Genomic DNA, 72,089 nt, shown 5'->3' with positions numbered 1-72,089 from the left:
CATATTTGCACAATTCTTTTTTTAATCATTTTATTTATTTATTTGAGAGTGACAGAGAGAGAAAGAGGCAGAGAGAGAAAGAGAGAGAATGGGCATGCCAGGCCCTCCAGCCACTGCAAACAAACTCCAGATGCGTGTGCCCCCTTGTACATCTATCTGGCTAACGTGGATCCTGGGGAATTGAGCCTCGAACCAGGGTCCTTAGGCTTCACAGGCAAGCGCTTAACCGCTAAGCCATCTCTCCAGCCCAGATTTGCCATTCTTTATACCATAAACATTAACAAATACTGTTCACAGTATAAATAAAGACTAAATATGTCATAATGGTGGTAAAATTCTAAAAATGATATTTTATTTTACTTCTAGCTCAGGCATGAAAATCAAACTGATAATGAGATAAGATATTATAGTGGTCAGAGTGGTTACTATTTGAAAGAAAATAGACACACATTAGAGAAATAATGGATAAAATGGGGACTTTAGAAGTAACTATTTGAATTATGTACCAAAATTCCTAACCAAAGCATTTTATAGAAAGTTTTTACTGTTTATCAAGGTGAAGTTTCATCATGGGGAGGAAAGCAAGGCAGGAGTCAACAGCAAGATACCACAACTTCTCATCAGAAGGAAGGAAAGAGGAGTGAGGTGAATTCACAAACACATATGGTGATGTTAACATTAACACCATCACAAGGACACTTCAATAGAATTGGTGGGATGCAAATTGTGCATATATCACACAAAACAATCTACTTTAAGTATACATAGAACTAACCTATGTCACTGCAATCATACTTATGCAAATATAACAAGAGGAAAATGAAGTTAAACTCAACAAAAATGTCTGCACTAGCAAACATAGACTATTATTCATAGTATAACAATATGGAAAATATATAAAGAAATATTGAAAAGAAAATTGAATTGTTTCTTTCTGCCTACCTTTCTCTCTCCATTTTCTGTATCAATCAATCTTGTCAACCTATTTCCTTTCCCTCTCTCAACAACCACTTTATCAGAGACAATAATAAAAATGTGATCAACTAGACAAGAATATACAAACAAATATTAAGCTGATGGGAACTATTAAATAAAACAACAAGAGAGCAATATCTGAAATGAAATATTTTATTTAATTTAATAACACATGTATTTCTCTACAGTCATGCTAAGAAAGTAATTTCTTCTAGTTGTTATAAAAGTCTATTGAAGATGAGGAATCACATATGTTTGCTGCATTTTATGTAGCTTTCTGAGATAGTTGCAGTTTTGAAGACATTTAAAAATTTTAATGTGAAGAAATTTGGGAGAATATCCAAGAATATATCAGATTACAGTCCATACTCTGAAAATCTATAGCAACTTCTCAGAAGAAACCATAGGACCAGTACCTCCCACAGCACAGTGGGCGGCAGCAGAGGGAGCCATAGCCACCATAGCCCAGGCCACCACAGCCCAGGCCACCATAGCCATAGCCCAGGCCACCATAGTAGCTTCTGTAGTAACACATGATGTCTGCAGTGGACCGTTCAAGTGAGAACCTGCAGTGCGTGTCTTGAGTCTGGAAATCACCACCTGCCAAGTGCCTTTTATACACCTGGGGAGTTGACATGGAAACCACAAGCATTACTGGGTCACATGTCATAACCATGCTTTGTAAGATATCATGAGAGAAAACAAGACTATCATAATTAAGATGGTTTCACTCCTATATAAGGATTCCAAGATCAGATCATGGGCTTTTATGATGAATCTGTGTTTCTGTTTTCAAGACTCTATGACATCCTCTATTAATTTTCATGATTACATATGACATACTTCCATCATATGATCCCATAGTGGTTTGAATGTGAATGCATATTCCCCATAGGCGGAGGTGGTTTTGATTAAGCTTATAACTTAAGTTGCCAGCAACCTGCTAAATGAGGTGTCACTAAGGACAGATCTTTTAGTCCAACATCTTTACCATAGGTATGTAAAGAGTCCATTTGAGCTCTGGCTGCTCTTGCTGATGTTGTTTGGTATCTTTCTGCTATGGATGCTAAAATGAGCCAGGTTCCTCTGCCAGTGATGGTACTTCCCCTGGAATATATAAACCTGGAATAAACCAGTCTCTCCCATAAGTTGCTTCTGGTTGGATGTTTGTCCCATTGATGAGAAGGTAACTTCAGTAGATGCAAAGCATTACAATAGTTACTTTCTTTTTTTTTTTTAAATTATTTATTTATTTATTTATTTATTTATTTATTTATTTATTTATTTATTTGAGAGCGACAGACACAGAGAGAAAGACAGATAGAGGGAGAGAGAGAGAATGGGTGAGCCAGGGCTTCCAGCCTCTGCAAACGAACTCCAGATGCGTGCGCCCCCTTGTGCATCTGGCTAACGTGGGACCTGGGGAACCGAGCCTCGAACCGGGGTCCTTAGGCTTCACAGGCAAGCGCTTAACCGCTAAGCCACCTCTCCAGCCCTACAATAGTTACTTTCTATATTTCTTTGTTTGACTCTTATTTATATATGCATTGAAATTTCTTGTACTTTCTTTTGTTGTTTGTGTTCAGTTATAACTAAAGGACATTTTCTGGAAAAAAATATTCCTTGCATTTTGCTTATGAATGAACTATTTGTTGGTTATGGTGCTGGTAACCTGCTGGAATAATATGTAAATATGTTTGAGATGTATTTTGAATCTTTTAAAATTTAAGTGGTTTTACAATCTGAAAATTATGGCTGGAGAGATGGCCTAGCAGTTAAGGTGCTTTCTTTTGAAGACTTAGGTTCCAGATTCAATTCCTCAGTACCCACTTAAGTAAACTGCACAAGGTGGCTCATGTGTCTAGAATTTGTTTGCAGTGGATAGAGGCCCTGGAGTGCCCCATAATCTATCTGTCTACATCTCTCTCAGACTCATAAATAAATAAATACATTAGTCTAAAGATTTTGCTTAGTGGTTAAGGTGCTTTCTTGAAAAGCCTAAGGACCGAGGTTTGATTCCCAAATACCCACATAAACCAGATGTAAAAGGTGGAACATGCTTCTGTAATTCATTTGCATTGGCTAGAGGCCCTGAATGCTCATTCTGTCTCTATCTGCCTCTGTCTGTGTCTCTCTTCCTAGTTTTCTCTCAAATAAATAAAAAAAATATTTTTTAATTTGAACATTAATCACATTTTTAGACAGAAATTACATATGTCCCATGCTTTGATTTTTGATCTTGTATAAAGAAGTTACAGGTATTACTCTGAAACAAACCTTTGTGGGTAGGTACTCAAATATCAAACCTCATGTGCATGATTTTTCACACCATAATCACATTTGTTCTCACAACTAGCTTTATAGGTTTAGAGTGGCTCCTGTTTTTAATAATATATGTTGTTTTCAAGGGATATATACATAATTGTAGGGATATTTCATTCTACTGGCTGATAGAGTCTTTGCTTAGCATGAACAAGATATTTTATATAATCCTCCCATAGGTCCCATTGGACAAAAATGGTATCAATACCTTAAATGACAATATATAAACCATGCACATTTTTCTTTTGAGTGTAGCTAATGTGTGAAATAATTAATATGAATGCTGACACAAGATGATTGAATAAATATAATCATTTGGATTAGCAGTTATCTCACAGTCCTGGTATCTCCAGTGGGTCTCCATTGCAACCCACAGTCCATCCTCATGGCTCCATCAGGTCTCCATGCAGGCACCAGCAAACATGCTACACACTGCCCATGGCGAATTCCCAAACACAAGACTGTGTTGCAAATTCATTGACCCTCTCCTGCATTTCTTATACTCCATAATAACAGGTAGGGTGCCAATTTGTTAATCCAGGGGGAACAAACTGTCTTTGAAGAACAGGACACTCCTTTAGCATTCAGGTCCCTTCAAAAGAGTTTACATTTGGGCTGGAGAGATGACTTAGCGGTTAAGCGCTTGCCTGTGAAGCCTAAGGACCCCGGTTCGAGGCTCGGTCCAGGTCCCACATTAGCCAGATGTACAAGGGGGCGCACGTGTCTGGAGTTCGTTTGCAGTGGCTGGAAGCCCTGACGCACCCATTCTCTCCCTCTCCCTCTATCTGTGTTTCTCTCTTTGTCTGTCGCTCTCAAATAAATAAATAAAAAATGAACAAAAAAATATTTAAAAAAAAAGAGTTTACATTCTTCCTGTTTTTCCAGTGTAGGTCAGCTAACCCAAGCTCAAAGGTTGTAATCACTCATATAATTACAGCTGAATAGGCAGAAGTTTCAGCCAAAATATTTCATTTCTGTGCCATAACCCTCTACTTACACCAGTCCATTTCTATGAAAATCAACCCTACACAACTTCTCGAGACATGGGCCTAGCAGCAAGTGTCTCACACAAATTGCTTCTAGCCCAGATCAGGAAAAGCTCTTTCTCACCCTCACAAGTCAAACATCACAGCCCATAGTCCTTACTGAATTCAGGTCTTTCAACTCTGACCAGGATAGTCCATCAAGCTTTGCTTACAGCACTGCAAGGTGTCTCTTAGGCCAAGGTTTCAAATCCTTCCACATTCCTCTTGAAAATCAGCTCCAAAAGGCCAAAGCTACACAGTCAGGTGTCTAGCATCAAATGGTATCACTCTTCAGTACCAACTTTACTATTGTAGTCAGATTCACATTACTAGCAAAACTCACATGACCAAGAGCAGCTTGTGGGGAAAAGGTTTGTTTCAGCTCAGAGACTTGAGGAGAAGCTCATGATGGCAGGGGAAAACAATGGCATGATCAGAGGGTGAATATCACCTCTTGGCCAACATATGGTGGACTATAGCAACAGTAGAGTATGCCAAACACTGGCAAGGGGAAACTGGCTATAATACTCTGGCTATAATACTCATAAGCCTGCTCCCAAGAATACACTGCCTCCAGGAGGCATTAATTCCCAAATCTCCATCAGCTGGGAACCTAGCATTCAAAACACATAAGTTTATGGGGGACATTTGAATCAAACCACCACATATGCCAAAAACAAATATAGGGAAAATGTCACTCAAAATAGTTTCAAAATTAATAAAATGCCAAGGACTAAACCAAATCAAGTTGGTTAAGTGAATGACTTTAAAACACTGAAGAAGAGAGTAAAGAGGGAGATGTTGAGCATCTAACATTATTTCATTTTCATGGATTGAAACACTATGCCATGCTCATGGATTGGTAGAATTAATACTAAGAAAGTAGAAACTCATGAAAACTGATCTATAGACTCATCAAGATAAAATGTCAGCTAGAGAGATGTCTTAGCAGTTAAAGCATTTGCATACGAAACCTAAGGACCCAGATTCAATTCCCAGCGCCCACATAAGCCAGATGCACAAGTTGGCACATTAGTTTGTTTTCAGTGGCTAGAGGCTCTGACATACCCATTCTCATTCTCATTCTCTCTCTCTCTCTCAAACCAATAAATAATATATTTAAAACAAAAAAGTAAAATTCTTAGTGGAATTATAATACATAATCTAAAATGTATATAAACATCCTAAAGAACTTTAACTGCCAAAGCATTACTAGACAGACTCAGCCATGCTGGGGACATCAGAAATCTTGTTCTGAAATTGTACTACAGAGCTTTTCTCAGAAACACTCTATGATATTAGCACAAAAAGACATGCCAACTAATGGAATAGAATAAATGGTCCATACTGTAACAGCCATCTAATCTTTGATGAAGGTATCATAACCATGCTTTTGAAAAAAGACAGCCTTTATAACATCATTTCTGAGAGAACATGATATGCAGATGTAAAAGATGGGGGCTGGAAAATTGGCTTAGCAGTTAAAGGTACTTGCTTTCAGATACATAAGAAAGAAACGAAGGGATCACCTCCAACTAGACTTGTAACTATATATTTAGTCTCAAAACTTTACAAAATATTTTATTTATTCAATAGACTTGTAACTATATATTTAGTTTCAAAACTTTACAAAATATTTTATTTATTCATTTGAAAAAGTGAGAAAGAGGTAGACAGAAAGGGGGGGTCTTTAGTCTTAATACTTTCTAAAATATTTTATTTATTTATTTATTTATGAGAGAGTGAGAAAGAGGGAAGGAGGGAGGGAGGGAGGGAGAGAGGGAGAGAGAGAGAGAGAGAGAGAGAGAGAGAGAGAGAGAGAGAGAGAGAGAATGGGCAAGCCAAGGCCTCTAGCCACTGCAAATGAACTCCAGATGAATGCACCACTTTTTGTATCTGAGTGCCTTAACTGCTGAGCTATCTCTCCAATTCTTAGTCTTAAAACATTTTTACCGCTAGAGGAAAACCTAATGTTTCCCAATTTTATACCTGACAGGGCATTAATTAATATCTACTATATATGAAGTCCTGCTAAAGGTTCATAGAAAAAAAAATCATCAAATTTTAAATTGGCTAGTGAATCTATAGTTCTCAGATAGTTGGCTGAATCTATAGTTCTCAGATAAAGAAATACAAGAAGGTCAATAACTATTTGAAAATAAAACAACATATTTTGCCATCCATTCAAGAAATGGAATTATGCTTTGAGATCCCATGTCACCCCTGATGAGGAAGTGTGGAGAGAGGAACATGTGTAGCCTGCCTGTGGGAATGTATATTGGTACAAGAACTTGGAAACCAGGTGAGAGTTTCCTTAAAGACTGAAAATAGAACTTTCACTTGAACCTGCCGCACCACTGCTAACTATGCATACAAGGAATACTAAGTCAAAATAGTCAAGACATTAGCACATATCTACTTATTGCTGCACTAGTCACAAAAATGCACAAAATAATCATTATGCCTGTAAACATACATTTCCATCACACAATACATGTGGGAAAGATGCTTGCTGCTTTCAAAAATAAAATTTGGATATAGACTCAGACACGTGTAATAAGAATGAAGATGGTGGAGAAATATTGGTCATGAAGTACTTTATTTAACAATACATATACTTTTAAAACAAAATTTGAAAGTCAAATTCAAGTGCATTTAACACAGCATCACCAATACAATGCCAAGTGTGTCTTCACACTGTCAGATGCTCCCCTTGAAAATGAGGAGTCAAGACTTCCTCAGATGGTTTAGAAAATAAGGTGGCAAATTTTGAAGATATTTAAGAATTCCTGATGTGAAGAAACTTGGAGGAATGTTGAGGAAGACCACAGGTTACAGCCCACAGGATGAGCATCTGTAGTAAGTCTTCAGTAGAAGCCATAGGACCAGTTCCTCCCACAGCACAGGGGGCGGCAGCAGAGGGAGCCATAGCCACCATAGCCCCAGCCATAGCCACAGCCCAGGCCACCATAGCCACAGCCCAGGCCACCGTAGTAGCTTCCGTAGTAACACATGGTGTCAGGAGTGGATGTTCAGGTGAGGATCAGCAGTAGGTAGGTTTTGTGAGTCTAGATACCACCTTCTGCCAGGTGCCTTTTATACACACCTGGGGAGTTGACAGGAAAACCACAGGCATGGTAGCGTCTCACAATTCTCCACTGTGCTTCAGACAATGGCATGAGTGTTGTGGTTTACCTGAAAAACAAGGGCTGCCGAAAATATGGTGAGAGACATAATTTAGTGGATAAACAAGGACTCCCATAATTAAGATGGTTTCACACCTATGTCAAGATTCCCAGATCACATCATGGGACTTTAAAATGAACCTCTTTTTTCATTTTTCCCAGAACTCTAGGTCATTCTATGATACAAATAATTAAAATAGTTATCTCATACTTTTATTTTTGATGCACATTTTTCTATAGAAAAGTGCTTGTGTTTTTTTGTTGTTTATTTTCTTTTCAAAAATTTTTTTTGTTAATTTTTATTTATGTAGTTGAGAGTGACAGAGAGAGAAAGAGAGAAAGAAGCAGATTGATAGAGAGAGAGAGAGAGAGAGAGAGAGAGAGAGAGAGAGAGAGAGAGAGAGAGAGAGAATGGGCACTCCAGGGCCTCCAGCCACTTCAAACGAACTCCAGACACATGCACCCCCTTGTGCATCTGGCTAACGTGGGTCCTGGGGAATTGAGCCTTGAACCGGGATCCTTAGGCTTTATAGGCAAGTGCTTAACTGCTAAGCCATCTCTCCAGCACTTGTTGTTTATTTTCTTTGCTTATTGGGGTTCTTCTTGTTTTGTTTTTGAAGCAAACCCAACAGACTGGGACTGGCTTTTTTTAATTCAAGAAAGCGAGAGAGAGACAAAGAGAGAGAGAGAGAGAGAGAGAGAGAGAGAGAGAGAGAGAGAGAAAGAGAGAGAGAGAGAGAGAGAGAGAGAGAGTATTGGCCCTCTAGGGCCTCCAGCCACTGTAATTGGCTGTAAGTGTAATTGTAGGTGGCTAACTCCAGATGCCTGCACCATCCTGTGAGTATGTGTGACCTTGTATGTCTGGCTTACGTGGGACCTGGAGAGTCAAACATGGGTCCTTGGGCTTTTCCTTAATTGCTGAACTATCTCTCCATCCCAGGTTCATTCTTTGTAGGAAGATTATATTTCCTGAGACTTGCTCATGAATTAACTATTTATTGGTTATATTATTGGTAACCTATTGTTAATCCACAACTTGGGTATATATTCTAGAATTATTACACTTACTTGATTTGTATGAAATTCCAAAGGAAACCAATTGGTATTTTATGGAAAGAGACCTATATGTTCTGTGGAATACTTTGCGATTCCATGTAAGTCTGTTATAGATGAACTTATAAAACATACCATGAGTGAATGGTGATCCAACATCAAATCTTATACTTTTTTTTTCCTTTAAATCAGATTTCATATCCGATCCTCACATAACATTATCAATAAAGCCATTATCTTTCTCCTTTTGCATAAAAAAATTAGATGAAGATGTATTTCAGTCTGTAGCCTCTGCCTACCATCAACAAGGTATTAGATACAATCTTGACTATGGTTTATGGGCTCCTTAACAGTTGGTAAACAAGCCACACCCAATCTTTGTTTCTTATTTTATATACAATCTATGACATATTGTTGTAAATAGCAAGCTCAAATCTGAATGTCAAATTCACTGGTCTGCAATCATAATTAGGTGTCCTTAGATTTGGGGAAATGTATTTAAAATTTGAAACCAAATGAAAATATGTCTTCAAATGATTTGAGAATTTCATAAAAACTACTTTTTCCTCTGACTTTATAGTAACTAACCAAAAATTATTTTATCCCACAATACTGTCTCTGTTAACCTTTACATATCACTGAGCAATAAAAGTAGTCATAGATATCTACCTACCATAAAAAACCCACTACCCCCTTCCATTCAATATAGTTCTTAATATCTCAGTTACAGTAATAAGAGAATAGAAAGAAATAATGGACTATAAGAGGTAGGTCAGAAGTCAAAGTATCATTATTGGTGGATTATAAGAAACTATACTCAAAAGACCTAAGTATTCCAACAGAAAACTTATAACTGATATGCAATTTCAGTGACATAACAAGATGCAAAATCAACATTCAAAAGTATTTCTGTACGGCATTAATTAAATTTCTATGAAAGAAATAAGCAAAAAATACCTTACAACATTTTTTGAGGCAAACCCAACAGACTGATCTATTAAAGAGGGGGCAGGGAGGGTGTTGGCATACCAGGGACTCCAGCCACTGTAATTTAATGCCAGATCCACGCACCATCTTCTGCACATGTGTGACCTTTCATGCATGTGTCACCTTGTGCATCTGGCTTATGTGGTACTTGAAGAGTCAAGTATGGGTCCTTAGGCTTTGCAGGCAAGTACCTTAACTGCAAATCTATCTATCTAGCCCAATCTCACATTATTTTTATAAAAAATAAATAAAATAGCTAACAATAATCCTAACCAAGGAGGTTACCTGAACTATGAACAGTTTAAAACATTGAAAAAAAAATTATAAGGCCTGGAGAGACGGCTTGGCAATTAAAGTGCTTACCTGTGAAGCTTAGGGACTCAGATTTGATTCCATGGTATCCATATAAAGCCAGATGCAAAAGGCAGTGCATGTGTCTGGCGTTTCTTTTCAGTGACTAGAGGCCCTGGAACATCCATTCTATATGTACCTCCTCTCTCAAATAAATGAATAAAATATTTTTTTTTTTAAATTGAGGAGAACATTTGGAGACAGAATGGTATTGGGTCTCATGGACAGGCAGAAATCATTGATGAAAAGTTATTGGCCAAACTTGACCTACAGATTAATGAAATACTCAACAAATTTACAATATATTCTTAGCAGAACAATATAACAAAGTTTTACATTTCACTAGAATGTAAAAGATATTTTAACTGCCAAAATAGTACTAAGAAGGGAGAGTAACACTGGAATTATCACAGGTATTGTTCCAAAATCTTACTGAACAGCTACATTTATGAAAAGCAAATTGGTGATACCACCACCACCACCACCACCACCACCACCAACAACAACAACAGCGAAAACAGATTTGTGGAAGAAGGGAAATAATAGAGGACACAGGAATAAAACAGCATGACCCCAAACACGAAAATTTGGACTAATTTTTCAAAACCATACATTGAAAATAAATATAACCTTTTCAATAAATGTTGCTAGGAGACAAGTTGTCTACTACTACAATAAAGAAGCTAGATAATCATTTAAAATATTCCTGTGATCATTCTTATAGACCTAAAATGGGAATAAAATTCATAAAAACCTTCCATTTATAGGCATAGGCAAGCATTTTCTATAATAGATTCCTCTGGCAAAAATAAATACTGTGAATAAATAGGACTACATAAAAATAACAACAGCATACATAGAAAAGGAAGTAATCACTAGAACTAAGGGGCAACATATGATCTTGACAACTATATACCACATGGAAGAAAAATCTAGAATATATAGATCTGTGCGAAAATTGCACCTCATTAAATTGTGCGATCAGTAAAAGGGCTCCTAAACTGAATAGACAGTTTTTCAAACAATGAAAGACAAAAGGCCAGCAAATATTTTACAAGTGCCCAACATTCTCAGATATCTATTCAAGAAGGAAAATTAATACTACATTGACATTACATCTCACACCTGGTGAAGAAATAGAGAAAGGAGATGGCTATTCCTTGATGACAGAAATGTAAATTGCAGCAAAACTATGAAACTTAATATTGATGTTTCTAAAAAATAACCCTAAAAATAGAACTACCACAGACTCAAAAAGACCAGTACCCTACACACAATAGACACTAATCCTAATACCACAAGATAACTGCATATCTCCATTTACTGCTGTAGTATTCACAGAAAGTGCACACAGTTATTTATTATGTTAAATGAAGTGATACAGACTCAGAAAGATATACCACCTGATTTCTCTTATACATGCGAGCAAGATATAAATTTAAACTTGTGTTATGTGTGTGTGTTTCTGTAGATTATGGGTCATAGAATAGGATGGTTACCATAAGAAGGGAAGAAGAGATATTAAGGGAGCATGAGAAAGAGATGGCCATGAAATATCTGTGATGTGAGAACAGAATAGGGTACCCTCAGTTGGAAGAAGTGAATGAGCAAGCATGGGGTAGGGGTGGAGGAGAGCATTCAGGGAGAAGATGAATGAGCACTAAGCAAAATGACATGTATCCATGAGAATGTCATTATGATCAATTAAATAATAAATAAAACATAAATAAAAAGAATATCACAAATAAACTTATTGGAAGAATTGAAAAAACATGTTAAGGTGCTGGCACTTGCTTGCAAAGCCTGATGGCCCAGGTTCAGCTCTACAGTATCAACATCAAGCCAACTGCAAAATAATAATAATAATAATAATAATCTGGAGTTGGTTTGCAGTGGGAAGAGCACTTGGTGTTCCCATTCACCCTCTCGTTCTCTATCTCTCTCCTCTTACTTCCTCTCTCTCTCTCTCTCTCTCTCTCTCTCTCTCTTTCTCTCTCTCTCTCTCTCCCTCTCTCTCTTTGTGCAAGTAAATAAATTAATATTTTAAAAGTATTTGAAAAGTGAGCAAAGTATGCATGAAGAAACAGATGAGAGAGACAGTCACTACAACAAAAGCTGTTATCAAAAAGCGAAGTAGTTCTGAACCCTTTAAAATTCCAACTTGGGGCAGAGAGGAGGTAAACAGTAGTCACTTGAGACAGAGAAGGGAATTGCTAGGAGGAGACTGGATTAATGAAACAAGTGACACCAAAACACCATTTGAGGGTCACATTAGGGCTGGGTGCTCATGGCAAAGCAGAGTGACTATTAGCTCCAAGTATCTTATTTTTCAAAATGCCTTCAATAGATGTATGCAAGATTCCACAGAACTACCCATTAGTGTCAGAATCTAATTGCTATATCCTTTTTTCAGAATTTGATAAGTTGATTCTAAAATTCATATGTAAATGCAAAGGATTCAGAATCCAAAGCAATACTCAAAGTAAGTAAAGTTGGAGAAGTTATACTTTTTGATTCAAAAATTTATTGCAAAGTTTCAGTAGAATTGCAGAGTAGGAGAAAAGGAACATGCCTATATTAGGAAAAATGGATTTAATAGAAATAAATGATTTCACACACAACTAACTGATTCCTGGGAGGTATAGACAATCCACTTAGTACAGCTGGAAACCAGCCAATCTTGTCCAGGCAGACAGGGGCCCACACCAAAGGGAAGGGCATTGTCTCCACTGTGACATCTACCATGTTGCCACTTGTGGAATGGTCACTGAGTTTGCTAATCACTCTGGGGGATATTACCTTATTTCAATATTAAATCTCCTAACCCATGAGCATTGGAGGTATACTCAAATCTTCTGTAATTTTCCTGAACAATGCTTTGTATCTGCTTATACAACTTTTGTACTCTGGTTATTATTATTTTCTTGCTATCTTAATAAGATTTTAAAGTTTTTAATTTTGGATATTTTATTTCTATTAGTATTATCTTTAAATGTTGGTATATTGATCTTGCTTTCTGAAACCTAGCTTGTAAATTTTTGTGGAAGTTTTTAGAATACCATAAATTAAAAAAAAATCATATAATTTACAGATAAAAAAGAACTACACATTATTATGGTTTTAGGAGAAGAATGTGTTTATTACCATGGTCAAAGTTAGTCTCTCTCTCTTCTCTTCCCTGTGGCTCCCCTTCCTACCCTTATTCCCTTCTATCTTCTTTCCAATTTATGCCAAGTTGATACATCGTAATTAATTAACTTATAAGAAAGTAATAATTGCAATGAAATTATTTATTTATTAATACATTTATTTCTACTTCATACTTGAAGTTAAAATAAGAACAAATTTTACAGTGCATTATAAATTTGTATACACGGTCACAAATTCAATTGATGATGAAAATTAATGTACACATGATGTATTTATTTATTTGTTTTCCAATAGTATTAAGTCTCCAATTTGAAGATATTGATGAATTTCTGATATGAAGAAACTTGGAGGAATGTTGAGGGAGACCATGGGCTACACAGCCCAGAGGCTGAGCATCTTTAGCAAGTCCTCAGTAGAAGCCATAGGACCAGTACCTCCCACAGCACAGGGGGCGGCAGCAGAGGGAGCCATAGCCACCATAGCCGCAGCCCAGGCCACCATAGCCACAGCCATAGCCGCAGCCCAGGCCACCATAGCTATAACCCAGGCCACCATAGTAGCTTCCGTAGTAACACATGGTGTCAGGAGTGGATGTTCAGGTGAGGAACAGCAGTAGGTTTCTTGCGTCTGGATGTCACCATCTGCCAAGTGCCTTTTATACACCTGGGTGTTTGGCAGGAAAACCACAGGCATTGCAGTGTCACATATCTCACCACCTTGCTTCAGATAATGACATGAGAGTCATAGTTTATCTGAAAAGACAAGGGCTGAATAACTCAGATAATTTTGCTCTGATGTCAAGATTCCATGGTCAAGATTTTGTTGTCTAAAATAAAACATGACTCATGCTCATTCAAATTTATCTTGTAGAATAAATATAATAAATATAACTACAATTCAATTTTGTAGTGCAATACAAATCAGTAACTTAATGGAAGAATATCTTTGTGTTTTTTTTATCTTTTGTTTGCTGTGTTTAGTTATTCTGGACTGTATCTTGTATGGAGGAATTCATTTCCTGCATCTCAAACATGAGCAAAATATAAATGGATATGTTAATGGTAAATTGTTAGTAATTAAATCTTATATTCAAATACTTGGGAATTTTTGATTTTTTTTTGTATATGTCATTTTATAATCTCCAGATAATGAATGAATTTTTTGCATGCATGTATGTTTGTAGCTGGTGTAAGTTGTGTGTGTGTGTGTGTGTGTGTGTGTGTGTGTCTCTGTGTGTGTGTGTGTTTGCATGTATGTGTTTGGTATGTGTATGTATATGTGCAGGTTTGGCACACTGTGAATGTGCGTCAATGTCCGAGGTGAACGAACGTCAGGTACCATGCACCCTGCTCAAGTACTTGTTTCCTTGAGTATTTCAACCAGAGATTTGGTAATCCCCCAGCAATGATCTCATATCTGCCCCTCACAGGACTGAGTTTCAGACGTGTGTGATCATGGCCAGCTGATTACATGGTGTCTGGAGAAACCTAACTCTCTGGTCTCAGGCCATATAAGCCCCTCATGCTTGTGCAGGAATCTCTCTTAGCCACTGACACATCTCTCCAGACCCAATACATTGGTTTTATCATCAGAAAATATATATTTTCTGTGTTTCTCATTGCATCCCATATAAAGGTGTGGATCCAATCATGAAAAACACCAAAGTTGTCTTGTGTACTCTGTCTTCTACTTTCATACACTTTGTTTAATCAAGGGTTACCATTGCTTTCACAAATGACCTGATTGTGCAGCACTGATATATCTTTTCTAAAATGTCTCAATGGTTTCTGGGGCTATATGTCAGTGGTAGAGCTTTTCTATAATTCTATAATTCTAAAAGTCTGATGTTTTCTCACCAGCACTCATCCCATCCCTCTTATTAAATAATATATGACTCTTAAAATGGACATAGAAAGCCATACACTCTTTGTACCTTTCTTTTTTTTATAATTTTTTTTAAATTTATTTTTTATTTGAGAGAGACAGACACAGAGAGAAAGACAGATAGAGGGAGAGAGAGAGAATGGGTGCTCCAGGGCTTCCAGCCTCTGCAAACGAACTCCAGACGCGTGTGCCCCCTTGTGCATCTGGCTAACGTGGGACCTGGGGAACCGAGCCTCGAACTGGGGTCCTTAGGCTTCACAGGCAAGCGCTTAACTGCTAAGCCATCTCTCCAGCCCTCTTTGTACCTTTCTTGATAGCTGATATGTGATGTGATGAAGTAACCAGAGACATCCAATCAGTGAGATATGCAGTAATGTTTGATTAATTTATATATATATATGTGTGTGTGTATGTGTGTGTGTATAGATAGATAGATAGATAGATAGATAGATAGATAGATAGATAGATAGATAGATAGATAGATAGACAACTTCTATACTTACAGACTATAAGCCATGGTGTTTCCCTCCCCTCCCTCATTTTCCCCTTCATAACTCTGCTCTCCATCATATCCCCTCCCTCTCTCCATTAGTCTCTCTTTTTTAAATTTGATTAAATTTTTAAAACATATTTTTTGTAATACAAACAAGACCTAATTTCGATCATGGATAAATGAGCTGGACATGGTGGCTCACATATGTAATCCTAGTACTCAGGAGGCTGTGGCACAGAAATGCACCAGCAGTTCAAGCCAGTCTGGGCTACATAGTGAATTCTAGGACAGATATGCTACAAAATGACCACTGTCTTAGGAAAGTAACAGCATTATATATATATTTAAGATGATATCATGCATACATATATATGAAAACATGTGTATGTGTGATATATCATCTCTAAATGTATGTATTGGAGAATTTTATAAGAAGCAGAACCACCTTTGACTTATAGTGTCTGAACCATAAAATTTTCAGGCCCTGCAAACCCTCTGAATTGTAGATCTTGTCGAAATATGTCACAGCTGCATAAACATGACAGAAAAGCATACTATTCTTCCTCTTATTGAATATAGTTGTTGAACTCCTAGCTAGAACACTAATACAAAAGGACGATCAAAAAGATACAGTAGAAAAGGAAGAAATACAAGGATCTTTATTTGCAGATAGATTTTTTTTTTCCTATTTCTAATAGACCCCAAACACCAAAATGAATGTTAGATTTGCTAGTGATGCTCAGGAAAGTAGCAAGATGCAAACTTGACATAAAAATCAGTAGCCTTTCTATAGCATAAACAATGAAAAAAATCCCTGAGAATGAAATCAGGGGGGGAAAAAAAATCCCTTTTACAACAGCAAACAAGAAATTGGAAGCTCCAGACTTATGAAATGAAAAACTTTAAAACGGTGAAAAAAAATAAATTGAAGAATCACTAGAAAATGTAAAGCTTTTTCAACCCAATAGATAGGCACAAATAATACAGTAACTCTGTTCGTAAAAGCAATCTACAGGTTCTATAAAATTCTCATCAAAATTCCCATTACACTCTTCACAACCCAGGAAATATAAAAATATCATATGAAAGCACAAAATACCCTGAGCAGACAGAGCAATTAACAGAAGGAGCAGCTCCTCAGGTGTCACAGTACTGCCTAACACAGCAATAATGATGCCATGTGACTGGCATGAGAACGAACATACAGGTTAATTGAATAGCAAGCAAGGTCCAGAAATAAACATGGAGAGTCATAGCTACCTAATCTTTGACAAATGCATCCAAAGTATACAGTTAAGAGGCAGTCTCTTCAAAAATGATTCTGGAAAAACTGGGTGTCGACATATGGGAGAAAGAGACTAGATCCATATTCTTACCATGTATGCTGATGTATGCTCTTAATGTATGACTTGAAACCCTGAGACTGCTAACTGAAAACCTAAGCAAAGACACTTCAACGCACAGACAAAGGAAAGCAGTCTCTGAAGGAGTCCAGAGGCACAGGAAATAAACTCAACCATTGACACAAAGGATTGCATGTAATTATACAACTTCTTGGTAGAAAAGAAAACAGCAGAGTGGAAAACATACAGCCTATAGGGAGTAGGATAAAACCTTCACCAACTGCACAACCCACAGGGGTTAAATATCGTGAGCCTGTAATGAACTTCAAACATTAAAAATCCATGCCTATTCAAAGTGTTTAATGAGTCATTGAGTCCCACGGGGTGTCTGGAATCAATCTGATCTCTACCAACTTGTGTCTGAGAACATGGGTATTATGAAGGCAAACCATTGATAGAAGAAAGTCTGCTCTGGGCTTGTCCTTAGTTGAATGCAATGGGAAGGATTCCATCTTATTTATCCATTTAATCTGATTTGTTTCAAAAGTAAGATATGATATGAGCAAAAAGAACAAAACAAAGTGTTTGCTAGATTCAAGTGTGGCCTTCCATAAATAGATGAGGAGCATTTCTAACATATGTTAGTGTGCCCTTAAGTTGGTATATTTAATCATTTATTAGACTTCAGTTCTGTCCAATATCTTTTAAAATTTATAAATTCATATCAGACATTTATGAGTCTCTCAATAGAGGCCAAATGAACTCTCAAAATACATTAATATGATTGTTTACTATAATTCCATAGTTATTTGTAGGTGAACATTTTATTGCCATATGAATCGTTTTCATGAAATTCAATTATTCTTTAGAAGATGAGATGTCTGAAAATGTGGAAGGATTTTTTATTTTGAGAAAGATCTTCCCTCTAAAAAACTTCACAATAAAAGATAATGAAGTATTTTAACATATATGGAGTTAAATGAGTTACTTTATTATTTAGTTATGTTGGTTATTGTATTGTATTTGGTCTTATAAGAATGTCAAATTTCTAAAATGAGTTATATAAATTTATTTGTGGCTTAGATACTTATTGCTTTCATGTTACCTTGGTAATGCTCTAATTTCAAATATGAATGGATATGAAGAAAAGGGGCCAAAGGCTCTCTCCTTGTATATGTTTCCAAATCCAGAGTCAATAGCCAAGGGGGCATAGATGAATTTTCCTTTTTGCATACGAGTTGTAGAACATCAATAATATGACCATGAGGTGGGAAGAATAAAATAAGATCATGGAAGCTTAGGGTGTTAAGGAATTGCTAAGGCTATATCCAGATATACCCATGTATTTATAGTTTCTTAGATAACATGCCATTTAAAACTGATGAAAGAGGATAAGAATTCAGAGTTGATTAAGATGACATGGGATTCATTTTTGGTCTGCTTCAGTGCTGAGGTGTTGGGGGCATCTGAGGCTCTGGCTCTCTGATTTGGTAGGAGTTGATTTTTCTCTGCGTTGGTCTCCTTCCCCTTTGTGTTGGTATCCGGTTCACAGGAAAACATCACCCTTGTGTATTTGATGAAAAGAAAACTAATAAATCAAATTAAAAAAAAGATGAAATGGGAGTTTCAGACACATGAGAGCATTTTATGTGATCTATTAAGATATAACCAGTGAACAGTTCTTAGCTATTGTCTTTCTGATTCTATAATTATTAATATTTCACCACATTTCCTGATTATGCTTCCTTGTGTGTCACTGTTTCTGTTTCCTCATACCACTTCTACACTCTGATTTATGTCACCATTTATAGCAATCCTGTGAATGTCATTGTCCCTTATGTGGGTCCTGTAGTGGGTTCACACTGACATTCCCTTATAGGCTTGCAATTTCTCCAGTATAGCCTCATTGTCTGGAGATTCCTTCCATCTCATGGGATTACTGCCATTATTTTTCAACAACAGGAGACAATTGGGACCATTTATCATCTTCTTCTTTTCTAGGTGGAGAATGTTTTTCTTTATTTTTTCAAGGTAGGGTCTCACTCTAGCTCAGGTTGAGCTGGAATTCACTATGCAGTCTCAGGGTGGCCTCGAACTTATGATGATCCTCGTACCACTGCCTTCCTGAGTGCTGAGATTAAAGGCATGCTCCACCACACCAGGGCTTCCATATTTATCCTTTATGTGTAAATAATTATTTCCAAGGAAAGCATGCATGCTGATCATTTAACATCACTGTTTATCTTTCTGATTGCTGCTTTGGTTCCATCCCCTCTTTCATCTTGAGATTGGTTATTCAATGTTCTTGACTTAGTCTTCTGAGTTTTCCACTGATTTTTAGTTAGTTATTATATTATACGTAAAATATAATAAGCTATACATTATGTTTCTATAAGTAAATAGATACGTAAATCATCATTGCACAAGATAATTAGCATACCCATCACTGTGTAGGTTACTACTATTTCATCAGTGAGTATAATAAAAGCCTTCCCTTTCAGTAACACTGCACCGTTACCTGTAATTTTCATATGCTGCACCTTAGATCTGGCAAACTTTCATCCTGGGCCAATGAAGCCTTGTGCTATTTGATCACTGTCTCCCATTTTACATTCCTCTTGCCCCTACAACCACCCTTCTCTCTGCCTCTGTGAGTTTGCTTATTCAGGAGCCACATCTAGAAGAGTTCACATATCATTTGTGTTTGTGTCTGTCTTTTTTTTTTTTAACACTCTGTACTCAAGGTTTACTCATTCTGTGAAAAATGGCAAGAATGCCTTTTCAAGGCTAATAATATGTGTGTGTGAGAGAGAGAGAGAGAAAGAGAGAGGAACAACTTTATTCATTTATCTATTGATGGACATTTTGGTTGATACCATATATTGTTATTGCAAATAGTGTCACAATACATTTGAGAATGAAGATATTTCTTTGTAATTAATATTTATTCCACTAGATACAATTTGAATGGAGGGACTCCTGTAAAATAAGTTAATTATATAGATGTAGAAAGAGAGTTAGTGCTTTTGCCAATTTATATCCCCACCAACAATGTAGAAGGTTTTCCTCTGCAGATACTAATCTCTTCTTACTGATGTCAGCCATTCTAACAAGTGCATGGTGCCACCTCGCTGTGACTTTGAATTGCATTTCTGAGATATTATAAAATAAAATATTAATGTTTCCTTTTAACCGTATACTATTTTATTATGATAAATATCTATTCTAGTTCTTTGCTCATTTAAATATTAGACTATTTTTGTTTAGTTTTAATCTTTCATATAAATTTTGGATATCAATCTATCTTATTTATTTAATTCGAATTTTTGTACAGATGCTTTTATCAAATGTTTATTTCTTTTGCTGTGCTGGACCTTCTCTGTTAGATGCAATCAAACTTGTCTACTTTTATTCCTGCTGGCTTTGCTTTTGAAGTCATATCTCAAAATCATTTCCAAAACCAAGCCAAGAGTTTCTTCCCCTATGTATTTTTGTAGTAGTTTTGTAGTTTCAAGTCAAAGTTTAACTTTTAGTTCATTTTGGGTTACTTCTTTTGAGTTGCTTTTTATGCATGTTTTCAAATAGATGTCAAATGTCATCCTTTTGCATGTGGCTAACTACTTTTTCCTATAATCTTTGTTTATGTACTTTTATTGTGATATAACATTTGTGCATGTTTATTAGATACATTGTAGTAATACATATATACTATAATATGTATTATATAATGCATATTATACAATGGTTATTATCATGTGTGTGTATTTGTGAAGTTAGGGTGGCAATTAACTGCTTCAAAGGCCCATAGTTGAACCTGGTCTCAAAATAGCACCATTTAGGAGATTGGGAAGGACATAACATGAGGTGGGCTCTTTCTCTCAGCCAATGCAGTAATGTAGACTTCCTAGTAGCTCCCTAAACTGATCTCAGGGATAGTGATGTGTGCTTTGTGATTTGTGGTGCATACATGTGTGTAATGGATGCATATGCCCCATGCACATTCATAGAGAGGCCTCAGGAGAACATCAGATATCCTTTTCTTAGCATTCATCCACTTTATTCTCTCTGACAGGATCTTTATCCCAACCCAGTTACTGTCTTTCAGTAAACCCTGGTGATTCACCAACCTCCCCACTACACTGGGATTACAGGGAAGAGCAGTCCTGTCCCACTTTACAAATGGATCTGACAGGCTGAATACTTTGGACTGTGGACAAAAGGCTGCCATATTCATATTGTTTATAGTTTCAGCATATGCTTTAATCAATCTGGATTTTAGTGTATTGCATAAATTTTTACAACTGCATCTTTTTACTTATTTATTTTTCTCAAAGGGTCTTATGTGGCCCAGGCTGACTTTAAATTCCTTGCACAATTGAAGATGCTCATGAACTTTGATCTTAATGATGCTTCCAGAAAATTGCTTGGATTAAAACCACCCCTCAACACATACCATACCTGGTTTTGAGCACCTGAATATTGGCTACCCAAATATGTTTCATAGAACAAGAAAGACTATTATTAGATAAGGAACATAACTTATAGGTTTTCCTATTATGGTAATGTAAGCCACATTCTCCTTGTGTAAGTATTTTGGAGGTGTCTTTTTATCATCTGAACACGGAGTATTTAATTTGAAGTACTTAGTAGAGCTCCCTGAAGACACATTAATATTTTTCAAAGGCTTTGCAACATCAATACATCTTGTGCCATGTAAGGCTATAAATGAACAAATGGAAAACATTAGGAAACATAATAATCACACTAATAATTTTAATGTAATCAACTGTGTTAAAAGTAAATGGTAATGGAGTATACATCATGAATATTACCTAAATAATGGGATGATGATACTTTAAAGGATACTTCACATAAAACCATGCAACTTCAATGATTTTAATTAACTTGGGAAATGAGAGAAAACAGAGCTATGTATCTGTATACTTATACCCGTCTGTAGAGTCTCAGTATTAGAATGATGACATTGAGAATATGGGAACCATTTCAGGGACTCTTACTCCACAACAACAACAAAAAAACCCCAAAACAAACAAACAACAAAGAATAGAAAACCAAAGGCATTCTTCCCATAGAGTAATGAAAATGAACCAAAGAAAACAGGGAAATACTAATTTTTATCATACAGGAGAAAACAGTTCAGTGGATTCACAAATTTAAATACAGAATTACCTAGAGGTTTGAAAATGAAACAAGAGTTTCAGTTTCAATTCCCATAAAAATGGAATGCTGACATAAAAGCAAAATGATATTAACTATGAGACCTTTGTTTTTCTCATGGCATTGTTTGAGGGTGAGATGTGAAACCTTCAATGCCTGTGGTTTCGCTGTCAGCTACTCAGGTGTATAAAAGGCACATGGAAGATGGTGACATCCAGACTGAAGAAACCTACTGCTGCTCCTCACCTGAACATCCACTCCTGACACCATGTGTTACTACGGAAGCTACTACGGTGGCCTGGGCTGCGGCTATGGCTGTGGCTATGGTGGCCTGGGCTGCGGCTACGGCTGTGGCTATGGTGGCCTGGGCTGCGGCTACGGCTGTGGCTATGGTGGCTATGGCTCCCTCTGCTGCCGCCCCCTGTGCTGTGGGAGGTACTGGTCCTATGGCTTCTACTGAGGACTTACTATAGGTGTGTGCAGCCTCTGGGTTATAACCTGTTGTCTTCCTGGACATTCCTCCAAGTTTTTTCACATCTGGAATTTTTCAATATCTTTAAAATGGCATCTTTATACTAAAGTATTTGAGAAAACAATAAAAGAACTGCAACATGCCTGACTTACTCCTCATCCTCAGTTGGATTATGTGGCAGCTTGCAAATAAGTTTTTGTATTATTATATCATTCCCAGTGAAATGCTATCAAATCTGACTTTCAACTGTGGCATAGAAACAAATACTATTTCTTCAAATATATTATTCTTAAAATTTTAATAAAAGTTCTCATCCATTGGACATCTCTGTGCTTGTGTGTGTCATTGATCATGTATGTGATTGTTCTTTAATAACACTGGTACAATTATAGTGCATATTATGGTCATTTGTTTATTTAAAAATGTAGAGTTAGGTAATTAGAGTAATAACACTTTGCACCTCTTCTGTCATTTGTAGGTGTACAGAAACTGGACACTTCTCTAAGGCAAATAGAAATAGTTTTAATAATTATTCATCTACTGTGACATGAAAAACAGAACTAATAAGAGTTTTCTTTTTTTGTTGTCATTATAGTCATTTTATTTCATCTCATGCACAAAAGGCGTGCACTACCACACTGGGCCTTCCATTCTTTTTGTTAAAGATTTACTTATTTATTTGAAAGAGAGAGAGTAAAATAGAGATGAAGAGGTGTATATACATGCATCTCTCTCTCTCTCTCTCTCTCCATATATATATATATATATATATATATATATATATATATATATATATATATATGAAGATGTGGTATTTTCCCTTATGACAATAGGATTAAAAAGATAGCAAACACACACACACACACACACACACACACACACACACACACACACGTGTATTCATATTGTCTTTTTGCCAATGTGTAGTTTTGACACATTTGTCAAAGATTAGTTGGCTAAACCTATGTGGAATTATTTCTGAACCATCAATTTCACTAGTCCATGTATCTGTGGTTGTGCTAGTACCATTTAGTTGTATTTTAAATACAATATTATATTTATTTATTTGTAAGAAAGAGAGGGAGATAGAAAGAGAAAGAGGGAGATAGACAGAGAGAGAATGGTGTGTTAGGGCCTCTAGCTGCTACAAGTGAACTCCAGATGCGTTCACCACTTTGTGCATCTGGCTTTGTGTGGATCATGGGGAACTGGTTCTGGGTCCTCTGGCTTTGTGGGGAAGCACCTTAACTGCTCAGCCATCTTTCCAGCCCTAGCTGAATTTTAAAATATGGCTCTGTAGTACAGTTTGAGAACAGTAGCTGTGATGTGTAAAATGCTCTTTCTGCTTTGGATTGCTTTGGCTGTTTGGTGTCTTTTGTGTGCTTTAAGATGCAACTTATGATTAGCTCCTATGGTTCTACGAATAACTCAATTGCAATTACGACGACGGTTGCATTCAATCTGAAGATCACTTGTTTGAAATAGTTGTTTTCACAATATGAACTTTTCCAATGAGCATGGAACTCTGTTCAGTTTTCTGGTGTCTTCGTTTTCTATTTACGTTTATAAGTTGTCATTGCAGAAGTCTTACACCTACTTGATCAAGTGGAGTTACAGGTGTTTTATTAATCTCTGAAGCTATTGTGAGCAAGATGGTTTAGTCAAGATCTCTATCTTGACATGTAATTCTTTTCTTTTTACATATGGGAAGTGTCTGAGTTTTGTGTTTGATTTTGTGGGCTGTTTCATACTGAAAGTGTTTATCAAGGATAAGCAGTTGGTGTGGAAACTTCTGCATTTTAAATATAGCTTAATGTCTCCTGCAGTTGAAAATGCTTTGACTTCTTCCTTTCCCATTTGTATTCTTTTATTTTCATCTTATCTTTTACCCCAACATTCCAATATCTGCCACCTGACAGTATCTGCAGGTTGTAAAGAACTGTGGTTAAGGGACTATGGTAATTACTTTCCTCACTGCTATGACAAACTCTCAGGCAAATGCAACTAAACTATAAAGGGTTTTATTTATTTATTTATTTTTTAAAATATTTTTTATTTATTTGTTTGAGAGTGACAGACACAGAGAGAAAGACAGATAGAGGGAGAGAGGGAGAATGGGCGCTCCAGGGCTTCCAGCCTCTGCAAACGAACTCCAGACGCGTGCGCCCCCTTGTGCATCTGGCTAACGTGGGACCTGGGGAACCGAGCCTTGAACCGGGGTCCTTAGGCTTCACAGGCAAGCGCTTAACCGCTAAGCCATCTCTCCAGCCCTTATTTATTTTTTTAATTTTGTTTTTTATTTTAAAATTTGAAGTTACAGCCCTTCATAGCATGGAAGGGCCTGGTGAAATTATGAAGAATATGATCCCATTGAACCCATAGTCAGAAAATCGAGAGGATTGATACTCATTCTCAGTTAGCCGTATCATCTTTAGGATATTCATGACGTCTGTCCTGTAGAATGGTGCCACCTGCATTTACTGTGGCTATTTCAACCTATGAAAGCAAAAGAGATATACCAAAGATTTGTTTCCTGTCAAAGAGCTAACAAAGATTAAACATCACAGGGCTGAAGCTGTTTCTTGTGAATCCTCTCATGCTTACATTTATGGTGACAATATCTCGTTTACATAGATTAGTCTGACTGTGAAGACAATGAGCTATAACTTTAACTTGCTCTCTTTTGCATCATATAAAATAAATCTTAATGAATTTATGAAAATTCAAATGAAATAAAATATATCTTTCTGTGATTTAGTTTTATTCTTTATACGAATACTTCATGCATTTGCTACAAAAACATAAAAAGTGCATAAGGTCTTTAGGCCTTTTATCAAGTACAAATGTACTTTAATGACAGGATAGTACCAGAGTTATGTCAAATGTCTTATGTATGTGAGGCAAATGCTAAAACACTGAATTACATTCCCAACCATTGTTATTTTTCTCTTTTTTATTTTTTAATTTTTATTTATTTACTTATTTGACAGAAAAACAGGGTGCGAGAGAGAGAGGAAATGGGCATGCCAGGGCCCCCAGCCACTGCAAACAAATTCCAGATACATGAGCCCCTTTGTGAATCTAGCTAACATGGGTCCTGGAGATTCAAACTTGGGTCCTTTTGCTTTGCAGGCAAATGGCTTAACTGCTAAGCCATCCCTTCAGCCCCCAACATTGTTTGTAACTAAGCTAGTTATGAGACAAGTCATTGCTGTGTCTTCAGATAAAGTTGTAAGAAGTAACAGACCTGAGTGGAAAAGTCACTGAGAAATCAAGCTGGTCCTGAGCAGAAAACCTTCTCCCTGTAGCCAAGCCAACTGAAAGCTGGAAAAAGCTGCACTGTATGCAGCCTTATTGGAGACAAAAGTCATCAGCCGTGAAAACAGTAGACACTGGAAGCCTCAACTTTGTCCAGACAGGCCAAATGACTGAATGAGAGAAATAGTGGCATGTCTACTTTGGGGGAAACCACCTGCTCTTTAATTGGCCTGAAGTCCCACTCTATGGGAGGGAATGCATGCCTGGTACTGAAAACCTAATCAAAAGCCTATGGCAAGGGAGGCCATGAGTCTTAAGGGTATAAAGCCTGATCTCTGGATAAATGCAAATATTACTCTCACCAAATTTCCCTGAAAGCACTACACTTAATGCTCATACTCACATATTAATGCTACTCTCTCTTCTGGTTATGGAAGGATCTCTTTTCAGATGGTGATGACCACTGGGATGACCCAAAAGGCAACATGGTACTGAGAAGGGATGGAGGAGTGTTCAGCACTAAGACATCTCACACCCTCCAAAGCTCAGGGTCCATTGTGGAAGAGGTGGCAGAAAGAACATAAGAGCCAAAGGAAGGGTAGCATTCCTTATATACAACTGCCTGGACCGAATTTGGCCTTCATATCCAAGACCTCACAGTGCTTAGCAATATCCACACCAGACCCACATGATAGGAGAAAAAGATGATGACATCAAATTAAAAGAGAGACTAATGGAGAGAGTGAGGGATATGACGTAGAACAGAATTATGAAGGGGAAAGTGGGGGAGGGAAAGGAGGGGAATATGATGGTTTGTTGTCTGTAAGTATAGAAGTTGCGTGTGTGTGTGTGTGTGTGTGTGTGTGTGTGTGTGTGTGTGTGTGTATATATATATGTATTAAATTTTTTTTCTCAACTTAAAAGAAATCAGTTGTAAGAGCTAAGAGGACACCCAAGTAAAATTTTTAAAAAGTATTGCAGATTTAGATTTGATATTGGAGCCCACTAAACAATGACCTGTTCAAAGAAACATTTGTAACTATTTTGTGAGATTGCAAAGCAAAGTAATGAATACACACACACACACACACACATACACACACACACACACACACACATATATTATATATATATAGAGAGAGAGAGAAAGAGAGAGGAAATTATGTACTTTCTTTAGGAAAGTATGTATTTTAGGTACATAAAATGATAATTTATCTTCTACAGAAATTAAAATAATATATATATGTTATACATATGTATATAAAGATATGAAATCAGTGGGTTAAGCACAAATTCCAATATATTAACATGTTATATAGAAAGTATAACTCAGTTATCAATATTATAATGAATAAACAATTCATTTATTAACAAATCCAGGTAATATTTCCTATGAGTAAGAGGTATTTCATAATCGCAAAACAATAAAAAAGAAAGAAGTGACAAAACAGACTCTCTTCTTAGGAAAAAATGAAATCCATCCAAAGATAAGTAGGAAATAGCTTTTATGTTTTATATCTACTGTTAAAATCAGATCATATGCATTTTCTAAAGGTAATATTGATAATAATCCCTTTTAAATTTCATTTCTTAGCAAGCAAAGATAGATAAGAGAGACAGAGAGAGAATGGTCATGCTAGGGCCTTTAGCCACTGCAAATGAACTCCAGACACATGTGCCCCTTGGGCATCTGGCTTATGTGGGCCCTGGGGAATTGAACCTTGGTCCTTTGGCTACAGGCAAATTCCTTGACTGCTAAGTCATCTCTCCATTTCCTGTCTATCATCTTAAAAACAGAAAGAGTTTTATTTAAAAGTCATATAATTTGGGCTAAAGAGATGTTTCAGGTGTTAAGGACACCTGCCTGCCATGCCAGCTGACTGAAGTTTGATTCCCCAGTACCCAAGATACACAGTGTGGTACATGCTTTTAGAGATTTACAGTAGCAAGAGGCCATGGTCCACCAATATATCTCATCATCCCTCTTCATTTCTCTCTCTCTCTCTCTCTGTGTCTCTCTCAAATAAATAAAATATTTTAAATTCACATAATTTGATTTCAGAATGTTGACATAGGAGAAAAATTATCTTTAATATGACAACCTTGTTTTTCTAGTAAACCAAGACTCTCGTGATGTTTGAAGCACAGTGATGAGATGTGTGACTCTGCAATCCTGTGGTTTTCCTGTCAAACACCCAGGTGTATAAAAGGCACTTGGCAGAAGGTGACATCCAGACTCACAAACCTACCACTGCTCCTCACCTGAACATCCACTCCTGACACCATGTGTTACTACGGAAGCTACTACGGTGGCCTGGGTTATGGCTATGGTGGCCTGGGCTGCGGTTATGGCTGTGGCTATGGTGGCTATGGCTCCCTCTGCTGCCGCCCCCTGTGCTGTGGGAGGTACTGGTCCTATGGCTTCTACTGAGGACTTGCTGCGGCTATAAATCTGCTATGTTCATGGACATTCCACGTTTTGTCACAGAAGAAATTCTTCTATATCTTAAAAATCTCCAGATTCTACTAAACTATCTGTTAACAAAAATGAGCTGAGGAATGTCTGTCTTATTCCTTGCGTTCAATTGCATTGTGTGACAGCTTGCAGAAATATATGGCTTTCTATATAATTTTCTGCAAAATGTGATCAAATTTGACATTTAACTTTGCTGTGGAAAATGTACTATTAAATAAATTACTTCATAGAAAATACTGCTGGTTTGTTGTTTTACTCAACTAAATACTCTACATCTGTTTGGCTTCCATGGTTCTGTTTGTGTGTGACTTGACACATGTGTGTGGTTGTTTGTAGGTAGTGGGAGAAGAGAGAATGGAAGGAGAGAGAGAACAAGTGATGGGAGAAGAGAAAAGGGAGGAACTTAAAAAGTGTGAGAGAGGAACCCTTCTGTATCCTTTTATATATGATTTTTGTTTTGCAACTTTCTGATTTCTGCCTTTGCTAGTGAAAATATTTCTGTCAATTTAAAAAAATATTTCCTCTAGCTAAATTTGTGAGTGTATGATTGTACTATCAAAGTTAATTTTATTTATAGTTAGGGAGGACTTTCTTCACAGTGATTTCTATGACAGTTTTCACTCCCATTTTTACTCTCAAGGGTGACTTTATCCATGCATTCTTGAGCCCATCCTTTCTTTCTGATAGTCTTCATCTCTTCCTACCACCTCCATCCATAGTCTCAATAGACTACCTCTTTCTCCATTTTCGGCAATATGATTGAAGATTTCCCAAATTTTTCCAAACGAGAACACATGGTACTTCTCTTTCAGATTGAAGCCTTTCTTATAGGGGTGATTGTGATATTTTTATTTCAATTTTCATTCAATTTTGAATTATCATTCATATTCTATCTCACACCTGTCAGAATGGCTACCATCGTGAAAAAAAAGTGACCAAAAATGCTAGTGAGGATGTGGAAAAAGAGGAACACTTCTACACTGTTGGTGGGAATACAATATAGTGCATCCATTGTGGAAATCAGTATGGAGGTTCCTGAGATAGCTAAAATTATATTTACCATATGACCCTGCTAGATATACCACTCCTAGGAATATACCCTAAGGACTTGTCTCACTACTTTAGAGATATTTGCTCAACCATGTTTATTTTTGCTCTATTCACAATAGCTAGGAAATGGAACCAGCCTAGATGTCCCTCAACTAATTAGTGAATAATGAAGATGTGGCACATTTATACAATGGGGTTCTACTCAGAGGTAAAGAAAAATGGAATTTTGAAATTTGAAGGAAAATGGGTGGATCTGGAAAAGATTATACTTAGTGAGGTATCCCAGGCCCAGAGAGCAAAATGTCACATGTTCTCTCTCATATGTGGATTCTAGATACAAATAATTGGACTTCTATGTGAGTAGGAATAAAACTCAGTAGCAGATGACAGTAAGCTAGAAAGGGGCTATAAAAGAAATAGAAAGGTGGGGGAAAGGGGACTTAATAGGATGGTATTGTATATATGTAAGTAGAAGAACAGATTAATGGGAGTGAAAAGGCCTAAATGAGGTCAGGGGAAGAGACTGAGTAAGGAAAGTTAGAGGGAGGACTAATCAAAATCTGAGAGTATATAAATAAGTCATATGGAAGTCTACATTTTTGGACAATGGAAAACTCAGAAGCCATAGATTATTACTAGAAAATTTTCAGTGCCAGGGATTGGATCCTTCCAGTGAGTTGTTGGCCAGGGAGGTTACTGACACCTCCAAAACATTACAGGCCATTGCCAAGGCTTTTTGTTTCCCACCACGAATATATAGTAAGATCCTATTTCTAAAGACTCCACATAATTGGGCTGCAAGGTCACTGAGACATCCTGCTGGAGCTAAGCTGAAAACCTCCTTCATGTATACCAGCTAACAGAAAGCTGGAAGAAGCCATGCTGGATTCAGTTCAATGGGAGAGAGAGAAATCAGCAGTGGAGATACTCAACAGTGGACACCACATGCCTTAAATTTGGCCAGCTAGGCCAAATGAGCCAATGGGTGCAATACTGGCATGTCTGTTATGGGGGAGACAACAGCTCTTTAATTGCACTGGGGGTCTGCTCCATGGGTGGGAAAACATCCCTGATACTGAAAAGCTGCAGCAGGGGTAGTCATGAGCCCTAGGGGCGTAATGTCTGGCTAAATGCATATGCTATGTCCACCAAACTGCACTTCTCTTAATGGTCATACTAATATATTAATGCTACTCTCACTTTTGGTTAGAGAAGCTTCTCTTTTCAGATGGTGATGACCTTTGGATGACTCAGAAGGCACCATGGTGCTGAGAAGAAGTGATAGAGGAGTGCTCAGCAGTGAAATCTCTCTCTCACACCTTCCAAGGCTCAGGATCCATTGCGGAAGAGGTGGCAGAGAGAATGTAAGAGCCAAAGGAAGGTTAGGACTCCTAACAACAGTGCTCCTCCAGACACAAAATGGCCTGGATATCCATGATCTCACAACACCTGACACTAGCTACGCAAGACCATCATAATAGAAAGTAAAAATCATGATATCAAAACTAAAGACTGATTGAGAGGGGAAAGGGTATGATGGAGAGTGGAGTTTCAAAGGGGAAAGTGGGGGAGGAAGGGAATTACCATGGGCTATTGTCTACAGTTGTGGAAATTGTCAATAAAAAATAAATTATAAAACGGGTTTTCATAAAAGCATTAGCTTAAATATATGTATTTTTTCAAGGTAGTCCAGCTATAGTCCAGGCTGACCTTGAACTCTCTCTTTAGTTTCAGGTTATCCTCAAACTCAGTGATCTTCCTAACCTTTGCCTTGTGAGTGCTGGGACATATATGTAATCTTGCTTTGTCGTCATTCATCCCTCTGTCACTTGCTTCCCTCTTGTTGATGTACCCTTACCTCAAAGGATCCCTTCTGCTGGTTTGTGTCAAGTGTATTAAGTGTATTAGATACCCACTTTAACAGTCACCATGTTTTCTTCTTCCTTTCTTGCCAGAGACGGCAAGCATGCCATCTCAGGATCACGAGGAATCAAGCGCTGAAGAGCAGCTTGACACAGTTCCAGCCCGACTGTCTCTTCCTTGGAGTTCAATGTGGCCCCTCTATAGAAAATATCTTTGGCTTTCTTTGCTACAGATATCTATGGTTTTCTGTGCAATGTTTGTCTTTTTCTGTCTTTCATTTGGTTCACCAATCTCTAAGTTTATTTTTCCAGCAAAAACAGATGTTAGTGAAGTGTTGGTCAATGTATCTGAAAGAAGCTCTGGCATACAATTGGGAAAACAAGAAAATGGGTCAGAAATAATTGTTTTCCTTAAGGCCTTAAAGGAAGTCAGGCATGGAGTACAGTACACTGAGGAGGAAACAATGAACCTCCCGGAACAGTGTCAGAATTGTTCCATGACTAACTTCTCTGAATGGTATCAATTGCAACAAACTATGGCTCTTTACCAAGAATCTTTATAGGAAGAAAAAACGAGGTCAGAAAGAGTTCAATTGGTGGGGGGGGGGGTACCAAAGTCTAAGTATTGGAAGGATGTGGAAAGGGGAATTCAAAAGAAATGGTTGGGGGATAGATGGGTTTATTGGATTAATGACCAATGGTGGGAACCCCATTTTGGTTGTTCTGCCTCTCACCTTTAATATAGCAACTGAAAGTAGGAGCTCATGAAACCGCAAGTGCTTGACCACGCATACATGGGGAAAATGTAAAATAGTTAGTTATAGGGGCCTGACAGCTGTGCTTCAGGTAAATAATTATGGAATTGTTTGATGTAAAGAAATGGCAAAAAGTTTAAACCCAACCTGGCTCAGGGAAATTTTGCGGAAGAGGGGGCGGAAAGAATGTCAGAGTCACATGTTGGGTCATGATTTGCAGAGACATTTAGCATACCAATAACTGGGGACTAACCCCACAGTGCACGACCCATTTACATCAACAAGGAGGGTCTAATGAGAGGGGGTAGATCATAGATGAGCCTAAACAATGGTACCAAACTGCCTGTATTTGATGAAAAGAAAACTAATAAATCAAATTAAAAAAAAAAAAGTTTCTGTGAATTCTGAGGAACTGTAACTTTCTTGAAGTTTGCTCCTGCATGACATGATCAGAAAATAAAAGACTGAGGTTAAGAGCTGTGGCAGCAGAGAGAGAGAAAGAGAGAGAGAGAAAGAGACAGAGAAACTCAGCTGCCTTCAGCATTAGCCTGTCAGCTTGCATCAGAACTTGACTTCAGGTCATTATTTCACCACTCCCTTTCACACCTCTCTTCAGGGACCCTCCTTCAAGCCAGGGCTGGACCCCGGCACCTTCTTATAAAATCTATTCTAATACCTGTGACCTACACTCCCTCATACACAGAGAGAAAGGTTTAAATTTATATCTATCTTATATGCATAAGAAATCACATGCGACATCTTTCTTTTTGCATTTACTTTTGCCTAACATAACTACTAGGGGAACCTACTTTTGTGAATTGTGCAACACCATTTATGGATGTGTATTCTCCTGAAGTATTGTGACTTAGAGTCTACTGTGTAGACACTCAAGAGTGCTTTAGGTGAGTCACATGGTGATTTTAGTTTTAGTTTTTTGATTAAACTCTATACTAATGTCCATCATTTCTGTACCAGTTTGTATTGACACCAGCCAATTCTCTTTTTCTGCACCCTCACTGGGTGTGGGATGGAATCTCATTATAGGTTTTATATTTAATCTTTATTTATTTATTTGAGAGAGGAAGACAGAGCATGAGAGGAGAGAGAGACAGAGAGAGAGAGAGAGAGAGAGAGAATGGGTGCACCAGAAACTCCATCCACTGCAAACAACTCCAGAGGCATGCATTACCTTATATATCTGGTTTATGTGGGTTCTAGGGAACTGAACCTGGGTCCTGTGACTTTGCAGTGCCTTACCGCTAAGCAATCTCTCCAGCCTTCAAGGTAATTTTTTTTTTTTTTTTTGGTTTTTCGAAGTAGGGGTTTACTATGGAGTCTCAGGGTGGCCTTGAACTCATGGCGATCCTCCTATCTCTGCCTCCTAAGTACTGGGATTAAATGCATGTGCCACCACACCCGGCTTCAATGTAGTTTTAATTTTCTTTCCTGGATTGATTCCTAAGGATGTTGAACAGTTTTCAAAAGTATGTTGGCCATTTGAATTTATTATTTTGAGATCTGTACATTTAATTTATTCACACAACTAGTGATAGGAGGGGTTTTTTTATAATTCTTTCAGGACTGTTTCTATGTAGATATTTATCCCTTGCCAGATATGTAGTTAGCAAAGATTTTTTTATATCATTATAGATTGTCTATTCACTCTTTGGATTATTCTTTTCTTTGTATAAGGATGTCAACCTATTTGTTTATTCTTGATGTTATTTCTCTTGCTGCTGGAACTATATGTAGCAAACGCTTGCATCTATCTTGAAGTGTTTAATCCATTTTTTTCTGTAGTATATCTAAAAATTTAAGCTCAAACATATAATCACAGGCACATTTTCAGTAGGTTCTCTAGCTTCTATCCTGTTCAAATTCATATTCTATTTTCCCAGCTCCATTCTTTGAAGTGGTCATGTTTTTACAGGTGTATGGTTTTTACAACTTATTAAATTGTTTGGTGTTTTTGGCCATACTGGCTTATAGCTGGGTACTCTATTCTTTTTCATTGTTCTGCACGTCTGCTTGTTGTTGGTACCACTGAGTTTTTATAAGTGGGCCTCTGCAGTACAATCTGGGAACAGGAGACATGATAGCTCAAGTATTTATTATTTGTTCTTCTTAGTATTGTATTGGCAGTTGGAATGCTTTTGTGCTTTTTAGTGAATTGTAGACTTTCATTTTCTTGGTTTGATAAGAATGAAGTTGGATGGTTATTTCATTAATCTGTAGATTGCTTTATGTTAAAAAAATCCTTATTCAATAATTCTGGCAAATCTTGATCATGTGACATCATTCCATATCTTAGTGTTCTTTTCTTTTTCTTTCAGTATTAATGTATAAATGTAATGTATTAAACATTTAATAGTTGAGGTAGCTGCTTTGGTTAGGTTTATTCTTAGGTATTTATGCATATTTTCAAAATATTGTATGGTACATTTCATAGAGTTCTTTCTTAAAATTTTCATTAGTGGGCCACAGAATGTCTTCTGATTTATTTATTTATTTGTTGGAGAGTGACAGATAGAGAGAGAAAGAGGCAGATAAATATAGAGAGGGAATGGGCATGCCAAGGCCTGCAACCACTACAAATGAACTCCAGACACGTGCACCCCCTTGTGCATCTGGCTAACGCGGGCCCTGGGGAATCAAGCCTCGAACCAGGGTCCTTAGGCTTCACAGGCAAGTGCTTAACTGCTAAGCCATCTCTCCAGCCCATGTCTTCTAATTTTTGAATCTGATCTTTTTCTGTTTCTTTATAGAAAATGTTTGTCAGATACAAGAATTTTCAGGTGGAACAGCTACCCAGCTTTAAGGTACACCTTCATGTCATTGGCAAATCTGGATATTTTAATATATAACTTCCTTTATGTATTCCATTAATTTTTATTACTCTAGTTAAAATATCAAGAACTTTATGGAATGGGAACAGTGGAATTCTTTATGAATGTCTATATCTATGACTGGTTTGTTTATTATTTATAGGAAATTATACAGAGACAAAATTTATGAAGTATAAAGAATGTTATAGGAAAATATATTTTTCATATAATTGTCTAACATCTGCATTTAGCCTGAGAATATTCAAATTATATATATATATATATATATATATATATATATATATATATATATATATATACATACATACATACATACATATCTGTCTGGCAAACTAATTGACCTATACTCCTTGTTAGGTGTAGTATATATTGTATTTTAAAAACTTGAAATTAGGGCTGGAGTGATGGCTTAGTGGCTAAAGCTCTTGCCTGCAATGCTAAAGGACCTGAGTTTGATTCCCCAGGACCCATGTAAAGCCAGATGCACAAGGTGGTGCATATGTCTGGAGTTCATTTGCAGTGGTTGGAGGTCTTGGCATGCCCATTCTCTCCCCCCCCTCCTTTTCTGCTTCTGTCTTTCACTTTCAAATAAATTAAAATCAAATATTAAATAAAAGAAATATTTAAATCAAATGAAAATATTTCTCAATGATTTTGTTTTAATATTTACAGTACTCCATGAATAAGCTACAAAGAGACAAAGAAATAATGCATGCATTGTCTAGCCCCTTTTTATGAGTCCATATATCCATTGTTCTAAGGAGACCATAGTTAGGATTGCATTTAGTGTACTGTGCATGTTAGACAAAGGCTCTTCACTGAAGTATATATTCATCTATGTTTTCTGTGCTTCTGATGAGAGGAGTCACAGCTTTATCTGTTAAGTAAGAAGTGGTTCACATATGACACCCAATTTAAAGGAAAAAAATGTCCCTAAGGTTGACATTAGAGAGGTCACTTATGGTGTAGTTCATAAGGACATGTAGAACAGTTTTCTGTGGGAATCACAAAATGAAACATGGGACATGTAAGTATCTTTCCATAACATAGTAATTATATTCCTGTGGATTTGAAAGCAAAGTATAAATTGGTAATTAGTTTTCTGTGAATTTGAATGTATGTGAACAATGTATATGAAAACAAAGGGCATGGAAGAAATACCAGAATGTTTATCTAAATTGTGAGCTACCACCAGGTTAACAATGATATAATTAATAAATAGCTAATTCATGAGCATGTCTCCAGACGTATATTCTCCCAGAATATATTTTATTTTCCAACAAGGAAAGAAAGTAAACAGCAGAAAGCACAAAAACCTTCTTATGGAAAATAGTAAACCAAACATAGCAGTGAACCCATCTTAATTAGAATCTTGTTTTTCCAGTAAATTTTGCTATCATGAAGTTTTCTTAAGCATACTGATGAGATCTGTAACTCTGAAATGCCTGTGGTTTCCCTGTCAAAGACCCAGGTGTATAAAAGGCACTTTGAAGACAGTGACATCCAGACTCAAGAAACCTACTGCTGGTCCTTACCTGACAGTCCACTCCTGATACCATGTGTTACTACACAAGCTACTATGGTGGCCTGGGCTGTGGCTATGGTGGCCTGGGCTGTGGTAATGGTAGCTATAGTTCCTTCTGCTGCTGCCCACTGTGTTGTGGAAGGTACTGGTCCTATGGTTTCTACTGAGTAGTTGTTTTGGATACTCAGCCTGTGGGCTGTAACCTGCTGCCTTCCAGAAAGTTCTTCCAAGTTTCTTCACATGAGAAATTCTTCAAAATCTAAATTTGTATAATACACACACACACACACACACACACACACACACACACACACACACATATATGACTATATCCAACTTTCTACCAGACTATCAGAGAAGACTAAATAAAATTTCTCATGCCCATCTTGGTTCTTTATTTTCAAATGGATTGTTGTCACAGTTTGCAAATAGGTCGTGCATTATCTTTACAATGATATATAAAATATGCTCCAATTTAATTTTCAACTTTGATTTAAAATGCATATATAATTATTAAATAAACTTTTTATTGTAAATATTGATTTGTTTTAGTTTTATTAATTGGTTCACCATCAACTTGGCATACATGTTTGTGTATTAGAGTCAGCTTGGTTACAGGAGTTTGGCTGTCATGGATATGTAGGAAGGGAAAAAGAGAAGATAGGGAAGCATTTCTTTAAACATACGCCTACTAAAGAGCATCATTGCTTTCATATGTTGACTACTGTGGAAATACACAATGAATATTGCTGTGCAGATGCTTCCTGGATATTAAATCTGTTTATTTACCGGTTTTTAGGAAAGTTAATTTTATAGAACATAAATTAGTTCTATGCATTTTAGGGAGCATTAAACAAAATGAGTGTTTTCATTGAAGGCTTTTGCTAATTCCCATGCCCACAATGTTGAAGGAGCCTCATTTCTTTATATTCCCCCCCGCCCTCTCTCTCTCTCTCTCTCTCTCTCTCTCTCTCTCTCTGTCTCTCTCTCTCTCTCTCTCTGTGTGTGTGTGTGTGTGTGTGTCTCTCTCTCTCTTTCTCTCTGTCACATTTTATCCATTTTCTTTCTGAAAGTATCTATTTTAGGGCCTCTAGAATAATTTGCATTTTTGAGGTATTAGTAAAATAATGCATTTTAAGCTTTTGGCAACTTGTGTGTTTTCTTGTGACAACTATTTATTTTGATCCCCTGCTTTTTAAAAATCAAGTTATTTTCAGCTTGCTTTTGATTTGTGTTTTATGCAATTTTTGGAAATTCAGTCCCTATTCCGATGCATGTCACTTTCTTCTTTTGTGCATACTTACAGTTTATCATCCTGTTTTTCAAAATATGTTATTAAATCCAAGCATACTACCTATTTTTGTTCTTTTTTCCTATCTTTTATAATTTATATCCAAATTCACTTCTGTGGCCTTTCCCCCTACATATTTTTGTATTATTTTAAATTGTACATTTTTTGTGCATTCTGCAACAATAACTATGGATGTGCAAATATCTTAGGTACTCTGACTTAAAATCTCTGTTTTAAAAATATTTTACTTATTTGCAAGGAGAGAGAGTTGAAACAGTGAGTGATGTAGAGGGAGAAAGAGAATGGGCACTCCAGGACCTTTAGCCACTGCAAAAGAAGCCCAGGTGCATGCACTACTTGTGCATCCCTCCAGCCCCCTGACTTAAAGTCTCTTACAGACACTTGGGAGTGACTCAGTGGGTTTTTGTAGTGATTCTGTTAGTTTTTGAGGTGCTTTCTCTACTGGTTTCCATAGTTTCCTGCATCAGGACACAGTTCCACAGGCAGGGTCCATATGTCCCTCTCTCTACACAGCCTCACCATAGGTGACGTGGACCCTCAAAGCATTTGTGAGTTCCACTACCTGAATGGATCAATGACGATTTTGGACACTTTTTCCAATATTTATTTGATATTTTCATGTCTTCCTTTGAGAACTTTCTACTCAGTACACCACGTCATTTAAATGTTAAATGAGTTTCTGGTGTAAAATTTTTTAGGAATATATATATATATCTCCTCATCTCAGGTGTATAGTTGGACAAGATTTTTTAAACCCTTTTACATTGCCTTTGCCCTCATTATTGATATGATTTTAGGTGATATCATTTGTCAATTCTTGATTATATTTCCCCTATCAGTGGAACACTTTGCAGAAGATGCTTGCCTATGCATGTATTTGAAGCACTTTACTTATATTTTCCATTATCAGCTTAAAAGTTTAGAAGTAAAAATTTGGTCACAAGTCCATGTAGAGATATCCTGTTTTCTCGACACCATTTGTTGCAAAGGCATTCTGTGTGTGTGTGTGTGTGTGTGTGTGTGTGTGTGTGTGTGTGTGTTTTACCTAATTTATATTTTTCAAACCTTTGTCAAAGATTAGGTGTCTGGGGCTGGAGAGATGGCGTAGCGGTTAAGTGCTTGCCTGTGAAGCCTAAGGACCCTGGTTCAAGGCTCGGTTCCCCAGGTCCCATGTTAGCCAGATGCACAAGGGGGCGCACTCATCTGGAGTTCGTTTGCAGAGGCTGGAAGCCCTGGCGCACCCATTCTCTCTCTCTCTCCCTCTATCTGTCTTTCTCTCTGTGTCTGTCTCTCATAAATAAATAAATAAATAAATAAATAAATAAATAAATAAATAAATAAATAAATAAAAGATTAGGTGTCTGTAGCTGTGTGCACTTATTTCTGGAGCATCTATTTGATTCCAATGGATGGAATGTCTGTTTTATTGTGAGTACATTGAGATTTTGTGGGTATGTTTCTGTAGTAAATTTGAGAGTAGAATCTGTGGTGTCTTTAGCATTCTTCATTCTACTTAGGATAACTTCAGCTGTTCAGAGTCTTTTGCATTTTTATATGAATTTAGTTTAATTTTGAGAGAGAGAAAGAGGGAGAGAGAGACACAAAGAGAGAGAATGGGTGCACCAGGACCTGCAGCCACTTTAAACGAACTCCAGATGCATGATCCCCCTTGTGGCACATGAGCTACATTGTGTGCTTACGTCACTGTGTGACTAGCTAGGTGGGACCTGGAGATTTGAACATGAGTTCTTAGGCTTTGCAGGCAAGTGTCATAATCACAAAGCCATCTTTCTAGCCTTTTATATGAATTTTATATTGTTATTTTAGTTCTGCTAGGAATTTTAATTTTATTTTGATTGGTAGCATGCTGAATCTGTAAATAAGTTTTTTGTATAGCTATTTCCTCAATATTAATTGGGCCAACCCATGAATATGAGAGATTGTACCATCTTAATTATCTTTGGTATTTTAGAGTTATCATTATAGATGACATTCACCTACATTGTTATGTTTAGTAATAGATACTAATTTTGAAATTTTTATAAATTTTTTCTCCAGCATTTCTTTTTAAATATATTTATTTATTTATTTATTTAACAGAGAAAGATGAGAGAGAGAGAGAGAGAGAGAGAGAGAGAGAGAGAGAGAGAGAGAAAGAGAGAGAGAGAGAGGGAGAGAATGGGAGAATGGGCATGCCAGTGCCTCCAGCCACTGCAAACGAACTCCAGATGCATGTGCCGCTTTGTGCATCTGGCTAATGTGGGTCCTGGGTAATCAAACCTGGGTCCTTTGGCTTTTCAGGAAAATGTCATAACCTCTAAACCATCCCTCCATTTCCTACAACATTTCTTTTGGGGGCATGTCATCTTTAGGAATACATTCTGATTTTATCTTGTGATTTTTGCATCTTGTTTCTTGTTGGTAGTATTTATCCAATATAAATGCTATTTAAACTTCTAGGATTTTTGGAATATCATAATGTCTTTGGCCCACAAGGAAATGGTGAATTGTTTTTTATTTGTACTCCACTTAATTTTTTCTGTTGTTTTATTATTTTGTATTCAATTTAAAAGAACGTATTCAGGAAATTTTGGCATATATGTATGTATGTATGTATATACACATATATCATCTCCTAACAAGTTAATTGGCTTCCATTCCTTGTGGCTTTTTTAGATACTTTTAGTTTTAGTTAATCATCTCCTCTACCCTAACTCTCCTCCCTCCACCTACCCTATCTTCAGTTAAACTTTTCCATTCACAATATTCTCCTCACACTATTTCCATATCTATAAACACTTGCTTTAGAATCTTCTCCCCCATCATGGCTCTGTTCTAGCTTCCTGGACTTTTCCATGTATAATTCTTTTTATTGTTCAATGATAACATGATCTACCACTGCCACTATTTTTGAGGTCACAGTTATTTTGAGTTGACACTATAAATTTAGAGGGGAAGCTACTTATCATTTAATAGGCCATACTTGAAGTGAAAATACTAAATTTATATAGGTTGTCTTATTTTAAACTTATTGAGCTATGCTCTTGACTAGGTCTACTTAGTATAATATAAAACATATTTTAATTAATTTTGTGAAAAGTAAGAAGGAATTGATAGGGAAAAGAACGTTGTTAATGGGAGGTAGAATGTTTGTAAAGGAGAGTAATTTGTGCAAACAAGATGAAATGGATTAGATATGTATGTCAAAATGTTAAAAATGAAAAAAAAATTAAAAGTTTAAACCAAATAAAAATATTCTTTCAATGATTACATTTTGGTATTCACACCAATTCTTCATGCATCACTGATACAGAGAAAAAGAAAAAGTACATGATTTGTTTGGTGCCTTTTTAAGGAGTAGTTAATACACATCTTTGAGGAGCAGTGTGGGGGATTGCGTGCCATGTTGTGTGCCAGAAAAGGCTTTTCCACTTAGGTATGTCCCCATCAAACGTCCATAAACTTAACACATAAGTCACTCTCCATCTTCCAAGTCAGTTGTGAGAGCAAACTGGCTCCCAAGTAAAAAGTCATATGGTCTGGGGTCATGGCTTGGCTGTTAGGTGCTTGCTTACAAAGCTGCCATCCTGGGTTTGATTCCCCAGTACTCACATAAAGCCAGAGGCTCGAAATGTTGTATGTGTTTGACATTCATTTGCAGTAGCAAGAGGCCATACTTCTCACTCTCTCTGTTTCTCTGCAAGTAAGTAAATAAAAATATTTTTAAAATAATGCACATAAGTTTTGATATCAGAATCCTCTCTACAATGGTGTTTTAAGCAGTAGCATGGATTTACTTTTTACATAGAAACACAAAATGAATGGCCAAACACAGTGTTTTTTATAAAATTCTGATAAATTTTCTGTATATTTATAAACAACTTCAATGAAAACAATGCATTCAGAATGAATCCCAGATATCTCTCTTTTTTTTTTATAATTTATAAACTACCACCAGGTTAACAACAATGTAACCAGGAAGGAACTTATTCATGAACATGACTCAGAAAATGTTTTTCTCCAGAAATGATGTATTGCATAAGTTAGATGGCAACACAAGGATCTTCCTTGATTGGGAAAAAGTGAATAGCAAACAAATGTCAATTAGTACAAATGCATTTATTAATTATTTTAAATATATTGCATATTAATTATATTTCCATTGGGTTTTACTCTTATGTTTCCTCCCTCTAATTCCCATTCCACTGAGGACCTTCCTCATTGGGTTTATTTCTATAGTGAATACTGATAGAGAAAACTACTTTAAATACTTGTATTATCTGTGACACATAGTCAGATGCATTCACTAAAGTTAACACAGAGTGACTTAGAGTCTTGAATACAGAAATACATTTTTATCTTGGAGTCCTTGACATGATCTTGGAATCCTGACAAAGGAGAAAAATTATCATAACTATGAGAGTGTTGTTTTCCAGTAATTTATGACTCTCGTGATGTTGACAGAAGCACAGTGGAGAGATGTGTGACTCTGCAATCCTGTGGTTTTCCTGTCAAACACCCAGGTGTATAAAAGGCACTTGGCAGAAGGTGACATACAGACTCACAAACCTACCACGGCTCCTCACCTGAACATCCACTCCTGACACCATGTGTTACTACGGAAGCTACTACGGTGGCCTGGGCTGCGGCTATGGCTGTGGCTATGGTGGCTATGGCTCCCTCTGCTGCCGCCCCCTGTGCTGTGGGAGGTACTGGTCCTATGGCTTCTACTGAGGACTTGCTGCAGATGCTCAGCCTGTGAGCTGTAACCTGTCTTCCTGGAAGATCCTCCAAGTATTTTCATATCAAAAGTTCTTCAATATCTACAAACCTTCCTACTTTTTTCAGACCTGTAAGAAAAAAAATGAAGAAGTGCGGCATGCACACCTCATTCTTCATCTTCAATTGGAGTGTATGACAGCTTGTAGACAAGTTTATGACACTATAAAATCTGATATATTTTAACTTTATTATGAAGAAATGTATTCACTATTAAATAAACAAATTCATTGCAAATAATCTCGAGTGCTCATAGATTTGTTAGGTACTATCTACCAACTTGCCATACATTTGTGTGTTTGTATGAGGCTTATCACGTGTGTGCTGTTGTTTGTGCACAAGTGGTGGGCAAGAAAGGGTGCAGGGCAGGGTGAAAAGGGGGAAGGAGATAAGGAGGAAGACAGGAAGGATTGGGGAAGCTATGAAAAGAGGAAGGGAGGCAAGAGAAGAAAGAAAGTGATAGCCCTTCCTTTACCCATGATAATGTCCCTGTTCTGTGTTCCTCTAGTTATGCGGGTCTTTGAACACCTCTCAGTAAGAAAGGTTTAAAACACAGTTTTGTCCAATACTTGCTCTACTTTGCTGTGTGAACCCAACACTAACGTGTCCTTACTCCATCTCCTTCTATCAGTGCCTTTCCCAGTCTCAAGTGACCACTATGTCCTTTCTTCTCCAAGCTGGAATCTTAAGGCTTTTAAAATGTAGCTGTCCCCTTTCTGGTAGAATCATTTATTGTACTGAGTATCCCTCCCATCTGGTTTTTCATGGCATACTTTACTATTTTGCCATTTATTACATCAACTTTATTTTTATATTTTTTATTTATATTTTATTTTTAACCCAGCGTACAAAGTTCTGAGTCTCATGATGACATTCTCATACATAAATGTTTGTTTCCTTTGTCCTCTTTCATTCTTCTCCCTGACTGCTTTCCTCCATCCTTATCCTACCTTAGTTCATTCCTTTCCTCTCTCCTATGAATTCTTTGTTCTCTTTTCATATTACATTATATTATCCTCTGTTTTTCACCCCTCTGTTAAGATATCTTCCTCTCCGTTAACAGTGTCCGTTCTAGTTCCATGCCCCATGACCTATGCACACATAGCACACACATAAAAGTCTATATCTAGGTTGCATGAATGAGAGAATGCATGTGGCATCTTTCTTTCTAGTCTTTTATTTTGCCTAAAATAATTAGTCCATTTCCTGTGGAAAGTGCTTCAGTAAACATGTATGTGCAGTCATGTTATGACATTGTGACCTAGCATCCTGTGTGTGTACACTCCAGAGTGGGGTGTCTGTTTCACATGTCCTCACATTTTTCAATTCGTAGAACCATGGCAGTGATTTCTATATTCACTGCCCAACCTGACATTCCCAGTAGCAGGGTGATATGCACTGTCAAACACTTTTCATTTTTATTCCCTGAATAGATTCTAAGAATGCCAATGACGTTTTCAAATATTTGCTATTTACATTACTTCCTTGAGCAACATTTCACTTACTAGACCACTTGATAATTGGATGATTTTTGGTGTGGGATTTGTGTAAGATTTTATACAATCTACATATTATTCTCCTATCTGATGGCCAGTTGACAAAGATTTTTAGATTGTTCACTGTGATTATTTCCTTTTTGGTGTAGAAGGCTTATAATTTAATGCTTTTAAAAATATTTTTCACTTTATTTATGTGCAAGAACACAGAGAGAAAGAGAGAGAGAAAGAGAAGAGAAGAGAGAGAAGGGAGGGGAAGGGAGGGGAAGGGAGGGGAAGGGAAGGGAAGGGAAGGAAGGGAAGGGAAGGGAAGGGAAGGGAAGGGAAGGGAGAGGAAGGGAAGGGAAGGAGAGGAGAGGGAAGGGCAGGGAAGAGAAGAGAGAGAGAGAGAGAAGAGAAGAGAAGAGAAGAGAAGAGAAGAGAAGAGAAGAGAAGAGAAGAGAAGAGAAGAGAAGAGAAGAGAAGAGAAGAGAATACTGGGGCTTGTAGCTACTACAAAAAGATTTCAGATGCATGTGCCACCTTGTACATATGGCTTACATGGGTACTGGGGAATCAAACACAGGTAGTTAGGTTTTACAGGCAAGCACCTTAAGTGCTGAGAAATCTTTAAATCTGATTTCATATTTTCTCAATTATCAATTCTTGGCATTATAATCTGCTACATTGAAAGTAAAAGCTTTTCAAAGAATACTTGCTTTTGACTAAATCTTGAAGTTTTTACTTGTATTTATTCCCATGGGCATTTCAGAGTTTTAGGAAAAAAATGATGAACTTTGGTCCATTTTTATGTGATTTCCTACTTTCTCATACATATATATACATATACATATACATATACATATACATACATACATATATATATATATATGTGTGTGCAAGATTTGCTGAAAAGAGTATTTTTTTCCCATCTGTTGTATGGTCCTCACACATTAGGAAGCTCACATCACTTTAGATTTGTTCTGAGCCTTCTATTCTATTCCAATCCATGACTCCACTCATATATCATGTGGAATCTGAGCATAAGGCTCTATTGTATAATTCAAGCAAACATGTTGTTATACATATTCTTACTTTTCTGATTACTTTGGGTTTGCAGGAGTTTTGTGCATTTTTATGAATTTTAGGAATGCATTTTATAGTTTTGTTAATAACTTAATTAGAATTTTGATGTGGATTATAATGAATCTTCACATTTGGCAAATAGGTATTTTAATAATATTGAGTTTTTCCAATCAATATGCAGAATACATTATTTTGTTAGTATCTTCATTATAGAGCTTATTTACCTCCTTCTTTAGGTTTATTTCTTGGTACAGACTTATAAAACTATTGTAAGGGCTGGAGAGATGGCTTAGCAGTTAAGTGCTTGCCTGTGAAGCCTAAGGACCCTGGTTCGAGGCTCGATTCCCCAGGACCCACATTAGCCAGATGCACAAGGGGGCGCACGCGTCTGGAGTTCGTTTGCAGTGGCTGGAGGCCCTGGCGCGCCCATTCTCTCTGTTTCTCTGCCTCTTCCTCTCTCTGTCTGTCGCTCTCAAATAAATAAATAAAAATAAAAAAAAAAACTATTGTAAGAAATATTTCCCCTGACTTCTTTTTTTGGTAAGGCTTTCTTATTTTTTATATGGTCTCTCTATCCTGTTACTTTGCTGATAACATTAATCCACTATATGAGTTCTCCAGGTCTTTTATTTTTAGTTTTCATTTTAAGAGGGAAAGAGAGAGAGAGAGAGAGAGAGAGAGAGAAAGAAAGATTATCTATCTATCTATCTATCTATCTATCTATCTATCTATCTATCTATCTATCTATTGAGAATTGGTACATTAGGGCCTCCAGCCACTGCAATCGATGTGCACCACCTTTGTGCACATTTGAGACCTTGCATGTTTGTGTCGCCTTGTGCATGTGGCTTACATGGGACCTGGAGAGTCAAACATGTGTCCTTAGGCTTCACAGGTAAGCACCTTAACTTCTAAGCCACCTCTCAAGCCCCCTCTATGCCTTCTAATATAGCATCAATATATCTGTCCATGAGGACATTTTAACTCTTTTTTTTTATTTATATGCTTTTATTTACTCTCTTGTCATGTTTTTCTATCTAACTTATGAAGCTATAGACTAGGTGGGATAGGCTCTTTTATGATATCTACACATGTATGACTGGGTTTGTTGTTCTATGATTAAAAAATAATATACAACTGGCAGCATGTCCAATGTCCAATGGATTGTGTTTTGGCAGTGTAAAGACAAAGAAAGCAACTTCACATACAATATTTCAATGCCAACATTTAAGGGGACAATATTTAATTTATGTAGATGTGCTTGACGGTCAAATTTATTGAGTGTTTACTTAAGTTAATGGGGTTTTTTGTTTTATATAATATGTTTAATGGATATAATTAAGAAAGCATGGGCTGGAGAGATGGCTTAGCGGTTAAGCGCTCACCTGTGAAGCCTAAGGACCCCGGTTCGAGGCTCGGTTCCCCAAGTCTCATGTTAGCCAGATGCACAAGGGGGTGCACATGTCTGGAGTTCATTTGCAGAGGCTGGAAGCCCTGGTGTGCCCATTCTCTCTCTCCCTCCCTCTATCTGTCTTTCTCTCTGTCTCTGTCAATCTCAAATAAATAAATAAAATATTTAAAAAGAAGAAAGCAAATCAGATGAAAATATGCCTTTGAGCTATTTTTTTTTTTTTTTACACTTGGCAACAATACTTCGTCAATCATCTACAACATGGGAAAAAAGTAATATTGATGACATAGTATGTTTAGTCTCTTTTAAGCAATTTTTAAAGATGTGTGAGTGCTGCTGTTTCAACTAATTTACTGTGTGTGCTATATAAAAGCTATACTATTGAAATATATGTGCTACAGTAATCCATAAATTTTCAGGAGATATGTCAATACTATGCCTGAATAGCCATTTTGACAGAAAGGTGACCATTGATTAAAAAATGCCCATAGTAATTGATGTTGTGACCTACATAACAATGGTGTATTTCATAGTAACATCTATCACACATTATATAGGATAACCAGTGAAATAGAGAATATAAACCATTTTTGTTCATTGTCATTTATTTTCTACAGATATTAAAACCATGTGTGTGAAATGTCAACAGGCTAAGAATAAACCCTATGAATCACAAATATGTTTACATAAGTTATAAATTGCCACCAAGTTATAACTGACAAAACAAATAAATTGCTTAATTATAATCATGTTTTGGGAAGCCCATTCATCAAAGAAAAAGTATTGCAAAATGACAAAGAAAAACAAACAAAAGAGAACAAAGACCCTCTATGAACAAAGTAATGAAAAGAACATGAAATGAACAAAAGATAACTATTTTAATGAATTAATGAATTTACTAATTGACGGAATCTAGTCATATGTGCTCAGTGAACCGAATATAAAATCAACAGTATTAAACTAGGAGCAAAGTCTCATTTTTTAACCTCATGATTAGGTTAAATAATACCTGACATCAAAACAAAATTATCCTAACTATGTGAATATTGTTCTTTCAATAAACAGCATACTCACAATGTTGTCTTAAGCACAATGGTGAGATATGTTATCCTGCAATGCCTGTGGTTTTCCTGTCAAACACTCAGGTGTATAAAAGGCACTTGCCAAGTGATGATATCCAAACTCAAGAAACCTACTGCTGCTCCTCACCTGAACATCCACTCCTGACACCATGTGTTACTACGGAAGTTACTATGGTGGCCTGGGCTGTGGCTATGGTGGCCTGGGCTGCGGCTATGGCTGTGGCTATGGTGGCCTGGGCTGCCGCTATGGCTGTGGCTATGGTGGCTATGGCTCCCTCTGCTGCCGCCCCCTGTGCTGTGGGAGGTACTGGTCCTATGGCTTCTACTGAGGACTTGCTACAGATGCTCAGTCTGTGGGTTGTAACCTACTGTCTTCTTGAACTTGCTTCCCACCAGGAATTCTTCAGTATCTTCAGAACTTCCTACCTTATGCCAACCTATCTCAGTAAAATAAATGAAATGCCACATCATCATCTTACTTCCTCATCAGCAATGGGATTCCATGTCTGCATGCAAAAATGTTCATAAAATGTTATCAAATTTAACTTTAAGTGAGCCATAGAACTATATTTTTATTAAATAAACTATTTAATTGAAACACATCCTTTTGTAGTCATTAACTATTTGTTACATTGGGATTCATTTTTGTGTCTGATTTGTCATATGTGTGTTGGGGGGTTGTGGAAAAGCATGAGAGAGACATGGAAGCAAAAAGTGTGAAGTTGGAGAAAAAGATGTAAAATTATTCCTTTATTCATTCACCTATTGAATAACATTTTAGTTGTTTTCATAAATTGCATTGTAAATAATGCCACAATGAATCGGGTTAGGCAGAATTTTTTGAGGCCAAATGTTTACTTTTCCCTCCATTTGAGTTTGAGAACTATTATAGCTCCACGATGAGTTAGTTTCTGTGTAAACTAGAGATAAGGAGCTTTCTGTAGTGGTTTGAAGTTAGTACACTCATTTAACTTTCCATTAACACTGTATATGGGTTCTTTTTCTCCACATGCTATTTTTTTTCTTTTTGATAATATAATCAGTCAGACAGCCATAAACAGGTGATCACATTATGACCTTTATTTGTCTTACTGAAATATTTATGAAAGAGGACATTTTTTAATTCAACTGGTCAATTGTAGTTTTATTTGTTATTTGGGTAAATATTTTATTCACATGTTTATAACACAGATTATGGTAATTTGTATATGCATATGATGTGTAGTCATTGGTAAGTGTATGAAATTTTAAGTAATCCTCTTGAAAACATCTTGAAAGACATTATTTTAACCAATAGTCACCCACTCTGCTGTGGAAATCCTGAACTAAATGTTCACTTTGTATTCTAGCATCACTTGTTTCACTTTGTTTCATTTTTTTCCTCCCAACACCCTCCATTGTCTCGAGGGACACCATTCTTCTCTCTTTTTCATGAAGGGCTTCTCCCAAATGTAAAGAAATGTGGTACTCCCTTTTAAGATAGCTTCACTTCCTGTAATGACTAACTCACTCTGCTGCTGCTTCATAGCATGCTCTTTACGAATTAAATGTATTTGTTATAGTCATTTTATTTAAATTTTTATTAACTTTGACATTATCATACAAGGTACTGCTTCTCATTCTGCCATATTCACATATATATGCCATTTTCTTTTTGTTTTTTTCTTTTCTTTCTTTCTTTTTTTTTTTTTGTAGAGAAAGAAAAGGGGGAGGAGCTGGAGTGCCAGAGTTTCAGCCACTTCCATCAAACTCCAGATGCTTGTGCCATCGAGTGGGCATGCACGACCTTGTGCTTGACTCACTTTTGTGCATGTGGCTAACGTGGGATCTGGAGAGCAAACATGGGTCCTTAGGCTTCGCAGGCAAGCACCTTAACCATGAAGCCATCTCTCCAGAGCTTATTTCATTCCTATTCAGCCTTCAATCCCACCCCTTCCTCCATCCCCTGCATCATCCTTGTTGCTAATTTTCCTCTTCCACAAAATTATCCTTTCCTGAGATTTCATGATATATATGGTTTCATCACCTCCCCCCCCACACATATACACAGTTATATGATGTTAAAGGTAAGTTTAATATATGTTAGAAAAATGTGGAATTTGCCTTTCTGAGTTAATATTACTGTAGAAAACATGATATTTATTTATTTTTTCATTTATTTGGGAGAGAGGGAGAGAGAGAGGAAGAGAGAGAAAATTGGCATGTCAGGGCCTGTGGCCACTGTAAATGAACTCCAGATATGTGTGCCACCTAGTGTGTCTGGTTTACATGGGTACTGGGGAATATGACTGGGTTCTTGGGCTTCACAGGCAAGTATCTTAACTGCTACGTTGTCTCTCCAGCCCTCATCTTTTTTTTAAAGTTATTTATTTGAGAGACAGAAAAAAATATGGACTGCTTCAAGGATTTGTGTGTCATCCATGCACAGGGGCCATACTAATGTCCTCTGTATTGTTCCAATTTTAGTATATGTGCTGCCAAAACAAGCACCTCATTTTAAAAAAAAAATTTTGTTCATTTTTATTTATTTGTTTGAGAGTGACAGAAAGAGAGAGAAAGACACACACACACACACACACACACACACACACACACACACACACAGAAAGAGAGAATGAGCACGCCAGGGCTTCCAACCACTGCAAATGAACTCCAGACACGTGTGGCCCCCTTGTGCATCTGTCTAACATGGGTCCTGGGGAATAGAGGCTTGAACCTGGATCCTTAGGCTTCAAAGGCAAGCACTTAACCTCTAAGCCATCTCTCCAGCCCTCATCTTATTCTTTTTTTGTTGTTGTTTATTTTTATTTATTTATTAGGACAGGCAGAGAGAAGGAGGCAGACAGAGAAAGAGAGAATGGGCGCGCCAGGGCTTCCAGCCACTTCAAATGAACTCCAGATGCCTGCGGCCCCTTGTGCATCTGGCTAAAGTGGGTCCTGGGGGTAATCGAGCCTTGAACTGGTGTCCTTATGCTTCCAAGGCAAGCACTTAACTGCTAAGCCATCTCTCCAGCCCTCATCTTATTTTTTTCTTTAATGATGACAGATTACATCTATTTTCTGTGAAAAGTTTAGTAATGAGTATGAATGCACAAGCATGTTGTAGAATCAGCTGAGTACACTCAAAGGGGGCATGCCTGGGGCGGGCAGTAGCTCTCTTTTCCTAATCTGAGGGATATTCATCCTAATTTCCACAGTTGTTGCACCACCGTACATAGCCAAAAGCAGGGAATGCTTTCTTATTTCCTTAGCCATCACCAGATGTGAGATGACATCTCAACGCCATTTTAACTTTCATTTTAGGAATGGACGGTGAAATGTGTTGCTTCTACCTTTTCTGAGATCTATATTCAGTTTTTTAACCAATTTTAGTGAATGAATTTGGCATAATTTTTGCAGGAATTCATATATTCTTTATATCAGTCACCTGACTGTTACATACTTGCCAAAATCTTACCATTGTAGGCTGGCTCTTAACTCTAGGGATTTCTTTCTCTATTGTTGCATAGAAGCTGTTTTCTTTCTGTTGTTATTGTTTGTTTGTTTTTGTTTTTTCCTTCATGTAATACAATTTGTCAATTCCAGTGACTAACTTTGCATTTGGAATCCTTTCTAACAAGAATGATTATCTGTACTTTCAAGTGTTTTACCTATATTTTATCTTAGAAGTTCTAATGTTTTTAGGATTAATGTGCACTGGTCTATTTCAAGGTGATTTTCTAGTTTGTCACAGAAAGACAAATGCCACATGTTCTCACTCATCTGAAATTTCTATCCTGGATCAGCTTGAGTTGCTGGCATACCTGATAGGCAACTTGAGGCTCAGGCAATAGGGATGAAGAGGGGAAGAGGTGGTTTAGGGGCCCAATAAACACAAAACTAAACCCCAAATTAACTGGTACCATAGAACCCTTTCTCCTTGAAGGTAGACTAAAAGATTTAACCCACAACAGGAGTATAGGGGACCATCTGAAATGAAGGGCTCTGGAGAGGGTGGGATGAAACCTCACCTTAAAATTTTTGGCTCTGGCCTGTAACTCTCAGTACAGAAAGTGGTGCTACCTACACTGAGCTGTTGATTGGAAAGACCTACAAGGTCCTCAAAACAATACAGGCTTCTGTTAAGGCACTTGATTATTCAACTGAGGTAAAAGGTAAGTCCCTGCTGCTGAAGGCACCATATGCCATCAAGTGACACAGAATGTGTAGAGACCTGGATGGACTCCAGAAGAGAACAAGTCCTCAGACTGTTCTCAGACTGCCCAACTAGTGCTGGGAAGTACTACATGAGCTACTGGGTGGGGGGAAGTGGCCAATGATGGTGTGAACAGACAGGTTTCTAAGCTACTCAGAAGTAATTCACCTGACAAGAAATACGTACTGGTATAATGGTGACACACAGCCTTAGTGGGTAACCAATGGCTTTCTGATTGGCTAAGAGATTTGCTCAGTGGAAAGGAACCCACGTCTGGAACAGGGAACCATATCAGAATCCTTTGGAGACAAAGATTGTACTCTGCAATGTCAAGCTCCCACTAATTGTTGGCTGCAAGAGAGGCTATATCCATCAAAATTTCCCTAAATTAATGACACTTATCCTATTTAACCTATGCTGACTTCACTCTCCATTGCAGAATGTATTGCTTTTTTCATAAGGTTGAGAGACACGAGGAGATAAACCATCCCTCACATTCCAGCTAAGGCCCAAGTGAAACCACAGAGGAATCTGGAGATGAGCAAGAGTGCTGCTTCCGTGGTGAGCCTGACTATCATCTCCAGGCTGAAGAAGACAGATCCTGAGAATACTTAGCACATACCAAAGCAGAAAGCCAGAGGCTCCTTGGAGAGCTAATCACTGACGTAGATTTCAAACACACCCATAAGGATAAGAGAGTTTTGTGGCAGAGGGGTTGGAAATATTCTAAGAGCCACAGGTTGGAAAATCATACTCAGAAGCATTGTCTCCCCCCAATAACTGATTACTTCTCCCACAATGCATAACTCACAAGCCCATGGAGAATACAAGCAACCCCACTGTGGAGTGTCCCCAGTGGAACAGAGTGAGGGCAGAGGGTAAGCATGATTCCAGAATATCATATATAACATCCACCTGGGATTATAAAGTCAGGTACAGATACATGTAGCATCTGACCATGAAATGGTCATTTAATTTCTGTAGATTTCAAAATGTGTATTAAATGAATGGGCTCAGTATAAATATGGAATTTGTTATTTAAGATTTAAATAGCCACTAAGTTACCAATAATATAACAAGGAATTAGTTCATCCTTGAACAATTTTCAGGAAAAATAATATTCCTAGTAAGATTTATTTCACAATAATAAAAGAAATATTAAAGACCTTATTCCTGCAGACTCATGAAAATCAAGCAAATTGCAATAAGATACATGTTTTAGTTACTTTATCATAGGAGGGAATCAGTCGTATTTATTTTATAATACATGTGAGCTTAAGGCTTCAAAATAGACAAGAATTTCTTTTTAGGCACTTTAGATTTGAGCTTGGAATTCTGATACAGGAGTAAAATTACCTTAGTTATGCAGACCTTGTTTACCTAGTAAACCATGACACTCATGACATTCTCTGAGACACAGTGGTGAGGTGTGTGACTCTGCAATGCCTGTGGTTTCTCTGTCAAACACAGAGGTGTATAAAAGGCACTTGGCAGAGGGTGACATCCAGACTCAAGAGTACTACCACTGCTCCTCACCTGAACATCCGTTCCTGACACCATGTGTTACTACGGAAGCTACTATGGTGGCCTGGGCTGCGGCTATGGCTGTGGCTATGGTGGCCTGGGCTGCGGCTATGGCTGTGGCTATGGTGGCTATGGCTCCCTCTGCTGCCGCCCCCTGTGCTGTGGGAGGTACTGGTCCTATGGCTTCTACTGAGGACTTGCTGCGGATGCTCAGCCTGTGGGCTATAACTTGTTTTCCTGGAAGTTCCTCCAACTTTCTTCTCACCTAAAATTTTCAAATATCTTCAAAACTGACAACATTATACTATATTATGTTAGAAAAAATTAACAAACTGTAGTATCACAAATGTCTTGTAATCTGTTGCAATGTGTAACAACTTACAAAAGAATTTCTTTGTGTTTTGTTATGATGTTCTGTAAAATATTGTCAACCTTGACTTTATAATTTGTTTTTGAAATATGTTATTCAATAAAGTATTTTGTTGATAATCATGCTTGAATAGCTTTATTAAACAGTGTCCATCAACTTAGTGTATTACTGTCTGATTTGTCATATATTTGATTTCTTGTAGAGCCTTTGAAGAGAGATGAAGCTAGAAAGAGAAGAAAGGAAGGAGGGAAGGAGAGAAAATTCCTTTTATTATGTTTTCATCTACAAATTGAAATATTGATTATTTCCAGATATTGCTATGGTGAACAATGCCACAGTGAATTTAGTCATGAAGAATTAAAACAAAATTTAAATATTTTTTTTTATTTGACAGAGAAAGAGACATATAGAGAGAATGGGTGCACCAGGGCCTCCAGCCACTGCAAACGAACTCCAGATGCAAGTGCCCCTTGTGCATCTGGCAAACGTGGGTCCTGGGGAATCAAACCTGGGTCCTTTGGCTTTGCAGACAAATGCCTTAAATGCTAAGCCATCTCTCCAGCCCATGAAGAATTTTTGAGATTATTTTTTTTCTAGGTATGGTCTCACTCTAGCCCAGGCTGGCCTGGAATTCACTATGGAGTCTCAGGGTGGCCTTGAACTCATGGCAATCCTCCGACCTCTGCCTCCCTAGTGCTGGGGTTAAAGGCATGCACCACCTCACCTGGCTTCAAAAACTTTTTCTCTAGTTAAAGTCAGAGACGTGTGATTGCTGGATCCTAAGTTAGTGCTATGCACAATTGAAGTAGAGGATTATATGTTGTGATGTTTTCAAGGATGGAATCCATTTGCATTCCACCAAATATACAGAAAGCTTTGACTTTTTTCCATATGCTTTGTAATCATGATTTTATTAGTGAAATCAAACATTCATTTAAACCTCTGGTTATTTGTATGTGTTATTTATTAGTTATTTTTATTATGAATATTTTTACATTTCTGTATACATGATGATAATTTGTTACATTTGATACAGAATATAGTCATGAAATAACAGTAATAATAATTTGATTTCTTCAGTATCAAATCATTTCATGGAATTTTAAGAGCTTTTCTTGAATACATTTGAAATATATATTTAAATAAAACTATAACCATTCCACCCTTCTATAGAAAAAGTAATGTGTCTCCTATTTTACATCTCTCATTTCACTTTGTTCCATCTTCTGCTCTCACTACCCTTCTCAGTACTAAGTGCCCTCTTTACCACTTTTTGTCTCCGTTCTTCTTTAAGTTGGGCTTTCATATTTCCCCAATGTGTGTGAGCAGAAGATGTTTCCCTGTCTGATAGGAGCATTTATTGTGCTGACTGTATTTCCTGCTGTGTCATTTCCATTGTTTCATGTGTTTATCCATTTGCTTGTGCTCTTGAATTTAATTCATGCCTCCATAGCACAATTTCAGAAGTATAGTGACGTCTGAAGCATTGCTCTTTCTGCTTAGGACTCTTTTCACTGTTTCAGATCTTTTGTGTTTTTCTGTGAATTTTAAGGCTGTAATTTTATAGTGAATGTGATTAGAGTTGTGATGGGGATACACTGAAATTTTATATCAACTATAATATATAGATTTTTTTACAATATTAATTTTGCCAATCCATGAGCATGAAATGCCATTCCTTTTTCTAATACAAATCCCCCCACACTTTTTATGTTCAGAGTTTTAAAGTTCTCATGGCAGAAGATAGGTCTACATGTGTCTGGTGTTCATTTGGAGTCACTAGAGACACTGGTGTGTCCATTCTCTCTCTCTCTCATAAATAAATAAAATAAAATATTCTAAAGCTTTGAAAAACGAGTTTTGTGTAGTAGAGTTGTCAAACTATACTATCATGTCATGTGCATTAAGGCCATTTTGACTCCTTCCTTTCCTCTTGTATAACTTTTATTATTAGACATCATAGGAAGCACTATACTGAATAACAAGGAGGGCGCCTGAGTGTTCTAATCCTGTGCATTTGGGGAGGGTCACACAACATCCACTAAGGAAACCTGAAGGTACACCGTGGAGAGGGCCCATGTATGCTGCAGGCAGCAGAACTAGAGGGCTGAGAAACTCAAGCCCCTTGGGCCCAGAGGTTTCCAACATGAACTCCAGATCTTGTCATTAGGTTGTACGATTTGGGATTTGTCCTGCTGGCTTTTACTCTTGACTTGGTCTGATGTTTTTCTGGCAATACTCCCATTACTTCCTATTGGAATGAAAATGTTTATGCCACTGGGTATCATAACTATATAACTTATTTTTAAGAGTTCCAAACAGTTCTGGGATTATCTTGAGTGTCAGAATATACTTATACATTGAACTTATAAAAATATTTTAATTATTTATTTAGGAGAGAGAGACAAAGATAATAATAATTTAAAAAAAAAAAAACAAAACAAAAAACGGCTGGGCCTCCAGCCACTGCAAATGAACTCCTGATACATGTGTCACCCTGTGCATCTCATTTGCATGGGTACTGAGTAATCCAACCTAGGTCCTTAGGCTACACTAGCGAATGACATCTCGCCAGACCAACTTTTAAGTTTTAAGCTCTGTATCAAAATGGTTAAAGATTATGGGGACTTTTGGAATCAGATTAGAGGCTATTTGAAATTTGATCTGGCCATGGATCTAAAGGAACAATGAATTTAAGGAGTGAGATTGAATGCGATATTTTTGGTTTCAATTGCACAAAATGAACTCATGTTTGCTAATCATGACTGTGAATTTAACAGATTATAGAATCTTCTAGGAGACCAACCACTGAGCATGTCTGTGAAGGAGTTTCTACAGTGGTTTCATGGAGATGAGATGTACCCTGAACGTGGGAAATACTCTTTCCAAGGTTTAGGTCTCAGACTAAATAAAAAGGAGAAAGTGTGTTGATAACCAGCATTCACTTCCCTCATTTCTGATAAAGAGTCAATGTAATCAGATGTCTTACAGACCTATCACCATGATTTCACCACTATGATTTTCAATACCATCAAACTATGAGCAAAAATAGACCCTTTCGTATGTAAGTTTACTTTTAAGGAGTTTTGTCACAGCAATGAGAAAAGCAAATATGGTTTTATTGTTAAATAATAAAGGGTAGCCTGGGAGAAATTTATGGAACACAAATTAATATCTGTTAGAGAATAAAAACACAGACAGAAGCTTTGTCCTATGAAATACACAATACCTATATTTATAGTGTTGAAAACTCACTGACTTGCACAGATGTTCCTGACTGTCAAATTGTGTGGGCAGTACTCTTAACTAGCTCGCCTTTGCTTTTATAACATATTCTTAAATAAATTTAATAAATACTCAACCAAATGAAAATATGGTTTAAGATGATTTAGCATCACTATTTACACCTTTACTGCATGCATCAGCTAGAGAGACAATAAGACTGAATGGATTATTACTGAGACCCCTTAAAGGAGACCATACATTGATTTCTTAAAGGGGATGCTACTGAGGGTGGCATGCAGTGGCTTGAGTATGTTGGGTAAATGCTCTATAATTGAAGAATATCTTTTCTAATTAGGTATACAAATTAAGAAAGAAAAATGTCACTAATGTGCCTGAAAAGTCATGTGAAATAGTGATTGTGACCTTTGATTTGAAAATGATAATTTGATGTTGGTTCTCCCAACTAAACCACTGGCTTCTCCAGGGCAAAGCTATAGATACTTATCCTGTGGCCTTTAATTTTCTGCCTTCCTAGAAGTTTCTTGTCATCAGGAATTATTCCATACTTTCAAAAATGTCAACTTCACATTAAACTGCTCAGAAAAGCAAATGAAATGTGGCTTCTCCACCTTATTTCTCATCTTCTATTGAATTGTGTTTTAGCTTGCATTTTTAAAATATTTTTTTATTATTTATTATTTATTTATTTATTTGAGAGTGACAGACACAGAGAGAAAGACAGATAGAGGGAGAGAGAGAGAATGGGCACACCAGGGCTTCCAGCCTCTGCAAACGAACTCCAGATGCGTGCGCCCCCTTGTGCATCTGGCTAACGTGGGTCCTGGGGAACCGAGCCTCGAACCAGGGTCCTTAGGCTTCACAGGCAAGCGCTTAACTGCTAAGCTATCTCTCCAGCCCGTAGCTTGCATTTTTAAAAATTGTTTTATAATGATCTGTAAAATGTACTCAAATCTGACTTTCAACTTTGGTGTGGAAATTCATTTATTATTTTTAAAGTATTTCATTGTTTAGATTGTTTTCTTATGTTGTATTAATCAATATGAACTTGACATGTATGTTTGTGTATTTGTATCTGATTTTTCATGTTTGGTTAATTTTATACAAGTGATTGAAGAGGGAGCAGAAGAGGAGTGGAGGATGGAGGGAGAAGCAAAGAGAGAGGAAAACAGAGCATGCAAGATTTCCCTTATCCATTTTTTATGGATTAACAGTTTGGTTGCTCATCCATATCTTTTTATTGTAAATGATCCTGGAATTAACTTAGTAGTATGCAATGTTCTTTTAATTCAGGTTATTTTCACCTAGTTAAATTTGCAGAAACATGGTTTCTGAATCATTTTGTTTCTATGTACTAGAAAAGAGTGATGTCTGTGTGTACAAACTTTCATTCTCACCAACAATATAGAATGATTCCTTTCCTTCACATGCGCTTTAATCTTGTTGTGGCTTGAACATAGAAGGTCTTCTGTAGGCTCTTCTTTATGGACACTTGGTCTCAAGCTGGTGATGACATCTGGGAAGGCTGTGGAACATCTAAGGGACGGAGCTTTGCCAGACGACATGTGTCACTGGGAGTGGGCCTTGAGCTTTCATCACCAGGCTCCACTTGCTCGCGCCTGGACTCTGTCTGCCATGTCTGTAATTGCCCTCCTGAATCCACTCCCATGCAGTCATCTCTCTCTACTTCCTAAGTACTCAGTGTTACCAGTTGTCACAACGTCCTTTCACCATGACTCTCCAGCATTACAGCATGTGCCATGAAACTGTTAGCCGAAGTAAACCCCTCCTCCTTAACTATTTTATCATGTGGTTTGTCACAGTAACGAGAAAATTAACTAATACAACAGGTTTTATTGTTTGATGCTAAATTCTACTATCGGAAGTATTAGTGTGGTCCAGAGAATTTTCTATCAGACACTATAGAGTGAGAGAAGAAGCATCTTATAAAATCCTCTAACACCTGGATATATCATGTTGATAACTCACACACATATGTGCCCATTTTACTGCCAAACTTATTGGCCTGTACTCTTAACTAGGTCTGTTTTGCTTCTATGTGATAGTCTTTAAAAAGTGACAAAACATTAAAGTGAAATTAAGACATGCTTTTCAAGGATTCCATTTCACTGCTTACAATACTTAATGTCTCAGCTACACACCAAGAGACAAAGAAAGAGTAAATTGCTGCTGAGTTCATTTTAAGGAGTCTGTACACTTATTTTTGATAGTGGTCAGTACTGAGTATGACATCTAATGCCCACTGAGTGCCAGGAAAGCGCTTTTCCACTAAAGCTAACCCTAGAACTTGTCCATTAACATTTAAAGAAATATTTTATTTCTGTTCAAATGCAAAGTTATCTATGAGGTCAAATGTCACCCTTGTTTTGATAATTATGAACATAAAACTTGATGTTGGCATGTCAAACTCAACCATGCTGGTTTCCACAATTATATGCATAACATTTTCAGATGTATTCAAAATAGATGAGCAACACATATGTCATTTCTGTTTATAAATTATTTGTTCATTTTCTGGAAAATTTGAAGCTACATTTACAAAAAAAAATGTATTCAGAATAAATCCCACATGTTTACTCATGATAATAACTTGTTACCAAGCAAGTTATAATCAGTATTTAGTGAATAAGAATCATGAAACATATCCCTCCAGATAAGACTCATTACCTAGGTTCAAAAGAATGAAAACACAAATCCATTTCCTTATTGTGGTGTAATCAATACCAAACAAGTAAAAAATAAGACTTTGATGACTTCTACCATAGAACCAAGTAATATGCATTCAATAACTAAATATAGCATGAACCCAAGTTTTGAAAATAAAAACAATTTTATTTTAGACATTACATGATTTGATCTCGGAATCCTGACACAGAACATAATTATCTCAGTTATGCAGGCCTTGTTTTTCTAGTATAGCATGCCTCACACAATGTTGTCTGAGGCACAGTGGAGAGATGTGTGACGCTGCAATGCCTGTGGTTTCCCTGTCAACTCCCCAGGTGTACAAAAGGCACTTGGCAGAAGGTGACATCCAGACTCAAGAAACCTACTTCTGCTCCTCACCTGAACATCCGCTCCTGACACCATGTGTTACTACAGAAGATACTATGGTGGCCTGGGCTGCGGCTATGGCTGTGGCTATGGTGGCTATGGCTCCCTCTGCTGCCGCCCCCTGTGCTGTGGGAGGTACTGGTCCTATGGCTTCTACTGAGGACTTGCTACAGATGCTCAGCTTGCTGTCTTCCTGGAAGTTGCTCCAAATTTCTCCACAAAGGATGTTCTTAAATAACTTTATAAAGTCACCTGCATACTAAAATGTCTGAGGATAATGAAGGAGCTGTAGCATATTCATGTCAATTCTTCATCTTCAAATTTGTTGTGTGACTGTTTGCAGAGCAGTTTCCAATTCTTCTCTAGATGCCCAGTAAAATGTGCTAAAATTTGATATTAAACGTTTGTGTAAAAAATATGCATTGTAAAATAAATGATTTCATTGTCAATATTGTATTTTATACTTTTATGAAATAGTTTCCATTCACTTGACATAGATGTTTGTGTATTAGAGTGTGTTTTGTCATATGAGTGTGGTTGTTTTTAGGTAAAGTGGGGAGATAGGGAGAGGGGGATGCAGGTAGAGATGCACAGATGAGGAAGAGAGATATTTTTTCTTTAATTCTTTATCTACTGATGAACATCGTCCTTGTTTTTATATACTTGCTATTGTGAAAGCTTTCACAATAGATTTAGAAGTATAGAAAAGTTCTTTAATGTTAAATCTGCTTCCCTACAGTTAGGTTAGGAAAACTGTAATTTGTAGATCAAAAGTTAGTTCTAAGCATTTTGTGGGTGTGGGTGTGGGGGAAGAGCATTGAAAAAAATATGCACATTCATTAATGGCTGAGCTAATTTATATTGCCACCAACAATGATGAAGAGGTCTTATTACTTTATATAACCTCAAACACTTATCTGTTCTATTTCCTTATCTGCTCTTGGGTGATTTTAACTTACATTTATGAGATATTTGTAAAATTGTATATTCCTTTAACCTTTAGATCACATTTGCATGTTTTCTGTTCAGAAATATCCATTGTAATTCATTGCCCACTTATCATCATTATTTTCATTGTGATTTTAGTTACAGGGCTCCACATGAATTTGTAAATTAATCCCTTTCTTATATTACTTTATGGGTTCTTTTGCATATATTTACTCTGTCTCTTGTTCTATTCTGCAGAACATCTTAATACATAAACACACTACCATATTTTCATTCCTACTTTCTGTGTTTTTGACATTATAACCAAACTTGATTTTTGAGGAAAGACTCTTTCCTTCTATGTATATTTATAATAAATTTGTGTTTTGAAATCTATGATTATAGACTTAATGATTTGTTTATACATTTTGAGAATAGTGCAGCAATAAATATGGAGGTGCAAATATCTTTGGTCTATTGACTTATAATTTCCTTTATGCAGTCAGGAGTGGTACAGTTGGTTCATATGGTACTTCTATTTTCAATTTTATTGAGGAACTTCTATCCTGGTTTCCATAGTTTCTGCACCTGTATACATTTCCACAGGCATCCTCATCATGGGTGACATGAAATCTCAAAGCAGTTGTTAAGTTTAATACCAATGTTCTAAGTAGGCTAATGAACACAATGGACTGAATAAACAGCTCTAAGAAAAATGCAAATAGCCAATGGATACTTGTAAAACTGTCCAATGTCTAGCTATTCATTTTGAAAGTAGAAATTATATCAGAGAGGGAACTAATATCTAGTAAATAAAAAGTATATGGTATATATAGTTGGACCAGATTTTCTTATAATTACACACTTTTCTCTCTGGTTGTGGTGGTTTGATTCAGGTGTCCCCCATAAACATAGGTGTTGTGAATGCTAGGTTACCAGCTGATGGAGATTTGGGAATTAATGCCTCCTGGAGGGAGTGTGTTGTTGGGGACGGGCTTATTGGTACTATAGCCAGTTTCCCCTTGTCAGTGTTTGGCACACCCTCCTGTTGCTATGGTCCACCTTATATTGGCCAGGGGTGATGTGTATCCTCTGCTCATGCCATTGTTTTCCCTTGTCATTGTGGAGCTTCCCCTCAAGCCTGTAAGCCAAAATAAACCTCTTTTTCCCACAAGCTGCTCTTACTTGGGTGATTTCTATCAGCAAGGTGAACCGGACTGCAACACTGGTTATTGTTTTATTTATTTATTTTTTTTCTCTGTAGAAGGAGTTTTTTTTTTTTCTTTTTTTTTTTTTTTTTTTCCCTTTGCAACCCCATTGTGAACTGCTGATAATATTTTCCTGGTTATTGTAGTCCTTTGCAGAAAATGTTGTTTTGCTTATGTTTCCATCCTGCAATTTAAAAGTTTTAGAACCTGAAATTCTGTCACCATTCTGTTTGGAGGTGATTCATTTGTTTCTTTCTTATAAATGTTGGCATCTTGTTTTCTCAGTGCTATTTGTTATAAAGGCTATCATTTTTTTTTCTAATTTGTGGTTTGACACCTTTATGCAAGATAACTGGCTGTAACTATGTATTTCTATATGTTACTTTCTATTACATTAATTGACATATATACTTTTTTCCCTATAGCATTGAATTTTTGTTAGTATGAATATGTATTTAATTTCAAATTAAATTTAAAAACAGGATCAAAGCCGGGTATGGTGGCACACGCCTTCAAACCCAGCACTCAGGAGGCAGAGGTAGGAGGATCACCATGCATTTGAGGCCACCCTGAGACTACATAGTGAATTCTAGGTCAGCCTGGGGCAGAGTGAGACCCTACCTCAAAAAAGAAAAAAAATACAACCAGGATCAATGTGTCTCCTGCACTGCTCATTCTACTTAGGATTACTGTGGCTGTTCAGAGATTTTTTTCACATGCATTTTGATTATAAGTTCTAGCTATGCTAAAAGTCTAATTTTAATTTTCATGGAATTTCATTGAATCTGTCTGTGTGCTACTTTGATGAATAGCTATTTTCACAATATTGATTGGAATGCCATGCAGGTTACCAGTGGATCTGCATCACCTCTAAAACTTACAATGCTAGTTATGAAGATTGGGTAAAGGTCAAAATGCACTTGGAAGGAATTTGGAACCATGGTAACATTTCGTTGGATTTGATTAGTTTACATTCAGAAATTCTAGCTATACAGAACAGTCATCTTGATTTTGATGCCACTAAGGCTGCTAATGATTTACTTGCTGCAATTAAGTCTGTGTTGCCTGGTTGGGACTCTAAGTTCCTGGATAGGCAGCTTTGCAGCTGTGGGAGTTTGCCTTCTGCTTCTCTTATGCCTATTGCCTATTTTCTTCAAGGGTCTAATGAAGTCTATTGTGAATGTTTGTGCAGAGATCCAAGCTATGCACTATAGAGCACGTCCTTGGCTCTCTCAGACTTTATCCTAATTCTCCCTGAATTTTGTCCAGCTGGTAGCCAGAGACGGGTAAGATCAGGGGAGGAGGCATCCAACCTAAGACAGGGCATGTATTGAAGGATAATATGTTTGTCCAATGATGGGTAAGGATGTTCTTCTGCCTCTGACAACCCAAGACAGCCACAGTCGCTTTTTTTAATAGATAAAGAAGGGGGAGATGTTGGGAGCTGTAGCTGCTCTTTGACCGTGGGAACTGCAGCTGGTCTTGGATCTCCAGGGCCTTGGTAAAGCAGACTTCAGACACAGAGGCATTAACAGCCTTGGTGGAGCAGACTTCAGACATGAAGGCATTGTTTTGAGAAAGTTTTATTTTCTGTATATAAGCTTGTGTCTGCCTGAATAAACTTGAGCCTTGATCAGAACTTGTCTTGGCTCCATTCCTTGTGCTCTTGTCTCAGGTTCATTCCCACTCCCTCCTTTGGGGTCTATTTTGACTCTCATACTGCAGGCTGGCACAGGCTTGCATGTTACTTTTTCATGTGTCATTAGTTTTGGTTAACTTTTTCCCCACCCTTTCCTTTCCTTCACATACCTCCCTTATTTCAAATTTAACCTTTCCTGACCCAGTACACTTTCCCTTCAACTAAAATTTAGTTGTCCTTCCTCTTAATGTACCCCACCCTGCATGGTCCCCTTCTAGTTTTCTGGTATCTACTGACTCTGCTCTATAACTGCTTTTTTTTTAAAAATTTTTATTTATTTATTTGAAAGCGACAGACACAGAGAGAAAGTCAGATGGGGGAGAGAGAGAATGGGCGTGCCAGGGCTTCCAGCCTCTGCAAACGAACTCCAGACGCGTGCGCCCCCTTGTGCATCTGGCTAACGTGGGACCTGGGGAACCGAGCCTCGAACCGGGGTCCTTAGGCTTCACAGGCAAGTGCTTAACCTCTAAGCCATCTCTCCAGCCCTATAACTGCTTTTGTAGTTCATTGATGATGAGGTTTATCGCTGCCAATATCTTTGGAGTTAAAAGTGAATTGGGTTGGCAGTATAAATTCAGGCAGAAAGCCACTTCTCATGAAATCATGCATACATTTCTTTAGCATAACATTACCAAATTTATTTAGGTTGGCTTATTGTCAAATGTATTGAGCTATACTTCTAACTAGTTCTCATTTTATGATATAAAATACCTCTTCATTAAGTTTATAAAAAGCAAGGTGGGTGTTAATGGGGAAGAGAAGGGCGTGAAAGGGAATGTGAAAGGAGCAAAGATAGTAACTGAGGGGATCAAGATCAAAATGCATTATTATATATATGCATGGAAATGTCCAAAATGGAAAACTAAGTAAAATTAGGAAAAAAATTTGAACAAAACATATTTTTAAATGATTATGATTCACCATTTATACCACTATTTCACTTATCAGCTATAAAAAGGGTGAAAAATCAAATATGCACCTTTTTATGGTGACTTTATGGATATGATACACTGTTTTTACAGTGAAAATATGGCTTATTTAGATGCCATGTCTTGATCTACTATGCTAATACTCTGTCCTACAGCATATATATAGCAAATGATCATAAACTTTTAAAATCATGAGATATTAGGTGCCTTCAAAGCTAGTTTTGAGACTAATTGTGGCTCCTATATTACAAATTATGTACATGTGACTTTTATATTAGTGTCCATTCTACAGTGGTGTGTTTAATAGTAACATCAGTAACTATGTGGTATCATAGTTAGTTAATTAAGCACTGAAAACATAGTCTCTTTCCATAAGATGATGATTGATTTCTGTAGATGTGCAAACAACATATGTGAAAAAAAATGGGTTCAGAAAAAACCCCAGATATATTTATGTAAATTATTAACTGACAAGTGACCCATAACAAAAAAAATAATATCTCATTCATGAGGAAAACTCAGGAAATGCATTCATATATGAAAGGTAAATTCTACAGAGACAAAAGAAAATATAAGGGCCTAATTCCAATTGAAATATTAATACCAAACAAATGTTATTTAGAAATATCTATTTTAAAGACTTACATCATCTGGTATGATATAGTCACGAGCAGTCTCTGGAGTTAACACAAAGTGATTTAGAGTATTGAAGACAAACACACAGGTTTACCTTAAAACCCCAAAATGTGTTTCAGGAATGCTGACATAAAGTAAAAAATATCTTAACTATGTGAACTTTGTATTTTCCAAATTATGACTCTTATTACATTGTCTGAAGGAGAATGGTGAGATCTGTGACCTTGAAGTGCCTGTGGTTTTCCTGTCAAACACCCAGGTGTATAAAAGGCACTTGGCAGAAGGTGACATCCAGACTCAAGAAACCTACGGCTCATCCTCACCTGAACATCCACTCCTGACACCATGTGTTACTACGGAAGCTACTACGGTGGCCTGGGCTGTGGCTATGGCTGGGGCTATGGTGGCTATGGCTCCCTCTGCTGCCGCCCCCTGTGCTGTGGGAGGTACTGGTCCTATGGCTTCTACTGAGGACTTGCTACAGATGCTCAGCTTATGGGCTGTAACCTGCTGTGTCTTCCTGAAAGTTCCTCCAAGTTTCTTCACATCATAAATTTTTCAAATATCTTCAAAATGCCAACATTCTTCTAAACTATCTGAGAATACTCAAGGAACAGAAAGCCCAAGTTATTCTTCATTTTCAATGGGTTTTTGTGACAGCTTGAAGAAAACTTTGTATATTCTTTATAAAGCTTTGCAGGAATCTATCTATCCATATATATCTTAAATAAACTATTTCATTTCAAATATTGCTCTTTTACTGTTCTATGTAATGGTCTCCATCAAGGTTGACATACATGTTTGTGTCTGATTGGTCCTATGTGTAACACAGTGGAAGGGGAGAGAGAGTAAGGCACTGGGATGGCCACATGGAAAGGGATATAAAAGGGGAAGAGAGAATGAAGGAGATAGATCATTTTTATTTCAAATTGTTAATTCATATTGTTTGTTTGTATCTTTTCTCATTATGAATAATTTTTTAGTTCACATATTTATTTGGGTTATAATGATTTTTCTTTATAGGTTTGCAGAAGTATGAATTCTGGATCATTAGTTAGTTCTGTATATATTGAATTTGGTGATTCATGTAGTTATGTCTTACAAATATACATTTCCACACCCATGTAGAAAAGCTCATTTTAATCCATTGTCTCTCTACACTCATCTGTTTTTCTTTTTATAGTACCATTTCTGAAAGCTGCAATGTATGATCTAATTAAGAGTTTGATATTGATACCTGAAAAATATTTCAAATAAAATTTATTATCAGTTTTGCCATTATTATGATTCCTTTTTCTACTATGAATGCTATTTGTGAATATTTATGGTAGACATTACAATCATTTCAAATGCTTAGAGAATGCACACTTGTGGAATCAGCAATAACCACATTCATCCTTTCAAAATTGAATCACTCATAGGGTGTGGAATTTATAACACTCCTCTTGATAACATTCTAGTGTTTTCTAGATGTATTAAGTATTTAAATGGAATTTTATGGAGATTTCATTGACCCTATCACATTTGGTTAATAATTATTTTCACTATGTTGAGTGTTCCAATTCCATGAGCATGGGACATTGTTTCATATTCTAATGGCCTTTTTCAATTTTTTCTTTAGTGTTTTTAAACTTTTCATTTTGGAGATCAATCACCTCCATTTGGTTTATCTCTAGATAGTTTATGGTTAGATTATTTTTCTCAATTTCTTTCCTGAAAACTTAATCATCTGAATATAAAATGCCTTTTATTTTATTTTATTTTATTGGCTTTTTCAAGGTAGGGTCTCACTTTAGCTCAGGGTGACCTGGAATGCACTGTGTAGTCTCAGGGTAGCCTCAAACTCATGGCAATCCTCCTACCTCTGCCTCCCGAGTGCTGGCATTAAAGGCGTGTGTCACCACGCCCGGCTGCCTTCTGATTTCTGAATATTGATTTTGTGTCCTGTTTTGTTGCTCTAGAGATTATCACATGTAAGAGTTTTCTGGTGGAGTTTTCTATGTCTTTTAAAATTAAGTCATCATATGCAATCATATATATCTTACATTTGTTTGTTAGTATTTAAATTACCCCCTATTAGTTTCCCTCTTATTATTTCTCTAGTTATTATATTGAGATCTATGTGAAAAGGGACAATGTACGATTTTATGAGATTTATACAACATCTATAACAATTTTTGTTGTTCAATGTTAATAAATTCTACCATGGCAGTATTTTTGTGATCCAAGTAATTTTGTGTTGGTACTCTAGTCAGAGGGAAAGGATCTAAAAATCTTTTAGTAGCTTCATTTGTATGTGGAATCTCATCTATATAGGTGGGTCTAGTTGACAAATTTAGGGAGCTATATGCCTAATTAGGTCTATTTTACATTATCTAAAATGCATATAATACATTTTATAAAATGTAAAACCAAAAGAAAATACATATTTCCACAACTTTGTTTCATTATTTACAGAAGTAAGTCACTTAGCTTAAATTTGTAAATAAAAGTTACTATTACACTGGTTATTATTTTTAGAGACAGAGTGTCACTGTAGCCCAGGGTGGCATCAATAGCAAGCTTACAGGTACATGGCAGTTACGATGTAAAGTCAAGCGCTTCCCATGGTATGCTTCTTAAAGTAGAAATTCATGTGAGCTCCAAAAAAAGAATGGTAAATTGGCTATCTTCAAATTAAAACCTTCTACCAAGCACAGAAGCACATGCTGTAATCATAACACTCAGGTGGCAAAGATGCAATGAGTTTGAGGCCAGCCTGGGCTACTTAGTGAGTTCCAAACCAGGCAGGGAAGCATAGTGAGACCTTGTCTCAGAAAAACAACAATAACAACAACAACAAAAAAAACCTTAAAAACCTCTGCTCTTCAAAAGACGCTGATAATAAAAGCCAAAAAGGAGCATGCCATCAAGCCTCCATAACAAGAAAACAATACTAAGGCGAGCAAGGCTTCCAGAGTGGACATGTTTCTTACGATCCTGCATCACAAGACTGCCATGGTGATGGTCGCCAAGGAGACAAGCACCATGTTGGAGTTTAAGCACACTGCCCAGGGCACAGTCAAGGGGCCAGCGGATGAGCAGCCACTGTACAAAGATGACCTGCTCCTTGTTGATGGAGAAACGCTGGTGAGTGCGGGAACTGCACTGAAGTGCCTGGTGGGGCACAGATACCCCAGAACATCCCCCAAGGAGGCTGCCTGGCATCAGCACCATCGATCCTGACAGATGGTTTAGCCCCCTCACCGCCTCACTGAGGAGCAGCTCTGCGCAAAGAATCTAAGGTAAGTAACAATGTTCAATTCAACTTGATGGGGAAGCATTACCTGGAACAAGAGGACAGCAAGGTTGTAGAACTATTTGTGAACCATTTGAAAAGATAGCTCAAGTGCCAGGTATATGGGTACCTCCATGATCTTTGAGGGGCATTTTTTTTGTGTCCCACCCCAGCCCATCCACAAGAAAGGATTTGCTGGGAACAAAGCTGGAGATGGAAAATGCCTCAGTGTGCCACTTGATGTGGGCAGAAGACAATGTACTGAAAGGCTCATAGGACACTGATGCCCCACCCCAGTCCTCCGAAGCTCCATCAAGTAAGATCAGTGGTGTCGACTTGCCACTGAAGTGACTGAGACTAGCCAACTTCATCAGTGACAAGCCTGCAAACCGTGTATCAGCTGGAGGCCCTTTGCAAGCATTAAGGCCTTATATAGCCTCGTGCTTGGGCCAGGCTGCTTGGTATGTCTACAATGACCCCTGTGTCTCCTGTTAGTGAAAACCAGGTGGCATCCAGTGACTTTGATGTGCTGGTCTCCTAACTGATGCAGGAGGCACTCTTGTGCCTGTGCCATCCTGAAGCCCTGGCACCTGTGAAACTCATCAACACCCTCAAGTTTCCAGGCTCCCCATCTACCCCAGAGATGTCTGCTTTTGTCTCTTTTTAATTGGGGAAGGGAAAGGGTAGTTGTAGCTCCCTTTTTTAACAAAATAATTAAGAACTACCCCTCCCTTGTCTCTCTGCCCCATGTACAATCATTACATGCCCGCCCCCATACAGCCCCAGAACCTCTGCAACCTCACTTTTTGTTTGGTCAGTAGGGTCTCCTCCTAGCCCAGGTTGACCCATGCATTGACTTGGTAGCCCAAGCTAGCCTTGAACTCATGGTGAGTCTCCTAGTCAGCCTCATTGATGCTGAGATTAAAGGCGTGCGCTACCGCAGCCAGCTATCTCCACTGGGTCTCCACTGCAATCCATGGATCATCCTCATGGCCCCATGAGGTCTTCATGCAGACAACCAGCAAACTGTTTCACACTGCCCATGGCCATTTCCAAAACACAAGATGGTGCTGCACACTGAACTCAGGATCCTCTCTGTCCTGCATTTCTTATATTCCACAATACCAGGCAGAATGCCAATTTGTTAATCTAGGGGGGAATAAAGCAGACTTTGAAGAGCAGGACACTCCTTGAGCACTCAGGCCCCTTCAAAAGCATCTACATTCTTCCTGCTGCCCCAGTCCAGGTCAGCTGGCCCAATCTCAATGGTTATAATCTCTCAAACAATTTCCAGGTGAGTGTGCAGCAGTTTAGGCCCAAAGATTTCATTGTTTCTGTGCCATATCCCTCTGCTCACACCACCAGTTCATTTCTATGCAGAGCAACCCTGCACAACTCAGGACATGGACATGACAGCAAGCTTCTAACACAAACTGCTAGCCCAGTCCAAGCAAGCTCTTTCTCACCCCCATAAGCCAAACCTCACAGTCCATAGTTCTTACTGCCTTCAGGTCTTTCAACTTTGACCAGAATAGTCCATCAAGCTGTACTTACAGCACTGCAAGGCATCTCTTAGGTCAGGGTTTCAAGACCTTCCACATTCCTCTTGAAAATCAGCTCCAAAAGGCAAAAGCCACACAGTCAGATGTCTAGCAGTAATTCCACTCCTTGGTACCACTTTACTGTTGCAGTCAGGTTCACGTTGCTGGTAGAAATCACTCAACCAAGATCAGCTTGTGAGAAAAAGAGGTTTATTTTGGCTTACAGGCCCAAGGGGAAGCTCCACGATGGCAGGGAAAATGATGGCATGAGCAGAGGGTGGACATCACCCCCTGGTTAACATAAGGTGGACATTTGCAACAGGAGAGTGTGCCAAACACTGGCAAGGGGAAACTGGCTATAACACCCATAAGCCCGCCCCCAACAATACACTCCTCCAGGAAGCTTTAATTTCTAATTATCATCAGCTGGAGAGACTAGCATTCACAATACCTAAGTTTATGGGGGACTACCATAAGGCAGGGGGGAGCAGCAGTGGCCCAGGGACCAGTGAGTCTTCACCTTGATCTTCAGTAAAACTAGGGTGGCTGCCTTGGCATACGGAGCCTGTGAGCTAGCTGCTGACAGGACAAATAGGAGCAGACACCACTCCTTTCACAAGACCTCGGCTCTCGGCACAGTCTGAGCCTCCAACAAACCTCCCAGGGATTCAGTGGTCACGGTAGACCTAAATCCATTCCTGGAAAACCTTTACTAAGACTCACATCACGGTGCCCCTCCTACAGGGCAGTCACTTCATAATGGCTTCCAGCACATAATGGTCTCCACGCTGCTGCCCTGGCAGCACTAAGTGTCCTCGAATCAGAGGGTGCAGTGATCCCAGGCCAGTCACATCCTGCTGTCAGGTGGCTTTAGGAGAAGGACCTGCAGTTCAGAATGCCACTCTGCCTGCTATTGCTAACCCCTCCTCTGAGCTTACTGGCCCAGGAAGTCCCCTGTACTAACTCTGGGTTCCTTCTGAATTTAAAGCCAATGATTTCTAAAGTTTCCTGCTGAGACATACACGAAGCCAGCTGTGAGACCAGAAGCCCGCAAATGTCCAGAGCCACAGGATTTGGGAAAGAAAAGAAGGAAGGAACTATGCTGGGGACAGAGAGGAGGCTACTGACCACAGCACTCCTGGTGCCATCTCCCTCCAGCCTGTTTGCTTCAGCTGTCACCAAGGGACTACACTGCCTCCTCTTTGACATATCCCAAAGGTAGGAATCTGGCTACTGTGTCAGTTCAGAATGATGGAAACATTCAAAATCCTTTCATGTAGATGCGGGCATATCTAGGAGAGCATGATCTGCCGTCGCAGCGCTACGTAACAGCTCACCAGTGCTTCTTACTCCCACAAGAATAGGACCTAGTGCCCACGACTAACCTTTCCCAATCATTAGCTGGTGGGGTAGGGCAGGTTTAATGAGGGGGGCAAAAGAAGTGGGGAGGAGGGTTGGAGCATAGCTAGGAAATGGGTAGGGCAGGGATGAGGAGGAAAGTGTAGTGCTTGAACACAGCCTTGCTTTCCTGGGCATGTAACAATATTACCATGAAACATAAAACCATTTAGTACATCCATGGTTCCTTTGGCCAAGGCACTATGTACATAGGGATTTTAACAATATTTGACTCTAAACATATCTAGATAAGGGGATCTACCTGTTATTATGTTTTTGCTTTTTTTTTTTTTTTTCAAGGTAGGTTTCTCTCTCTAGAGCACACTGATCTGGAGCTCACTCTGTAGCCCCAGGCTGATCTCAGATTCAAGGAGATCATCCTACCTCTACCTCCCAAGTGTAGGCCGCTATGTCTGGCTACAGCATATGCCTCTTAAAACAATGTAGAGATCATGATGAGACCCTAGGCTTTATGCCTGGTTCTATGTTGAGATGTTTTTCACCCCACTGGGAAAATACTTTTTATATAGAAGGAAAGTGCCCACTGCTGGAGACGATAGAAGAGAATATCTTAGGCTGCCCTTCTTGTTCAGCCTGAGGTACTTTGGGGATGCATAGCAGTGCACTTCTGAGAAGACGGTGAAGCCATGTGTACATAACAGGTATGTGACATAAAAGTGATATGTTTAATATATCTTATTTATTTGAGAGAAAGAGACAGATAGACTGGAT

At 37.6% G+C, this 72,089-nt stretch overlaps 8 protein-coding genes and 1 non-coding gene across 9 annotated transcripts; 5 read left to right on the top strand and 4 right to left on the bottom strand.

The window, feature by feature from the left end:
- Positions 1-1,366: 1,366 nt before the first annotated feature.
- On the bottom strand, positions 1,367-1,510 carry LOC123460624 (keratin-associated protein 20-2-like). Its single transcript, XM_045148882.1, has one exon. The coding sequence runs from the start codon at positions 1,508-1,510 to the stop codon at positions 1,367-1,369; it is 144 nt and encodes a 47-aa protein (XP_045004817.1).
- A 5,679-nt stretch (positions 1,511-7,189) lies between these two features.
- On the bottom strand, positions 7,190-7,336 carry LOC123460626 (keratin-associated protein 20-2-like). Its single transcript, XM_045148887.1, has one exon. It carries the CDS (start codon positions 7,334-7,336, stop codon positions 7,190-7,192), a length of 147 nt encoding a protein of 48 aa, XP_045004822.1.
- A 6,121-nt stretch (positions 7,337-13,457) lies between these two features.
- LOC101596107 (keratin-associated protein 20-2-like) lies at positions 13,458-13,625 on the bottom strand. Its single transcript, XM_004654428.2, has one exon. It carries the CDS (start codon positions 13,623-13,625, stop codon positions 13,458-13,460), a length of 168 nt encoding a protein of 55 aa, XP_004654485.2.
- Positions 13,626-22,214: 8,589 nt separating this feature from the next.
- Positions 22,215-22,406, top strand: LOC101595815 (keratin-associated protein 20-2-like). The gene has a single exon (XM_004654427.1). The coding sequence runs from the start codon at positions 22,215-22,217 to the stop codon at positions 22,404-22,406; it is 192 nt and encodes a 63-aa protein (XP_004654484.1).
- A 5,554-nt stretch (positions 22,407-27,960) lies between these two features.
- LOC101595517 (keratin-associated protein 20-2-like) lies at positions 27,961-28,107 on the top strand. The gene has a single exon (XM_004654426.2). The coding sequence runs from the start codon at positions 27,961-27,963 to the stop codon at positions 28,105-28,107; it is 147 nt and encodes a 48-aa protein (XP_004654483.2).
- Positions 28,108-47,484: 19,377 nt separating this feature from the next.
- Positions 47,485-47,664, top strand: LOC101594926 (keratin-associated protein 20-2-like). Its single transcript, XM_004654424.2, has one exon. The coding sequence runs from the start codon at positions 47,485-47,487 to the stop codon at positions 47,662-47,664; it is 180 nt and encodes a 59-aa protein (XP_004654481.1).
- A 2,054-nt stretch (positions 47,665-49,718) lies between these two features.
- Positions 49,719-49,825, bottom strand: LOC123461138. Its single transcript, XR_006637456.1, has one exon. It is a non-coding gene; the product is annotated as a U6 spliceosomal RNA (small nuclear RNA).
- A 3,263-nt stretch (positions 49,826-53,088) lies between these two features.
- Positions 53,089-53,247, top strand: LOC101594639 (keratin-associated protein 20-2-like). The gene has a single exon (XM_004654423.2). It carries the CDS (start codon positions 53,089-53,091, stop codon positions 53,245-53,247), a length of 159 nt encoding a protein of 52 aa, XP_004654480.2.
- Positions 53,248-59,776: 6,529 nt separating this feature from the next.
- LOC123460716 (keratin-associated protein 20-2-like) lies at positions 59,777-59,902 on the top strand. Its single transcript, XM_045149200.1, has one exon. It carries the CDS (start codon positions 59,777-59,779, stop codon positions 59,900-59,902), a length of 126 nt encoding a protein of 41 aa, XP_045005135.1.
- The last annotated feature ends 12,187 nt before the right edge of the window (positions 59,903-72,089 follow it).

This window comes from Jaculus jaculus, chromosome 5 (assembly GCF_020740685.1).
Source record: "Jaculus jaculus isolate mJacJac1 chromosome 5, mJacJac1.mat.Y.cur, whole genome shotgun sequence".
Classification (NCBI taxonomy): Eukaryota; Metazoa; Chordata; class Mammalia; order Rodentia; family Dipodidae; genus Jaculus; species Jaculus jaculus.
The sequence above is the reverse complement of the archived record's forward strand: the minus strand, read 5'-3'. Positions and strand labels throughout refer to the sequence as shown.

Bases quoted from the DNA above. Each gene is read 5' to 3' on its own strand.
- LOC101595815 (XM_004654427.1), top strand. From the start codon at position 22,215: ATGTGTTACTACGGAAGCTACTACGGTGGCCTGGGCTGCGGCTATGGC.
- LOC101594926 (XM_004654424.2), top strand. From the start codon at position 47,485: ATGTGTTACTACGGAAGTTACTATGGTGGCCTGGGCTGTGGCTATGGT.
- LOC101596107 (XM_004654428.2), bottom strand. From the start codon at position 13,625: ATGTGTTACTACGGAAGCTACTATGGTGGCCTGGGTTATAGCTATGGT.
- LOC101595517 (XM_004654426.2), top strand. From the start codon at position 27,961: ATGTGTTACTACGGAAGCTACTACGGTGGCCTGGGTTATGGCTATGGT.
- LOC123460624 (XM_045148882.1), bottom strand. From the start codon at position 1,510: ATGTGTTACTACAGAAGCTACTATGGTGGCCTGGGCTATGGCTATGGT.
- LOC123460716 (XM_045149200.1), top strand. From the start codon at position 59,777: ATGTGTTACTACAGAAGATACTATGGTGGCCTGGGCTGCGGCTATGGC.
- LOC101594639 (XM_004654423.2), top strand. From the start codon at position 53,089: ATGTGTTACTACGGAAGCTACTATGGTGGCCTGGGCTGCGGCTATGGC.
- LOC123460626 (XM_045148887.1), bottom strand. From the start codon at position 7,336: ATGTGTTACTACGGAAGCTACTACGGTGGCCTGGGCTGTGGCTATGGT.